General features: G+C 42.5%; 1 protein-coding gene and 1 long non-coding RNA gene across 2 annotated transcripts; both read left to right on the top strand.

Moving 5' to 3' along the window:
• The first annotated feature begins 23694 nt into the window (after positions 1–23694).
• Positions 23695–25602, top strand: LOC129166500 (uncharacterized). Its single transcript, XR_011516964.1, has 4 exons — positions 23695–23860; positions 24642–24759; positions 25267–25370; positions 25464–25602. It is a non-coding gene; the product is annotated as an uncharacterized lncRNA (long non-coding RNA).
• A 15862-nt stretch (positions 25603–41464) lies between these two features.
• LOC139063442 (uncharacterized) lies at positions 41465–42691 on the top strand. The gene has a single exon (XM_070545299.1). It carries the CDS (start codon positions 41465–41467, stop codon positions 42689–42691), a length of 1227 nt encoding a protein of 408 aa, XP_070401400.1.
• Positions 42692–72089: the final 29398 nt, after the last annotated feature.

Genomic DNA, 72089 nt, shown 5'->3' with positions numbered 1-72089 from the left:
TTATTCTTGGGTTAAAAAAAATGCAAAGGTTGATGTTTTATCTTCACAAAAACACACGCCCAAAGGTGTTCTGCCCTGTTGTGGAGTTGCTGTTGCTACTGGTTAGCTTCTGTTAGCCAACACGCGCTCTGCTCTCTCACGGACGCTAAACCAACACAGCCTCCATGGGCCCTGCAAGCCAAGGTGGGTTAGTTGTGATGTAGAAGAGACTGACTTTTCTGACCCAGTTCTTTTCCCATTTAATTACTTTCTGCAACCAAAAGCAGGAAATAGCTGCCGAAGAACGTTTTCACATTATGCATACATGTGCAACTCAGAGTGCGTCAAAAGGAACATCATCCTGTCGACCACCGAACGAGACCTTTATAAAGAACTTGTGATTTTCTTCCAGTTCATAATTAGAAGATCAGCTTAGATGCCCATCACCTGATGCCTTTTGCTGACAGAACTGGGTTTGGCAGGACTGCATGGCAACATTAAGGCATTTTCTACAATCTTTTGACGTGTGTTTTAAATTAACTTCAGTTACCATCACATGAAAACGTAGCTCAGCGTTTGTAAAACTGACTGAAATGTAGACATTTTACTTTACTGTGACTCAAAAAGGTAATTATACATTCCATTCCATTCCATTCCATTTATTTGATAAAGCACATTTAAAAACAGCATGTGAGCTGACCAAAGTGCTGTACAGGGGTAAAAACATATAAGGTTAAAAGAATAATATAAAAGAATAAAACAACTAGAGCAAAACACAAAGAACCAACAATGAGAAGTCAATAAAATCAGTAAAAGAACAGTGTAAATAAACCATCGATAAAATAGCTAGGTAGTAAAAGCAAGAGAATAAAAGTAAGTCTTTAAGTGAGACTTAAAAACCCCAATGGAGGAGGAGAGTCTGATATGCAGCGGGAGATCATTCCAGAGTTTTGGAGCGCAGACAGAAAAAGCTCGTTCACCACGGGTTTTGCAGCGTTGACGGGGAATCTTTAATAGGTGTAGGTCACCTGAACAAAGAGTCCTGCCTGGCACATAAGGAGTGAGTAACTCGGATATGTAGGGTGGTGCTAAGCCATTCAGTGCCTTAAAAACAAACAATAAAATTTTAAAACGTATACGGTAGTGCACAGGAAGCCAGTGAAGTCTTGCTAAAATGGGAGTGATGTGCTGCCGACGGCCAGTATTGGTCAGAAATCTTGCTGTCGCATTTTGTATCAGCTGAAGGCGAGATAATGCAGCTTTTGAAATGCCAAACAGAATTGCATTGGAGTAGTCCAACCTTGAGGTGATGAAAGCGTGAATGGTTGTCTCGAGGTGGCGCCTATTCAGAATGGGTTTTAGTTTGGAAAGACGTCTCAGCTGATAAAAACATGATTTAACCATTTGATTAACGTGAGGGTCCATTTTTAGAGCCACATCCATTTTAATTCCAAGATTAACAATTGTTTGACTAATTTTAAAAGGAAGAGCAGAAAAATCAGGAGCGGAGGAAGACAAGCCATTAGGAGTAAAAACAATAAACTCGGTCTTAAAATCATTCAGGAGCAGAAAATTTGCTGACAGCCAGTCCTTAACCTCACTCAGGCAGTCAAGGAGCGGCTGGATGGAGGTAAAAGCCTTCAATGGAACATAAATCTGGCAGTCGTCCGCATAAAGATGAAAGTTAATGTTAAACTTCCTGAAGATTAGTCCCAGTGGAATAATATAAATGCTAAATAAAAGGGGGCCGAGGATAGACCCCTGTGGAACGCCCCAAGGAAGAGCAGCAGAGGGAGATGAACAGTCGTCCATTCTAACTCTAATAGACCTGTTATCAAAGTAGGAGCAGAACCAGTCAAGCGCGGATCCCTTAATACCGACCAAATTCTCAAGGCGGGACAATAAAATGTCATGGTCAACTGTGTCAAATGCAGCTGAGAGGTCCAACATTACCAGGGCAACATGGGAACCGGAATCAGTGGCTAAAATAATGTCATTAAAAACCCTGATGTGAGCGGATTCTGTGCTGTGATATTGTCTAAAACCAGACTGGAATTTATCCAAGACCCCAAAATTGTTCAGATGTGGCATAATTTGATTATAAACCACCTTTTCCATCACTTTTGACAAGAAGGGGAGCTTTGAAATGGGGCGAAAGTTCCCGAGGTCAGTTGGGTCTAGGCCTGATTTTTTCAGTAGTGGTTGAAGCACGGCATGTTTAAAAACAGAGGGTATAATTCCCGAAACAAGGCTGGAGTTAATAATGTTGAGCACATGAGGGGCTACCACTGGAAGAACCTCCTGGAAGAGTCTGGCTGGTACAATGTCATCAGGACAGCCTGATGGCTTCATGGAAGATATTAATCTCTCCAAGGCAGGCAGTGTGATCGGCTCAAAATGGTCAAAGCGTCCGGTACAAACAGATGCAGGTAGCAGAACCTCTCCAGGGGAAATGATTAGACTCTCCAGGGGAAATGATTAGACTCCTACATGCACATCACATGACTTAGTTCACATACGACTTGAGGTTTGTGACATGTTTAGTTGAAACTATCATAGTCTGCAGCAAGCGGTAGTAGGAAAGGACCAAGACAAGAAGAATAGTCAAACGTATATAAAGTCTGACCTGGTGCTGGATTGTTTGGACAAAGATTGATTTAGAAGTCAGTAGATCCTAAAATGTTGCTTCCATTGACCGGAGCTTTACATGTGATAAAACTAAAGACAAGCCCAGAGTAAGTTTCATTAAATGGTATCAGTAATTCAGGGTTTATAGTCGAGCTCTGATCAGGATGCAGTGCATGAGGAAGCTCTGTGGATGCTAGGCTCTCTTTGGTGCACCTGGGGGGACAAGCTCAGCCCAGCAAGGAGCCGTCATGCCTCTGATGTGTCCCTTTGCTCCTGCTGACCTCTCAGGTCCTTTTGAATTTACTGTTAGGTGGTAGAAGTGCTCCGAGGCAGGGTCATGTGGGTGAGGTCAGAGGTTAAAAGTCAGCACTCCAACAGGGATGTGCTGATTAAGACAGGGCCCTTCCTGAACCTTACCGCTCAGCTGGATGTCAAGTGAATAGATGTGAACGATAGAAGAACACTTTCATGTTTTTGATGTCGGTTTCAAGTCGAGGCTCTTGCTTCTCCAGAAAGATGCTCAAATTCTGGCACTTGGTCATAAGCAGATAGTCTGGTCTTGTAGCACAGCTGTTGGCTGGAGCCGAGCTGCTCTAGGTATCTGATCCGAGTTACAGACTCGCAGCGACATATGGGTCATCCTGACTGGTTTCTGTTTAGACTAGATCAATAAAGCAAGGCCAGTCAGCTCCCACTTCCCGTTATTTTTTATTTTCCCCGATCAGGATTATTACGTGATCTTATTTTAAAGGGGTTGTGTCCCAGTAGAATGCACCGCAGCTCCAGCAGGAGCCCAAATGTTACAATCCAACAGTCTAGTCGAGGGGTGGCCAAGCTCTTAGCCAAGTGAACAAAATAATTAAAACCAAATACCTTGCAAGTCTTTTTGTTTTCATTTAAAAATGCAAAAATATGCAATTTTTTGTTTTTCTTTTTACTTGTTCAAACAAAAGTTTATGACTCTGTAAATCTGCAGATACCAGAAATGTGTCAGGTCTCGTTTCCTTCTTGGTCTTTAAAAATTATAAATCTTAGTAAAATAATAATCAACCAACAAGAGGAAATGGGTCCGTCTTTACTAATAAATGTTTGCTGTTTACAGTACGGTTTTGCCTAAGTTAGCTTTTAGCAAATCCAGGTCTGTGAAATCAAACAAAAGCCAATGTTAATTAAAATTGTTCGTTGGACAGTGAACGTTTTTTGGCTTCTTTTCTTTGTCACCATATTTGTAAAACACTCATAGTAATTTAGTCACCTGCACTGGTGACGAGTCTTCAGCCGTAACCTTGGTTCTAAGAGTCCACCCAACAGATGTTTCTGCTCAGTTGTTTGTGATGATTTGGACCTTTCTGTCACACCATGGTGCACGGCGGGTCTGTACTGGTTGCCTTTTTGATCTGGCTGAATGCATTACACATAATCAACAATAAATAGTATCGTGACTCTGGACAAACTATGGTTCTCAGATGAGCTCTGGCTCGGGATGAAGCCAGATTGCTCATGAACGTAGGAATGCACAAATATTTTCCATTTGAGGATTTTATTTTATTTTTTGGAGGTTTGAGCCCAGGCTCCATGAGTTGTGTCCTTAGGAAAGACGCTGCTGCTGGTGGTTAGTGGGACCACTGATGCCTCTGTCAGTGAGCCCCAGGGCTGCTGTGGTTACAGTGTAGCTCATCATCCGGATGAATGGGTGAGTGACTGTGGGGTAAAGCATTTTAGAGTCCTCCCAATTAGTAAAGTGCTATAAAACGATGTCCAGCACTCTGCTCATGTCTCCGTTGAACTTCCGCCACTGACTTAGTTTTATACACTTGCCTTGCTGACCCACCGTATTTATCCATAATGTGTAATGATCCTATAATGCAATCCTAGTTGTGTTCTACACATGGGTTAAGTACTCAGTATGAACACCTGCTGCTAGCTTGAGGGCCTCATTGTACTAATGAAGAACACCGTGAACATGACACTTAACCCTATAAGACCGGTGGGAGTGCAGACGCTCCTATTCGCGTATCTGTGTTCAAATGCTTGAAGAACTGAAACTAAATGAGATAGAAATATTTATTTGCATATAAAACCGGAGGAGTTACACTAATACCTCACACACTGATCAGGTCCCAGAGCGCTGCGTATTTCCACTAATGAGTTTGCAAAAACAACCAAAATACACAAATAAGAAAAGTGTTTTCATTCAGACAGACGCTGTGTCGTTCTGATCTGCAGCTCACACGGCTTCACACGCTGGAACAAACAACATCACGTTGTCATCGTGAACTGTCACATGATTATCACTCACCCAATCACCTGCTTTGATGTCATTTCCCCACGAATTGTAGTTCTTTGTAGTCCCAGTCTTTCGGCTTTTTCTTGTGCTTTTTCACAATAATACGTTTAGACAAACACATCCTACACACACACACACACACCCACTACAAACTCCCGACACACACACACCCACTACAAACTCCCGACACACACACACACCACTACAAACTCCCGACACACACACACATCACACACACCACTAAAAACTCCCGACACACACACACACCACTACAAACTCCCGACACACACACACACCACTACAAACTCCCGACACACACACACATCACACACCCACTACAAACTCCCGACACACGTCACACACCCACCACAAACTCCCGACACACACACGTCACACACCCACTACAAACTCCCGACACACACACACCACTACAAACTCCCGACACGCACACATCACACACCCACTACAAACTCCCGACACACGTCACACACCCACCACAAACTTCCGACACGCACACATCACACACCCACTACAAACTCCCGACACACACACACCACTACAAACTCCCGACACACACACACATCACACACCCACTACAAACTCCCGACACTCGTCACACACCACTACAAACTCCCGGCACACACACATCACACACCCACTACAAACTCCCGACACACACACATCACACACCCACTACAAACTCCCGACACACACACACACCACTAAAAACTCCCGACACGCACACATCACACACCCACTACAAACTCCCGACACACGTCACACACCACTACAAACTCCCGACACACACACATCACACACCCACTACAAACTCCCGACACACGTCACACACCCACCACAAACTCCCGACACACACACATCACACACCCACTAAAAACTCCCGACACACATCACACACCCACTACAAACACATCCTACACACACACACACACACCACTACAAACTCCCAACACACATCACACACACCACTACAAACGTTTTGATGACTCACGGACCCGCCAAACGATACATCCTCCCTCCTGGAAGCGGTTGACGCCATTACAGCGCCGGAGGATGTTTAGGTTTCACTTTCAGATTCCTCACATATAAATTCATGCAATATTCTTCATTATTGTTATTATTAGTGAGAGAAAAGAAAAACTAGATACTACTGAAACATTAGCTACAAATATTTAACATTATTATGTTAGACTCCTGCTGATTATTATTATTTATGTTTTTGTTACAGTTTATATAAATGAGTGTATCTCAGAAACTATTTTATGGAAGCACTTCAAATAAATTTGTGGTTGTTTGAAAGGATTGTGTGCAACTTTTTTTCAGTGACAATTTTGAGGGATAAAGCTGTGGCATTTCTGTATGAAAAATATGTGTAAAAACAAAACAATTTTCCGTTTCTGTGTAGATAATTGCATTTTTTAGTAAAGTATTTGGTTGCTATGAATACTTTGAATAAATATAAGTAAAATGTAGAATGTAAGGATTGTATTGATGTATAGAAAGTTGAAATACTCCCAAAAATGGCACCACAGTGTGTAAAAATGTAAATATAAGTCCTGGTGAACTTGTTCTATGGCAGGTCTTAAAGGGTTAATTAGATATTAGACAAAGTTATCCAATGTCCGTCTTCGTCACTCAATCAAGAGCCAGCCACCGCTTTCGTGTTCCATCCATCCCTTTTCGTAACCCGCTTTTGCACGCAGGGTCGAGGTGGGCTAGTGTCTATCTCCAGCTGTCTTTGGGCAAACAGGCAGGGTACACCCTGGACAGAGAGCCAGTCCATCACAGGGCAACACAAAGACACACAGAACAATCATCCATGCACACACACACACACACACACACACACACACACACACACACACACACACACACACACACACACACACACACACACACACACACACACACCTAAGGACAATTTAGAGAGACCAAACAAGCTGACAGTTATGTTTTTGGACTGTGGGAGGAAGCTGGACTACCCAGAGAGAACTCATGTGTGCACAGAGAGAACATGCAAACTCCTTGCACAGACTCCAGGCTGTGAACCCAGGACCTCCTTGCTGCAAGGTACCAGTGCAAACCACTGCACCACTTTCACACTCATTTCTCACAATAGAAAGTAACAAAACAATAAAGCTTTGCTTACATCTGGCTGGAATCTGGAACCTGTCCGTTAACAAAGAACAGGAGTCAGGAGAACTGCTAAACAACACCGGCGGTGTAAAACCCTCCATGAGATTTAACCAGGAGCAGTTATAAACATAGATCCACGTGAGACTGATTCTTAACACCTTACTTCTGCTGTACCAGTCTGTGGAGACTGGTACAGCAGACTGGTCGGAGTGTCTCTCGAAGCTTTTCACTTCTGCAGATCTTCAAAATCATAAAATGCACAGGGGCTGTTTTTGCTTCCCACTCATTCTTTTACTGCTTTAACCCTTTAGGCCCCAGGCCTTTTTTCTTTGGGCCCTGGCGCCTCCCAACTGGGGACCTTTAGAGTTTCATGTCTCAAGTGTCAGTGATTGTTTGCATTCCCTGAGCACAGCTACAGCTACAATCAACTGTTTAGATTGTAAACAAAGCAACTTTTGGTTTTTGATACATTAAAATACTTGAACTTTATTTTAGAAGAGCTGCCCTGTGTGAAAGGGCTGACAGGAAGGAGGTTGTGAGTTCAAATTCCATTTAGGAAATTTAGTCAATTGCTTAATTTATTCCAGGGGTCCTCAACTACATTTGTTCAAGGATTTTTTTTTCCAGCAGACACCAGAGAAGGCCAGATGCTCTTCTAAAATAAAGCTCAAACATCATTATACCTTAATTTATTACAATTTAAAATGGCCTTGTTTCCCATTTGGGCTGTTTGGTTGTGGAGGCCCACAAACCGGGGGGGGGGGGGGGGCTTCAAATAATAAAGAATAGACACAAAACAACTATGATAAAGATGGAAGACTGTACAAATCCAATCCAGCCAGATGGTAAATGAATTCCTTCAGTTTTTTTATTGTAAACTGCAATAATGACTGTCGCCTCTGATTTTAGCCATGTCAGAACTACCGAGTGGGCTATTTTCTGACCATGAATATAAACTGATTGTCTCCATCTACTTCTGCTGCTGAAAAGGGAAGCCTTGATTTCCCTTTTACAGGCACTGCCAGGTTGTTTATGTGCAACCAGAGTCTGAAAGTCCCTTCTGCACATTTATTACAGCTTAGTAAATTAGAAAAAACCAAAGTAATATTCTGAAATGCAGCAAAAAAATAAGAGAAGTTAAATCAACATCTGGGAAAATCATCTAATGCGTATTTGTTTAAATCAGAAGAATGTTTCATAATTGATGAACGACCTGCACTTGGATAGCACCTTTCAGAGTCAGAGGACTCCGAAGAGGGCAGGGCTCAAAACCTGTACAGCAGCCGGCCACTAGGGGGAGGTGTTTTGGCCTCAACATCCTCATAACATTGTTCTGTTTAGTTATTATTATAAGTAGGCAAAAATAAGTCCTAGAGCAGCTTTGAAAATACTTTGATACACTTCCTTGCTTCATATTGTCTCACATCTCAATACGTCTGGTTTCAGATTTGGTCCTGCCTGACTTCTTTGTGTTGACTGGAACTCATTTTCATGAATGTCTCCCTGACTGTTGTTTGTATCCTGAAGACTTGATTTTCCAGTAAAGGTGTGGTTCACTTGTTTAATCAAGGGTTAGGGTTAGGGTTAGTGGTCCCTAGTAGGAATTAATGCCTTGTACGTTATACTATATGGGAAAAAAAAGCACAGGGGCGCCTGTTTCAGGAACTAGAAGTGAGTCAGATCAGAGGGTGTTTCTCAGTGTCAAGGCGCCTGGCCTCACAAGGCACGTGACATGTGAGGTAATGTTATATTTTATATGTTTTAATATAAATGTATAACTAATGAACTAATGGTTCGCTGGAGTTTTTGACAATTAAAATTGCGCCCACATTTTCAAAGTTAAACACATTTCTTTTAACAACGGTAGCTTCTGCTTCAGCCATCTCCCACCTCCCCCTGCGCAGCGGCTGCAAACTCACTGATGCGCCTGCAGCCTCTCAGAGTTCCTGCTGCTCTAAACATTAAAATAATTATTTCATTTTCTGTTCCTCACTTCTGATTACCTTCAATGGTGTCTGTTTGCTGCAACCACCAGGTACAAAAACTAACTTGTTTTTATTTGACTATTTTTCTGTCCTGCCTGTTTATTATCTTCCTGCATCTCCTCTCAATCCTAAAGAGAAACTGCTACCTGGGTTCATATATATTCACCTTATGAGTTACCTTTGAACTGCAGTTCTAAAAGATCTACCTACCGTACCTAGAGGACAGCGAGGCCTGCTCGCTGTCCCTCGGTCTAGGTGTCGTACCCGTGGGGACCGGGCTTTCTCAGACCTAGCACCGTTACTCTGGAACCAGTTGCCACCCTCAGTTAGGCTGTCCCCTTCTCTGCCAGTCTTTAAAAATCACCTAAAAACACACCTCCTCCGCTTGGCGTTTCCAGAACATGTTTGATTATGGCCCTCTATTATGTTGAACCCATTCCACAGTTTTCATTGGTACACTCAATCCATCCACTCAATCCAATTGTGTTTCACACATTTGTATTTTACCGGAATGTTTCATCTATCTTGTTATTTCCATTTTGTATTTTGTAATTTGTATTTTGTAATTTGAATTTCTTTTATTGTTGATTTATTCAGTATAATTACTTACAACTGTACCATGTTCAGCGCTTTGGGCTTCCTGACAGGGTTGCGGAAGGCGCTTTATAAATAAAGCTTTGATTGATTGATTGTTTGACCGCAAAAACAGCGGAGTGCTCGCCAGCCTCATCAGTGATCGGTGCGTCACCGAGGACAAAACAGGTGATGTGCCCTGATCCACAGCAGCGAAAAGCATCAGGCATAAATAAAAGAATAAAAGACAGAAAACATAAAAGGAAATGAGCCGACATGAACGATTGCGTGTTAAATTAGTTTTTGAGGTGGCGACACCTGATTTGATAATGTTACTGTGGCAGTGCTCAGGACGCAGATGTTTGGAGCGCGTCAACAATCAGAGCTTTGCATGCGCAAGCTGGTTAAGGTTAGGATGGGGATGAGGGGAAGGTTAAATTGCAAGAGGGTAAAGGTCACAATTTGGTTAAACGTCCGTTTTACGGCGGGTGTCAGTACCGACGCTCTTGCACAGCGCGTTGCCTCCAGACGCGCAGGAGCTTGTCACCTGCTGACAGCAGGCTGCTGTCTTTTCCATGGACTGCATCTTGCCGGTCATTATCACGTGATAGCGACTAGTCGATGACAGGCATAAAAAGTCACTATTGAGCGGTGAAGTCGACTAGTGACTAGTTCATACAACTCCTACTGCTCCCCAGAGTGTTGTGCAGCATAATCAGCACGTTCTCTTTGAACTTGATATCAAATTTTCGCCTCCTCTTCGTCTCCGCACGGTTAAAGTTACCCTCGCGGTCTATCACTGGCAAATCAAAAGTGAGACGGATGACACAACCGTCCCCCGTACTTGCTTGTTACTACATTCCACCCGGCCACAATAAAAAACCGGCCATTATTCACCTCCGCCGACTCCGGCCAAAAATATGATACCCAGCAGTTAATTAAATCCAGTCTAATATTAGAGGATTTACGCTATATTGGTTAAATTAAATATGTTTGCGAGTTACTACCTGCTACCACCTATTAGTTGACTTACATTTAATCCTAGTAGATTAAGTACCGCACTGTATTCTGGGGAATTTTTGACCAAGGCTAGGCTATAAGACACCTCTCATGTATCCTTGTTCAGCTAGCTTAACGGCTAACAAACGGAGAACAGACGCCTCAGTTGCTAATGCTAATGGTTAGCTTCTGCTTCTCAAGATGTTCCATTTTGTTTCCTAGATGCTAAACCAACAACAGCCTTCCCTGTTGTGAGTCAAGATGGGTGAGTCCATGAATGTTAAGTGACACTGTGACTTGGATCTGTCAGGCTGTTCTAATCCTAGAGTTTCACCATCAATTTTCTATCAGAAGCTAATGCAGGAGAAAGGTGTAGGAGACTATTTTCATGAAGAACCTGCATGACAAACTCAAAGCAACCGATTATAATCAGAAATATTTATTGAAAATGTTTTTTTTTTTTTTTTCCATGTTCCACATCATTAAATTAGCTCAACATATAAGCTGCAGACCAAAACAAGACTGGGAGGATGTGGATCACGTACCGATAAAAAGAAGGACAGTGATGTTCTGTGATCTGTTTGCGTGGGATTTCCTGAATCAGAATGTCTACGAAGGTCGTATAGAAATTTTCACCATCTGAAGGCAACAATCAAAAAGATCTGTCAGAGAGATTGGGTCAACTGAGTCAAAAAAAAACTAGGAAAATGGCATCATTTTAAGGGTTTATTCCAGTGAAATCAGGCAGGACAGAATCTGGGACCACAAAGGGTTTTTAATCATCAAAGGTTTTTTTTCTCTGATATTTGTAATTCTTATATTTGTTATCTCCACAACACTGTACCGAACATTTAATCGTTCATTAGTTTGTTTTTCTGTTTCAGCTCTGTATTTTCATTGTGCCTTACTTCCCCACACCTCATTTCTCTTTGCCTTGGCACCTCTGCTCCTTCCTCCCTTTGCTGGCAAGGCCTCGGTCTGTATATACTCTGGTAGGTTCCTACACTGTCATTTTTAGAGGCACTGGGGTTCCTGTTGGTCATTAATACCCAAGTTAAATGGTCTGTGACTCTTCCTGGCCTGGAAAACAAGGCAGAGACATATGGTTATAGCTGGTACTGCACACCACTCCAGCAACTGCAGACCTCAGCTGTCAGACCGCTACAACCGTCTTCAGGGAAGGAAAAGGGCTGGGATAGATCTGGCAAAGAGGCAAACACGGGACATGTATGTTTGCATCACTGGTTCAACTAGCTTCTATCCTCTAAAACATTGTTGAAACCAAGTATGAACTCTATAGATTATGTTAAACACGCTTTGCATTTGGAGGAACTGAGACTGTGTTTGGCAACGTGGCTGCAGCAATTACTGGCATTTCCCCTGAAAATTAGCAATAATTTGGTTTCCACCTTCGGCAAACTTCAGCAAACATTTGGGATAACAAATCAACTAACCGCTCTGCTTCCATCTGAGGGCCACCTAGGAGAAGCAACCCTCGCTAACTCCTCCCACGGATGAACCTTTACAAGACAAAGCCTGTGCTTGTTTTCTAGCCTCTCCCAACACATTTTATTTCCCACCACAAGCCACCAACAGTCAGACTCTGCATGTCACTGCAGGAGTCATGAAAAAAAAATCAGAGCGCAAGAGCACCCCTCATTAGCCTTCGTCGTCATTCCTGATTGAAATAGCACCCAGCATCAAAAACCAAATTAAATATAAAGTCAAGTGGTGGAGGCACCACCCACGATACGCACACACACCAAGCTCGTTCAGTCAACAGACCTGGCTTTTAGAGGGGGGCCCCGGTGGTCCGGCTGCGGCCTTCCCTCATGCTACAACCAGCCTGGTATCTGTTTGAAATCCAACGTTGTCCAAGAGGATGGATGCTGCACCCTTTTCTATCTTTACCACAGAGCAGGAACCATAAATCTGGCTCCTGACCTGTGGTGGACCAGTGCAAGGAGAGGAAAAAGCAACTGTGGATGGGAAAAGGAAACAAGATGTCCATGTATATCTGAAACTGTATGAAAAGGTGAAAAACATCAAATAACGGTGTGGATTTGTAACACGGCCTAAAACTGTTGGTGTGGAGTCCAGCATTTATGTTTAGTCCAGGTTTAATAGAAATAAGTAAAAACTGAGACGAAGAGCCCCTCTGGTCAGCTTCCTTGGCTCATGAAAGAAGGCATTCAGGGCCCCGGGTGGCGACAGGTCTGGCACGTGGCTCGAGCCAAACGAAAACGACGCTTGATTTGAAGACCGCAAAGCAAAAACAGTGAAGCCAAAAAAGTTTCACAGCAAACATGTTGTGTTGTTTCTTTCTAGAACCCTCTCCTCATTCGGAGGGGAGTTTGGGTGTTGGAAAGGCTGAGCTAGCATCTTTTAAACCCAAACTTTGAAATACACCTTGGCACAAATTCAACATAAAACACTCCTTTTAATACATATAAATAAAAAAAACCTCCCAAATCTGGATGATTTGTTTCCCTCTATGCTTGTAACTTCATCCGCTGCTCTACGGGTGAAACGCAGCCGGCAAAGCAAAAAGGTTTGTGTGAGGCTGACGGTGCTCGTGTGTGCAGGGATGCTCATTTGTGAATTTTTATCAGACGGCCACCTGCGGAGGACAAAGACGGCTTTATGTTCCAGCTCCACGATGGTTTTGTGTCTCTGCAGCTGCAGAGCATGTAGACCAACTTCCACAAGACCAGATAAATGGTCACCATGGCAGCACAAAGAGCCCCTAGACTCCGGGTGAGAATCTCATTAGGATGTCTCAGTTTTTGCCCCTAAATGCTGAACATAACTGCATCTCCAGAGTTTTTTTATGCCTATTCTGAAGTTCTGTATGTTAGTGGCCTTCTCATGGGGTGCTCTAAATGCAGCTTTTATGTTGTGATCTTTCCAGGTTTTAGTTTTCACTTGTAAGTTTTATGTCGGTGCTTTTTTGCGTTGAGCAATTTGGACTATCTCCGTTGGTGGCATGAAAGTGCTTTATGGATTGTGGATCATGAAGATGCCTCTTGGTCTCCTTCTGGATCTGTCCCCTCTGGTAAAAGAGCTGGAACTCACCTTGGATCTACATGGATGGATGGATCCTGCAATAAAGTGGAGTTTGAGTGGAGCCATGACATCAATATCAGTGAATAGGGATGTCCAATATTATCGTTCGATAATGGCCAATGTCGGAAAATATCTGTATCGGTTTTAGCTTCTGTGGTGAACCAACTTTTACATACCATGCACCTTTTATACATCAAATTCTTCAGCTTCGTCTCCCCTCTCTCAAAAAGCCAAAATATGCCAGATCTGAGGTTCAGTATTTGAAATATTTGAGTTTTATTCGGAAAGACTTGTAAAGAATTAGGAATTTGGGCTGTATAAAGGATCTGCTAGGATATCCGTAGAGCACGTAGCTACGGTATGTGTAGCTAGACAGCTAACACATCACTAAAACAAGCACAAGAATATTCACCTAAGGCTTGCTTTTCTTAAATGAAGATCTTTAATTACAACGTACAGAAACAGATAAAATACATTACTGACTAATTCACATGTCTTAGCAATTAGCCTTGCTTAGCGTGTGCTTACATTTGATCAACTAAGTAACTTTAACACACCCAAACTTTCCCTAAACAAACCGATTCTTACAAAGACAAAAAATCTACAAGTGACAAACGTATAAAGCAAAGTCTACGTGTTCATGATCTCTTTATTCTCTGGTTTTTGCCTAATGTGAGATGTTAAAACAACAGGAGCGGAGGAAACGTGATGGATTTGAGGTGTGAGCGCTCATGTCTGTCACACACAAGCAGTACATCAAGGATTGTTTGTAACAACGATGTCTCACTTTGATCCGTTTTCAAAACCTAAAACATTTTTACCCTTTGATCATTAATTCACCTGTACTGTTTATTAACTTATGAATCAAACTTTTCCCCATCATGAACTTAATAATTATCTTTGGCCTAAAGGCATCACTGAGTGTTACACAGGATTACCTCAGAGAGAATGTCATTCAGCAGCTGATGAGACAAATTAAACATGACTTTTTTTCCTATCTTATATTGAAGCAGTTGCAGTTTTGCACGAATAATGTTTAAAGCTTAAGCGTTCATAATAAGAGATATGTGATGTTAGCAATCCAAGTTATTTATTATGTTCCTTATTTTATTTGGTGGTGACCCCGCATATATCAGTGTTAGTTTATATCGGTGTTGGAAATGAACGGAAACATGGGACGGCTGGAGTCAACAACCTGGTGCTAAATGCACAGAAGACAGTGGATGTTTATGTCGACTTTAGGAAGCACACAGACCCCTCCCCTCCCATAACGCTGTCTGACACTCCCATCATGACGGTGGACTCATGTTGCTTCCTGGGTACCATCATCACCCAGGGCCTCAAGAAGGAGCCCACCATCTCCTCCGTCATAAAAAAGGCCCAGCAGAGGATGGACTTCCTGAGGAAGCTGAAGAAATTCAACCTTCCAGCACAGTTGATGAGGCAGTTCTACACCGCAATCGTCGAGTCCATCCTCACCTCTTCAATCACCGTGTGGTACGCTGGCTCTACTGCTGGGGCAGCAGTAGCTCAACAGGTTGAGCGGGTTGTTCACTAATTGGATGGTTGCAGGTTCGATCCCGGCTCCGAACAGAGAATTCTGCTGTTGTGTCCTTGGGCAAGACACTTAACCCACCTTGCCTGCTGGTGGTGGCCGGCAGCCTCGCCTCTGTCACTACGCCCCGGGGCAGCTGTGGCTACATCGTAGCTCATCACCATCAGTGTGTGAATGTGTGTGTGAATGTGTGAATGATACACTTTGGAGTCCTTACTCTGAGAGGCGCTATACAAGTGCGGCTCATTTATCATTTATCATCAGGGACATTGGCTGCAAACTCCCCTCCATACAGGACCTGTACACCTCCAGGACATAGACGAGTGCAGGTCGGATCACAGGTGACCCGTCTCACCCTGGACACAGTCTCTTAGTCTCCCTCACATCCGGCAGGAGGCTCAGATCCATTCAGACCAGAACATCTCACCACAAGAACAGTTTCTTCTCGTCTGCGGCTGGACTTATAAACGACAATCATATAACTGCCCACTGCAGCTGCTTTGTTTCCGTCGCATGACCCTGGTGCTGTGTTTGCACCTGAACTGACCCGCTCTGAGCAGTTGACTTGAATATAGTAGCTGCTTCACTAATTATTGCCTCCCTGCATTATTATCATTTCATGGTGTTTATTTCTTAATTCTAATTTTGCTCATCATTAATTTTTTTCTTGCACCGTAGCAAGTTCCTGATGTTGTGATTCTTTCACATATGGCAATAAAACCTTCTGATTCTGATGAGAGTTAGTCAATATCGGATATTGTTAAAAAATAAACCAATACTGAGCATCCCTATGTGTGAACATTAGAACTTCAGACTACTAATCTCATTCAGTGCGAAGCCAGATTATTCATGACTGAAACAAAATGAACGCCTTCACTCCCAATGATTAACAGCTGCATTTTAAATTTACGTTGGAACCCAAAAGCAGCCGAAGTGGAACCTTCTCTGCAGCTTTTGTTCACTCTTTAAACACAGAACCAGCGCCGCTCACCCATCCAGATGTGTGAATGTTAAACAGGAACATACGAGGGAAGCCTGATGGAAAGTGCCTACACCAAAATACCAAATTACCACACTTCATCATAAAGTCATTGTTGAAGCCGCCTAAACGCCACAGATTAACATGAACTAACATTGCAAGTGTATCCATGGAGCCATTTTTCCTCTGAAACTGCATTTTCAGAACATTCATGGATCATTCTACAGCTTGCCCATTCACCTCTGCATTTGCTGCACGGGGATTGAGTGTATTTGCACAAGAGCAACACTGACAATGAAACTTGGTGTTTGAGAGTGATAAAACAGGAAAAGATGGTGACCAATCCATTAACGCCAAATGTTTCTGTTTGGAAAGTTCTCCTCTGGCAATAAGTTTGGTCCAATCATCAAGCTCTAATGTAATCACTTTACGGGGCCAAGACATAATGAATATAGTGTTTAGGTGTGCAGATCCAGCCCTGGCTCCTGGTCCTGCTGAGGGAAGTGTACATTTCTGTGGCATCCTGTATTTATTTAAAATACCCTCTGTCTGGTCTCGCAGCACAGACACAGGCAAGTGGGCATAGAAACTCTTTTCTATTCCGTTCATTTTCATGATGCGGTCTCGCATTAATGGCGCTCCATGTGTTTTTAAGAAATTAAACAGTAAAAGTTACTCTGGCCTGCCTTCACTCCAGCCATACAAACCTTCAGGCTGAAAAAGCCCATAATTTGTTTCCATATTTAGGTAAAGATACACAGTTTGTCTCAGCTTTACAACACAGGTACAGTGAAAAGTGTTTTAAGTGGTGTGTGTCTCGAACCATGGGCTTGTTGGTTTTCAGGTAAAATGAGCGCAGTGCATGTGTGTGAGGACAAGCATTCAGAGTTATGTTTATACAACTTTCAGCAACATTTATTTGAAAATGTGATTGCAACGTAAAACACACACAGTCCTAATGGGGGTGGCTTTAGCCCAGTGATAAAAAGGCCGTATCCCAATCGAACAATCGAGGGTTTGACTCCCGGCTCCTGCAGCATGTTAACGCTTCTGTTGTTGAGACACTGCACACCCAAAAGCGTGAGACAGTAGAAGAACGATTTACAGAATGTAGAGTGTGTTGAGAGCAAACAATTGGTAAATAAGCCCTGGGAATGGCTTGGGAATATATTTAATTCAGAGTGTAAACATTTTACTTATGGACATTTATTCATGGTCTTTCCCGTGGCTGCATCCTTCGGAGTTCACGTTTTAACACCAAATATGTCACAGCAAAGAGACAATGCTGTCCAGAATTGAAGGATACTCAAAATGCGCCCTCGGTTTCTCAACATTTTAAGGATGGATCTGATGTATTCCCATACGTAAAGGCTATCCCAGTAATTATTGTGGGCCAAATAAAACTTTTTATTCTTGTAATTTTGACAAAGCAAGAGAGGATTACAATTTTAAATGTTAGTATATTAAAATGTAGTGGTTAAAAATGCCTTTTTCCCCTCCCCCCTCTTATCCTCATGTAACACTTATCTATCAGCAAATGGGAACGCGAGTTACGCACATGCCCACAGTTCAGCCTGATTGGGTTATGTTGTGTCTTTGTCATGATCCTTGTGCCGAGGTGAGTGCTCCTCCTAAATTAACCATCTTTGAGGTTCTGTGTTCCACAGGTGAGGAGCAGAGGGGCACCAGCTGTGCCGAATTAGTCATTAGGAGCTCGGGTTTAAAAGGAGGATGGAGACACCACTCGAAGCCGGATGAATACTCCAGTATTGGTAACGCCTGCCACTCATACTTGTTTGCTCCTAGTCGTTTGCCCTCGCGTGCTTGGATTATTTGGATTTTGACTTTGGACTGATTTTTGGATTACGATTTTTGAACTTGCACCTGAAGCCCTGTCTGTTTTGCCCTCCTAGGATTATCACCACAACCTTCACCAACTCTGCTAAGAACCACGGACCTTCATAACACGTCCCATCCTCCTCCACAGCTCCTGCATCTCCCTTCTCTGCTTCCTCACCTCCCGCCCGGCTGGGTCGCCACACTTGTCCACCTCGGCACCCCGCAGCTCGCTGAGCTTAGGACTCTGAACTATCACCCAAGGCATCATTCACTGGTTTTCAGTGCTCCTTTAGTTCCCGTTTGTTAATAAAAGACTTTAATTTCTTACCTCCTGACTCCCGTGCTAATTCTGCATGTCTTGGGTTAGACGCCTTTCACAAGTCATGACAGTCTTCTCTTGTTATTGTTATGTCAAATCTTAGATGGGTTGCTCTGAAAATAATTTTGTTGTACTGGGACGGTAGTACAATGAAAATAAAAGCTCTTGAAATACATTTGCTTTTGTCAAAAACAATAAGAACAATAGTGTGACGGGTTCCGTAGTTCTTTATGTTGTACCTCTAAGTTAAGTTTTAACCCTTTATATACGCATTGAAGTAGTGACATTTTTAAAATTTCAACCTGAGGGTGTTATTGTGGTACATGACCAAAGTGTATTTCTGTTGTTACAATATTCAAAAATATTTTTCTTTAAATGCAGAAAATTAGAGAAAATGGAGTGCTCAAATATGGACGTCGGCCCTGTTCTGGTAAGATAATTATAAAGGACTTTAAAATAATCTAGCTAATTTAAGAACATATCACTGTTCAAAAATACAGACTATATCACACACACCGATATTTGATGTGTTATAGCCCCACAGTGATTGGTGGAATGGAGTCATGGCACAAACTGTGAAAAGCTGGATCTCTGATGATTGTTTGGGTGAAATCCCGTAATTCTAAGAATTCCTGAAAATGGACACCAACATCATTTATAATGTGAGTGGAATAGTCTAAATATAGATGTTAGCCCTATAAAGGGTTAATTTATGTTTAGTGCCATCAAGGTTGCAAGGTGACAAGGTACGAGTGGTTCTAGGCCACAAAGAGGGGCCCGCCTATTGAGTACCGCGGTCTTAGAGAGATCAACACCACAGCTTGCCATCTTTGTCCAATATTTTGATGATTTGCATCCAAACACGAACACAAAGAGGACACAGCTAAAGTTCAGAGCCAAAATAAACAAACATCTATTAACGTGAGTCCCAGACTGAGGCCTCCCTGGGCTAGCCGCTAGCGTTAGCTCTAATGCTCACACAATGTTAGTCAATGTCAGTTAAATCTAATTATTCATAATATTAAACATTTACTTACACATAAATGGAAAAGTTAAAAAAAATCCGTCCCTTCAGAGTTGTCATGACTGTAAACCTGACCAATTACACCTAAAATGGTTTTTTGAACATATTTCTTTCTTCTTTGAAGTTGGTATTTTTACATGGAAGACAATGAGAGTTCTCTGTTTTGGAGCCAACACCTAGCAGTTGAGTGAGAACAACAATTGTTTTCACTTCCTGGTTGACATCACATATTTGAGACAAAGGTTGCCCCTTTGGTCCAAACCCACAGCTTCTCACCTCCGGTCTTAGGGGTCGAGGAAGGAATTGCTTCCGTAGACACAGCTATAGCTAATACTGTGTTCAGAAGAAAAAGTAAATAAATGGTCAATTGCTTGTATTTATATAGTGCCTTCTAGCGTCCTACAACCCTCCAAGGTGCTTTACAATGCATGTTGCCAAATTGTTAAAACACATTTTTACATTAATCAGGGCAGCTGCAGGGCTTTCCAGATAGTAGCCCACTGCTCTCCACCGATGGGTCAAGCGCAGAGCATACTTTACACGCAGGAATCAATAAAGTCTCAATTATTTATATTAATAGGGGAAATTATTCACCAAATAATCCAATCCGAATTAAAAGACAGCACACAAGAACAATGTTAACGACTTTTAGCGTGACTGTTGTGTAATTTTATGAGGGATTTCACATCCCTTATCGATACAACATTTCCTCTGTTTTGGAAGATTGTGAACAAATTCTAATCCTTCGTGGTCTACTGCTGCCATATGTCCAACCTAGTTTCTTGGTCATGTGTTGCTTAATGCACATGTTCAAAAAATGAGTTGTCACTTTTTGTAATTACTGTTTGGACCAGCTTGGTTTGCTATCGTGTCCACACATAACACTAGCTCCCTCCACAGAAGCTCAGGTCCCAGCTTTCAAAGTCCCTATGACCAGATGCACATGAGCCCCAAACCCGGGGTTGGTGCCAACAGTAACCCTCCAGATCCTGTAATCTGTTTTCTTTTTCCCAAATGGTCATTTCTGGAGATCCTGGAACAAACCTAGGACCTGCTGGAGGGACTACATATGGAGAACACCTTTAGGTCCTACTGGAGGAGGTGATTGAAGTCACTGAGTAGGCTCTTGTGACCCAAACCCAGAAAGGCAGAAGACCAGAAGAACAAAAACACTGTTAATTTTTAGAATGATTATAGGTCTACATAAAATATGAAACACAACTCACAACCAGTTCTAGAAGAAAGGTGCATACTGGGGATGAGCGAGTACACCACTATCTGTATCTGTACTCGGAATGGGCGTGGCATAACCCGGAAGTGGGGGTGGTTTAACCGGAAGTGGGTGTGGTTTACATCAATATATTATTTTAAGTCTGAAATTGATATGGATTGATCAGAAGTTGCTATGAGTATTGTTTATTTGAAAACTATTTACAGAGCAGCCTCAGAATAGAGATTAAATATTTTTGATCACAATAGTAAAGAAACTATTACAGAACAAGTGTTTCAATAAAATCAGAACATTAATATTTAAGTGCATGGATTAATACATCTGAACTCATGCAGTAGGAACTAGGAAATATGAAATACTAGAACCAGACACAACTTTATGTATATTTTTTCATTTTAATTTGATTAAACAGATTTTTTTCTTAACGTTCTTGGCATTTGGCCCCACACAAAGTTAAACAAAACAATGTTGATTAAGGTGTGTGTGTCTGAGAGAGATAGAGAGGGTGAGAGGGAGGGAGATGGAGTAAAAAAAATAAAAATAAAAAACCCGACCGGGGCGGAGATAGTGAGTGACTGATGCAGCACGTCAGCTCTGGCTTGTCAAATGCACCATGTAAGTTATGAAAAAAGTAACTTTAAATATTCAACTGAAAAAGAGGTGAGCTGAAGAAAACCTAGGGAAAACTGAAGAAACGTGAGCAGCAGTGAAGCAATCACAGCAAGATCCGTTACTGTCTGTGTGTGTGTGTGGATGAGCCGGCCGGACTGCACTCCCGGTGTTCTGAGAAAACATCCTACTTTGGCAAAACGTCCTACCCGTAGGATAATTTTACGGTGTTTTACATGACACAAACCCTAACCATAACTCTAACCCTAACCAAAAAAGATCAAGTATCAACGTCAATAAACAGTACTAATACTTACTACTTATCTATTTTCCTGCAAATATGACAGCGGAGTAGCATTCCCTTTTTGTGTTGTGCGCATGCGCGCACATGCTCAGTAACAAGGGGTAGGACGGTTTACGGGGTAGGAGAAATTCCCAGAACACCGGCCGGCTAGAGAGTTTTGTGTGTAGGGAGGGGCGGGCGCTCTATGTGACTGGCCAATCACAGAGCGTGAAGACAGTCAGTTACCCAATGAGGATTTTCCTTCAGCACGATTACAGATATTTACGAGGTTTACTCGTTTCATGCTCGTACTCGTCAAAAATGCTTTATCCACACCGGATACTCATCTGAAACGAGTATCCGGCTCATCCCTAGTGCATACGATAGATAAATGACAGAAATGTTAGACAAGCAAGACATAATAACAGTCAAAGTGTATTACCACTGAAAACAGGACGTCTTGACATGTCTCACTGTAGGAGATGTCCTTTCATCAAAGCAGGACTGTAGTTTGTTTGAGCTTGTTTTTGGTACGATCATAATTTCACCCAATCATAAACTTTTAGATTTTTTTATATTATTCGACTCTTAATAACAAAATTCACTTGAAGTTCACACAACAAACCACAGTAAATGGCAACTTTTATAGTTGATCGCAAAGTCGATAAATTTAGTTTTTACAGCTTCTAATTTGAGAAATTAATGGACCTTATTACTTCCTTTCCCTTCCAAAGCCTGGACTGGACCTAGCGTATGAACTGACCAGCTAATAGCAAAGGCTCCTTGCCTGTTTTGATTCCAAACCCTCCAAATCTAGGTCCTTAATTTAAGCATTGATTTAGTTTCTTTTAAATCGTGAGGTGGTTTGTAACCTGAGTTGTAAATGCAGATTGTCTGGAACAAAACAATAATAAATACTTGGTATGACAGTGTATTATGAGCAAATCTAACCTTTAAGACCCAACACATTAAATAATATTCAAAAGACTCAAATTTATTAAAATTTTAAACATTTGATTGGTAATGATAATATAACAATTAATAACTTTTATATTAAATTCATCAAGTAATTCTATAATAATGCAACAATAATTATACTAAATAAAAATCCCACTTGACACTTAAGTAGATAAATAATCCATGAGCAGGCAGAAAACTTTTAAAAGATTTAAGACTGCAGATTGTTTTGGAAAATGTTAATCTTGCCTAAGAGATACAGCTGCTACAAACTTAGAAATGTGTGTATCACATACGATGCAGTGGGCCTTTAAGGGTTAAGAGGTGAATGTTTGCAGGCGTGGGATGTCGTCCTTTGAAAACTCTGCCCATGGCCGGAAATACGAAGGTTACGGCCTTGCTGTCAGCAGCACGAGAAACACGCTGCTATTAGAAAATAGCCTCTTGGTCCTGAGACATCTTCATCCTTTCATCTCCATCCGTCTCAATTTTGCAAACTTTTTGACCTCTACAGTCACACACACACACACACACACACACACACACACACACACACACACACACACACACACACACACACACACACACACACACACACACACACACACACACATTTCCCTCCTTTCGGAGCACACATGTTTGCAATAATGAACAGTGTCTGTTCAGAGTAAACGCCACATGATTGTGTTCAATGGGGAACAGGTGACCTGTAATCAGAGTTTATCGCTCAAAGACGCGTAGAAAGACAACCAACCAGATATTCTGCACCTCAAAGGTGCATTATGTAGAAATGAAGTAAAACAAATGCATGTTGGGGTAAAATCTGGTTACTGCAACCACTTGAAACAACTCTGTGATTTTTGGCCTGCACAGTTGTCTACGCTGCAGTATTAGCTCGCAGGCGACACGGCAACCCCACTCTCACTGATGGTAAACAGTTACGACCCTCCGTCCTTTGTTTTGAAAGGAGAAAACCAGACAATCCCGCAGCCAGCTGGATATGAAATATGTTTCAGTATAACCTTCCTTCCAAAATGACTGAAACATCAAGACTATTTTGGGATTTTCTCACTTTAAAATTTTCACCATTTTCTTACATAGTGCACCTTTAACCAGCGGCATGCATGAGTCAGTAAACGTGCCCTACGACACCATTTCACGTCACACGCTCTGGGGTGGGGTGAGTCACGTGAGAGGACACGAGCCAAACTCTACACGCAGAAGAAAGGAAGAACATCGATGTGGAGCTTCCTTCTGTGGTTCGAGATGCGTCCTGAACATTCCAGGACTCTTTGATGCCAAACAGAACATTCTGCAAATTTTTGCGCTGTAACCCGTGACGGTTTTGGGGTTGGTGGTCTTGTTGTGCTGCCGCTGGCTGTCTGGCCAGACCGTATGTATGGATTTACAGCGTTGTTGATTTGAGATCAGATTGCCATCTGTCTGAGGCCACAGAATGCCTAAGAGCCACCAGTAAATGGAGACAGCATGGACCTCTAGATTTTCCTTACCTGACATAGGGAACAGCTCATTCCTAGAGAAAAGAATGTAACTGCAAACTGGCAGTAAAAGACCTGGACGCACTGTTTTATGAAAGAGTGAACGTACTATTTTACAAAGTATTTGCTTGCCTGTTCAAATGGAAGTCATAAACGAAGCTTTTCCCTCCCACGTCATGAGAGATGACATTTTTGCTGTGATATTGATGAGAATGAGGGTGTGGGCTACAGCTTAACCCCTGTTTGGCTGTCAGATTTAATAAAACAACACTTCCTGAGTTACAGACGCCTCTGTGATGACTGTTTTCCTCCAGGCAATGGTTTATAGGATCTATGGAAATTGATGAATATTGTGGTCGGACTATTTATATCAGGGAGTTGAGTTTTTAGGTATGATTCACTGCTTACATAGCCCGGACGATTTTTCTTCTAGACCGTTATTTATTCAGGAAAGGTTTGGTGAGTGTGTTGTATTCAGCATGACTCATGCAGTCCTACATGGAGAAGGATGTCTTTCTTCAACATTGGATTGGTCACTTTGTTTAGGATAATTGTCAGTTTTATGACAGATTTATTGTCCCAAAAAAAAAAAATCCTGATCAGTAACATGATGAGATCAAGAGGGTTATGATAATGGGGTTTGAGACCTTCTGTTTCCTTTGGTGTGTTGCACAGGTTTTCATGAAGAATAAATGCCAAGTTCCAGAGTGAAGGGACTAGTTCTGTCCCACATAGGACCAGAACAGCTCCTGCACCATGTGGAACATCATGTTTTCTCCTGTTGCATCACAAGGTACTGCCTTTTCACACTTCTTCTTGAAGGTAGGGCTGCAAAAGTAAAAGGTTGAGTAATCTCAAGGTGCTCCCATGTCAGAGAGCACAGAAAAACCCTCCAGCAGTTTCTGGGTTTGCCCCATTAAAAGCACCTGCTAAAGGGGGTTAGGGCAACCCCAAAAACACTCCCAAAACAAATGAAAGCTGCAACTAAATGTTCTCATGCATCTGTGCACTTCCGTCCGATCCGAAGACTAAACTCAAGTCTAGATGCAACCTAGAACTCAACACTTGAGTTGCATAGGATATTTCCCCATGCACCAATGTTGCTGTTTTCTTTGCCCGTACACTCTGCTTAGGCCTCTTGGCTCCCGTAGAGTCTTTGGTTAATCCTTGCATTACTGACAGAAAATATCATCAAATTTCAACAAAAAAGAGCTCAAGTTATGTTTGGTAAATTGTTTTGCCAGGATCATACTGACTGAACGTGGTCTCATTAACACACATGCTCTAATGCCATCCATAGGGAGTTTTTTTTTCCCCTCCTGATTGTTGGAACTTGTCACCAGCTGCAGCAGCATACGGGTTTTTCTACGCGCACCAGTTCGACTGAACAGAAGCTATATCCAGGTATTCCAGATGTTTCATAAACTGATCAATGGCTTGCAGACTATTTAGTTTCACCTCCTCTCTCCAACATCCCAACATCCTTTTCTCTTTCAGCACTTTGTCGCCCAGCTCGGCACTTCTCAAGGACGTTCTAATTGTGTATTCCACCCATCGCCATCTGTGCTTCATTGAGTAGCTCCGACTATCGCAGCCTTCCTAAGGATATCACAGATTTGGTTACTGCACAAGCACCACCACTCCCTTAGCTGGAGATTTACTGACCGTCCCACAAGGCCTCACTCCACACTCAGCTCACTGGAGTTTAGATAATGCCTCAGAAAAATACTTCCCTCCACATTCCTTTGAAGTGTTTGTTCAAAAAGAACACCCTCTTATGCTTCCAAACAAGTTACGAGAAGAGCAAAATCTCACCAAATTGTTTTATGTTCTGCAAAAAAGTCATCCTTTTCCCTTGGCCACAAAGGAAAGGAGGTAATAGTTTGCACTAATTTGGCCCTGGGCTTTGCAGCTGAAGCCAAATGCCAAAGTGAATCTGTAAAGCTAACATTAGGCAGCAGATATCTGAGGCCAGTGGCTGTGGGCTTTGACATCCTGTATTACACCTAATTGCCACCAGACATTACAGCCAAGCCTCTGCAAAATCCCCCACAACCACCTGCTCCTCATTCTGTTTACCTTTCAAAACCCAGAATAATGCCGGGGAGAGCGCGGCCTAAACTGTTATTTTCTGACACCCGAGCTGAGGACTTGGGAACTGGAATGTCAGTAGACATTTGAATTTGAGACGTGTTAGAACGGTTAAGGGGTATCCCCCGGCTCATTGTGTCGCGGGGATTCTGTGTATACTTCTCTGTTTTATGTGTTTTTGTAAGAATAATGAGGGAGGGAGAAAACAAGGCAGGGGGAATGCGGAGGCATAATGAGGAGAAGTCTCAATATCATTTTCATGACACAGGGAAACTTTCAATGAGTCCGATAATAACCCAACACACACACACACACACACACACACACACACACACACTCAAGGCTGCAGAATCATTGTGGCAAGTCTAGATATTTTGAGTCATTTTGTACATTGCGGATAAATACCAGTTTTCGTTTTTGTTCCCTTGGAACTCCTCCGCGCTGACATGAAAGAGACAGGAAAATTCCACACCCTTGACAGTGTAATGCTGAAATGATTTCATAGTGCCGTATCCTCTGACACCACCACGTCAGCCTCTAAATAAGTCATGCATCACTCAGAGTTCTTGACAAATAAAGCTGCCTGTGAGGCTTGAGCAACACAACGTGGAAATGTTGGTGGCGAAGCAGGTTTGCAGACTCCATGACTCCAGGTTGGAAGGAAACCATAAAGTTTTGCTTCAAATTTCATTCAATTTCTCTGTCTGGTTCTCCCGGACATGGAACTCCACATCCAGGAGGTGACATAAAGCATTGCATTTAGTTGTTGGGATGTGTGAGTAAAAGAGGCAGCTGCTAAATAAAAAGAAAATGCAATTAATTAATAATCATTGTTGTCTTATTCGTATCTCCTAAATTTAAAGGCACCATGGGCAAAATTATTTTGTAAACCTTTACGCTGCTGTCAATTATTTACAGAGTTCTATAAATATCACCAGCACCAGCAAGATGTTTGTGTTTGTAACAATATGAGTAAAACCATTTCCCTGAGAGGGACTGGGCGCTCTACCACTCTGGAGTTGTCCCCACTGAGAGGTGCCAAGCAGGGGTGGGCATACATGTTGCACCCCATCTTGGTGCCTGTACGTTGCCCTGGTGAGCAAGAGGATAGCCTTCCTCCCCCTACATGTTGGTGGGCGGGCCCTCATTGTTGCTTGTGCTTGTGCACCAAACTGCAGACTACCCATCCTTTATGGAGTCCTTTAAGGGGGTACTGGAGCGCACTCCTCCCGGAGACATCCTCGTTCTGGGGAATGGCCTACTGATCTTGTTTTTATTTCATGTTTTTATTAGACTTCTGTGCTCATCATTGATTGTCCATAATGAGCACCATGTTGAAGCATTAAGGTGTTCATATGTGCTCTTGGCACCAGGATACCTTGGACCACAATACGATGATCAATTTTGTGTCGTGTCATCTGATCTGTGGCCACAATTCCTGGACGCTCAGGTGAAGAGCGGTGTCACTGTCAACTGACCACTACCTGGTGGTGAGTTGGCTTTGATGGTGGGGGAGGATACCGGTGCGACATGGTAGGCCCAAACGTGTTGTAAGCATCCAGCCAACATTCTCACACCTGAAGTGCCAAAAAATGACGATGGGTAACCAATCGTTTGTTTCCGATTCCTTAGGAGCCCCCCAGAGCATCGGGAGGCGACGCGCTGTGCCAGAGCGTCGTTTTGGACTGCCGTGGTAAAACTGAGATTTCATCAAATTGTGACCTTTACCCTCTTTCTATTTAACCTTCCCCTCACCCCCATCCTAACCTTAACCCTTTTCACACGCAAAAAACTTAGTGTAACGTCCCACTCCAACCCAGTAACGAGAAGCTTAGAATGAGAAACTAGGTTAAGGTTAGGATGCGGGTGAGGGGAAGGTTTAATAGCAAGATGTTAGAGGTTAAATGGTTAAATGAGCATTTTACCGCGGGCGTCGGAATCCAAAGCTCTGGCACAGCACGTCGTCTCCCAACACTTTGGGACTCCCAATGCGTCAGAAACAAACAGTCACCCATCGTCATTTTTCTATGCTTCCGGTGTGAGAACGTGTTGGAGGGTCTGCTGGGAACATCTGACGGAGTCTCCAATTCCCACCTCTGACAGAACTTCAAATGTATTCCAGAGGAGGCGCGGAACATCGATTCGGAATGGGCCATGTCCCATGCCTCCAGTGTTGAGGTGGCCAACTGGAGCTGTGGCCAAAGGGTTGTTGGTGCCTGTTGTGGCAGCAACCTTGTGGTGGTGGAAGTGGTGGGTGCTGTCAAGCTGAATAAAGAGTCCTATCAGGTTTAGGAGATTTGAAAACCTCCTCCATCCGACTGCCATGTCTGTTAGTGATGAAGCAGATTCTGAGGATTTTAGGGTGAGCTCTCTAATCTCTGGGGTTGAGGTCACTGAGGTGGTTAAAAAGCCCCTAGGTGGCAAGGAGTGGATGAGATCTTCTTAAAGTTCCTCAAGACTCTGGATGTTGTGGGGCTGTGTTGGTTGTCACTGGTCTGCAATATCAAGTGGACATCAGGAGCCGTTCCACTGGATTAATGGACTGGGGTGGTGGTCCCCCTATTTATAAAGGGTGACTACAGGTTGTGTTCGAACGGCAGGGGGTTCACTCTCATGAGCCTCCTTCGCAAATTCAAGGGTTCTAGAGTGGAGGGTCCATTTGATGGTCAGATCATGATCTCCAGCTTTCGTTGGAGCGGGTAGCAGCCAAGTGTGAAGCAGCTGGAAGCACCTCAGAGACCACGGTCTTGAGTCAGAAAAGGGTAGAAGGCCTTCTCCAGGCAGGGTCTCGTTCACAAGTGAGGGACATATGGAGCACGAGTTCAATAGGTGGATTGATGCTGGGTCTGCAGTAATGTGGGCGTTGTACCGATCAGTTGAGGTGAAAAGAGAGCTGAGCAGGAAGGCGAAGCTCTCAATTTACCGGTCGATCTATGTCCCTACCCTTATCTATGGTCACAAGCTTTAGGTAGTGACCAAAATAATAAGAACGGGAATGCAAGCAGATGAGATGAGTCTTCTCCGCAGAGTGGCTGGGCTCTCCCTTTGAGATAGGGTGAGAATATCAGTCATCCGGGACGGGCTCTGAGTGGATCTGCTGCTTTTCCACAAGTGGTGCAATTTGCATTACACAGATCATTTCAGTAGAATTAATCCAACTTTTCTTTCAAACGCTGATGTTCTTTAGGATTCAGTTGACATGTTGTCAAGGATCCTAGTGGGTTACTTTTACTATAAATCGTTTCTTATCAGTTCTGGTGCTCAGCAAACCTTCTTCAACACAATCAGATGTCTGAAGGAATTTGCTGCCATGCGAGTGAGTGATTAACAAGCAACTGAACAGGTTCACCATATAGACTGGTCAGTGAATATAAATGTCTTCTAAAGAGTCAGAAAGTCTTCTCAGCATGTCAGTCACATTCTCAAGCTTTACAGAAGAGATTCAAAGAAAGACTCAGGAAAGGCTTGATCCTGTAACAGCATTTTTTTGACTGAACAGGTGGTGTTTAGTGAAGTTTGTGTAAACGAATCAGCAGTAGCTTATGGGAAACCGTATGGATCAAACATTTATCTACATGATGATGGAGATTTACAGCCCTAATCAAAAACTGCCTCGTGGTTGGAAATGTAGAGTGAATTAAGTCATGAAGCCATCCCTGTTCTGATGCTGTGATTTATCGTATTCTATGTATGCCATGCACAAGGACATGGACAGGCTCTCACAAGCCGTCCTGTTTATTGTGAGCTGTGTGCAAGTCTGTCCACCTATCCTCACCAGAAAAGCAAACAACAGTACTTGTGGATATTTTCTTTTTCGCTTTGCATGTTACACGAGCCCGTTGCCATCCACATGATGCATCGTGCCGGCTGCCCATCATCAATTTGGATAATTACCGCCAGTTTGGTGCAGTTGTGTTGTAAATATTTTTGCTGGGAACCAGGTTGTTTTTCTCGCTGAGGTTCCACGTAGTCCAGGCCTTCCTGAGATGAACTCAAGCATATCCCGTGTGTCACTGTGTGTCTGTGCTGAGACGAAGCATGACCAGCCGTGCTCTGGCACTTCATTTACCAAACCTGTGGGGCAGCCTTCGCCCACGGCCACGGTGGGTGGTTGTGTAGTTGTCTCCTCACAGAAGACATGTTTAGATTTAGAATAACTCCGAAAAAACACTAATGCAGAAAAATACAAATCATAAACCTAAAATTATCATGAAATGTTTACTTTCCCACTGAGACAGATGTTATTTCAGAGTTTGCATGTAGGTGTTAATCAGCCCAAACATCTCTTTCTAAATGTGGATCACATTACAGTCTGAAAGTACGTGTAAGTCACCAAAAAATTTATAAAGTGTGCAAAAATGTTACAGCTGACAATTTAATGATTTTGACCATGGTGGTGAGCGAAAATGCATATATATATATATATATATATATATATATATATACACACACACACACACACGCACACACACACATATATAAATATAAATATATATATATATATATATATATATATATATATATGTATATGTATATATATATATATATATATATATATATATATATATATATATATATATATATATATACACACACACACACACACACACGCACACACACATATATAAATATAAATATATATATAAATATATATATATATATATATATACATATATATATATATATATATATATATATATATATATATATATAGACAATGCAAGATGTCATTTATCAGGCAATATTGGCAAATGTGTTCAAAGAAAGAGTTTTTGTTCAGGATAGATTTGGTTTTATGTTGAAAGTAGTTCAAAGATAATTAGACATATTCTGAGAGACCAAACCAATGCTCCTTACACAAAATTAAAGTACATGTTACTTTATTTTCATGGTGTATTGCTTATATTATAGGGAGACTTGGTCACAACCATCTACTTCCGGTCGATGAGTCCACCCTCACAATTGTTAATCCCGGCCTATGTTCCAATCAGAAAAACAGCCCTTAAATGGGCCGTATCATGGAAAATCCACCTTTGAGTTTTTTTTTCGATGTGATATTGTTATTTCCTCAGGGAAAAAAAAAACCCAAACCCAAACCTATTTTATAGCTGCATTTTCCTGATTCAACTGCAAATTTTGAGTTTTACTTTGAAAATCCTGTAAAGCGTCATCAGGCCCTGCTCCTCTGGCTCCTCTGGTCTGAAACCCGTGTCCCCTGGCCAGCACAGGATACGTGGCTTAGGCCACTGTTGTCATCTAACAGACTTGGAAGTCCAGTGGTTAGAGTGCTAGACTGGATGCTTCAACCACTGAGCTACCATAGCCAATAAAGCAACCGACTCGCCTTAAACGCTGTTGTAGGCACATTTTGTTGGAGCAGGCATGGGCGGAGTTTCACTGAAACAAAGCTTTTTATTTCCAGGTAAAAATTCAGGCTGACAAAAATAACTCATATTTAAGATAAATGGCTCATCAATAATGCCAACGGTAATTATTTAACATACCCTGTGCCTACTTCTTTGCCTGGTCTGAGGTGGACCCTCCACAGTCAGTTGGTCACCACCCACGTACTGTGGGGGAGTGCGAGGTGAGACGCACATTGCAGACGGTTAACCCTTCAGAAGGCAGTCGTACCTAACGGCATCCCGGGGTGGATGCTGAAGTTAAACTCCCACTAACCTTGTTGGTGTGTGAAATTTGTTCTCCGCACATGACCCATGCCCTGGGGTAGCAGTGAGCTGCAGACACAGCCATGATCGGGAACTATTTCGTCATTCAATCCCTCAAATCGAGCTCCTTAATGCTGAGGGTCACGCAGCTGACCGTGGACCTGAACCCACAATCTCCCAGTCTCAGGGCGGACACTCATGCCACTAGGCCACAGAGTGGGCGCTGAAGGATGTGCATACCAACTGGCAGGGGTTTCATTTGTATATTTAGCCAGTCTCAACCCTCTGTCATAGTGCCTCTGGCCAAGTCTCAGTGACTACAGGCCAGTTGCAGTGACTCCAATGGTTATGAAGAGCTTTGAGAAGCTCACCAGGAACCACATTATGTCATCCCTCCTATGTTTGACTCTCACCAGTTTGCTTACAGGGTAAACAGGTCTACGACAGACACCGTGACCACTGCTCTATCACACCTGAAGCAGAAGGGGAGCTACACACAGCTACTCAGCATTCAACACCATCCTGACTAAGACTGGTGACTAAACTGTCACACATAGGACTCCCACGCTCCAGCTGCCTCTGGATTAAGAACTTCCTTAGCGGCTGCACCCAGAGGGTTAGAGTGGGCCCATACCTCTACACTGGGTCCTCAGGAAGAACAGAGAAACTGCTTGTGTCCGCCTACCGCTGCACAGTTGAGAGCCTCATGATCTACTGCCTCTGTGCATGGTTTTCCAGCTGCACAGTAGCACAGAAAAAGGAGATCTATCGAGTCATTAAGGTCCCATCCTCTCCCCTCTCTTGAAGAACTCCACAGCTCCTGTTGTTTCAGGAATGCGAAGAGGATCTTTCAGGATCACATCCAGGACACGGACTGTTTGAACGTCTGCCCTCGGGTAGACATTTCAGACCTATGAAGACAAGGACTAAAGATTTAGAAACAGTTTTTATCCTTCAACCATCTCTATGCTGAAAACAGCTAAATGGTCAGTCAAGTTTGTTCAGCTTATTAATTTATTTGGAGAGGACAACGCACATTAATGAACACTGAGTAATTACTTTCTGTAAATGCGTCAGACTTAGCTTTAGGCTACTTTCCATCTTTAGTCCTCATTCATTTAGGACAACAGTGTGTTTTACTCTCTAACACTGTCTAATGTATGTTTTTTATTATTACAATGGAAGTGCTCCTAAATTACATTGTGTCATGTCTGATCCTCTACTTTCACAAAAATGAATGGGAGTCTATGGAGCCATAAACATTATTTAAATTTAATGTATTTAGCCTGTGTTATCCTTCCGATTTTATGTATTTTAATCATGAATTTTACAAGTAAATAAAACTTGAATTAAGTGCCAGACATAGTTGAAACACACAATTATTTATGATCAGCAATACTTTAAATCACAATGACTACCAAAGTAATGATAGGACAAACCCGTAATTTTGAAATAATTGATAGAAACGTGATGATAAGAACTTTTATTCATGTTATAAATACAGAAAAATTAGATATCACAAAATGATTTGCAGAAATCAGAGCAGACAAGCACTTAAAATGCTTTTAACTTCTTATTACATGTTAGACATAAAGCAAATACATAGTTTTAACTTCAAGCTGTTTTGATCATTTGCTTATTAAATAAATGTGTAAATCTGAACATCTTCAAGGTAGTTGATTTGTTACAGTGATTCGATAATGAACGAAGGCGGGAAAGTCGAAAATCAAAGCAGCATTTAGACTCAGAGAGCAGGTCAAGTCCCAAAATAGAAAAGGGAATCCTGACACCTCCTCTTGTGTGTGTGTGTGTGTGTGTGTGTGTGTGTGTGTGTGTGTGTGTGTGTGTGTGTGTGTGTGTCACACAGAAACAGCAAGCTCCACTGTAAAAATGAAGTGCCACAGCGGTTCTATTTCTGGTTGGCTCACTGGAATAACAGTGAGCTGGAGGCTCAGCAGGAGCGCCATCAGATGTTCCCTCGTATGTAAGGCTGAACTTGTTTCTGCCTCTCGTCACACTCTGACACAAAAACACAGGCGACTAGACCCCATTCAGACTCCTGGTGTCAGTCCTCTTCTCACTCTGTTCATTTTCAAGTGACTCAAGGATGACAAATATGATACAACCATAAACATCGTAGCCCTTAATGTAATGTGTCTATAGACTGCCATCGTTTTATTTTTCATTCGTTAATCTCACGTATTATTTTGGAGCAGATTTTACTGAAATATATATATGAATGCAAACATTCTATAAAACTCACTTTTGCATCACTTTGTGTTGACATATGAGACACGACCATCTATAAATCATCCACTTGTGAATAAAAAGCATCCATCCATTGTCTCAATGTTTGGTTTTGGGAAATAAACCCCTTGTTTTAAAAGTCCCTCATTATGACAGAGCTCTGAAACAGCTCATTCTGGAAGGTGCTGAAAACGTCTTGTTTTGTAGCGATGGCAGCACTGTTGCCATGCATCAAGACGCACGCCCCTGTACTTCGTTTCTTTCATCCCAGCAAAATAACCCAGACTTTTGTTGCATCATTATTTTCAGCTGAACACATTTCCAAAGTTTTTGATGGTTCATATTTCGAAAAGCATGCTGCAGATGGTCAAGTAAATCAAAACAATTTATGTCAATGCCACTTTATGCAAAGAACAACAACATCAGAAGGTGCAGGCTTCACCAGACAGCTTATTGCATGTGTCCATGCTGTCAGTGCTTCTAGCTCAGATACACACATAGCCCTGGGCCCACAGCTCACCTTGACCAGCCCCCTCCGCAGAACCGCCTGAACCCCTTGGGAAACAAGCCTGGTAAGGTTACCCACCATGGAGTTGATGGATTGATGGCCCATTTACGTGAAACGCCGGGGCCCTTCGGATAAACAAGCCCAGAACTGTATTAAATATGGAGCAGGAAAAGAAAACAACCTTTTGGCTACAATGTAAGGAAAAAAGGGACAGAAATGTAGTTTACGTGCATTAAAAATCTGAAACTGACAGTGCGTGTTAACAAGAGTGCTTCACTCATGGCAGCCCTCATCTCTAAATAAAGCGCATGTGACTTGGTCATTTGTGTTCCAATTGGTTTTCCAAATGAGCTGAATTACATTAAGATCATATCTGCACCTTGTACACTTGATGAGGTGCTTATATTTGAATGCGACCTAGAAGAGATCTTAAATCTCCCCTAATGTTGGTATTTTGTCTCAATCCTGCCTTTATGTTTGCGCCAGTAGAACTACGAGGCAATGATCCATGGGAAGCCAAATCAGCAAGGAAATTGGTCTAGATATTTGCCCTCCTCCAGTGAGTTATAAAAGCCATTTTACCTATTACCCTGCCATGAGAGAAGTTCACCTACGTTACTCTCTGATTGGTTCTGATGGCAGTGATTTCATCTTCTAACAATCTGTTCCTGACAAATGAATTTCTGTACTTTTTTCTTCTTTCATACCCTAAAAAAGCAACTCAGGGGTGACAAAAATACCAGAGATGGGTTGAATTCTATCATTTAGGAGAGTGTAAATAATGATTAACCAAAGCTGAGACATTGCGGCTCTTCTAGTGACAGGAAAAGTTCACGATACATAAAGAAAAGCTGCTGTATAGTTTTAGACGTAGCCTATAAAAGAAGAGGAAATTAATTAAATGCAGGGCGGGTGGTTTGGCGCCATGGAAAGAATACACAATTTAGAACCTTGCGCCAAGGAGCCAAATGGACAAAATGAAGGTGATCAGTCATATTTTGCTGCTTTTTTGACATTAAGCATGTGCTTTTTTCTCAAAGAGGTCAGCTAAGCAATTTAGACAAATTGGACAAAATTGCAAAGGTAAACACAGGGGAGAGGTCTCATAATGCTTCTTTCACTTGCTTTTTCTTTTTCTCGTGTCTTGATTTTAGACGTTATTTTGTTTAGTAAATCCCTACCTGGATTTTTCTGTGACGGCAACAGCGAGACAAAACGACTCCGTCAGGGCTATCAGGGGCAGGGCAGTGTTATGGTGACTGACTGCACTGCTGTGCATGCAGCCAACACAAACGGCACTCATTTGCTCCACCAAGCACTTGTGCTGCTACTGAAACAACATTTTAGTTCCATGTTCGGTAAAGGCTAGCACATTTATTTTTGTTGTACTGAGTTTCATTCAACCACTGCATATTCTTGTACAGAATCAGTGACTTTATACACAAGATGTGAGAAGCTCGGGAGGTAGAGCGGGTTGTCCAGTAATCGGAAAGTTGTAGGTTCGATCCCACCAGAGAATGCTGCTGTTGTGTCCTTGGGCAAGACACTTCACCTGCTTTGCCTGTTGGTGCCAGTTTTGGGCAGCCTCGCTTCCGTCAGTGCGCCCCAGGGCAGTTGTGGCCATGTTGTAGCTCATCATCACCAGTGTGTGAATGGGTGGATGACTGATTGGGTTGTGCAGTGCCTAAAGCCTGATTCATGCTTCTCCGTCAGCTCCGCAAGGGACAGACACGCACGGACTGACGGAAGCATTTTGCTCTCATACTTCTCCGTCTCCTGGAGAGTGTTGCAAAGCAATTCTCCGGCAGGACAACAGAGGGCGTAGCGCTGTTCTGTGGAATCCTGTCATGCATCGGTCCAAGATATTGTATTTATATTGTGTTTTTTGTATATAAGAGACTTTTTAACACAGACAAATTTGTCTCTCATCCTCCTCCACCTCTTCATGCACTCACCACCTCTAAACCCACGTTTCCTGTCATTTCTGTCAAAAAATAAAAGGCTTGCTGCACATATTTTCACTCCTCCAGTCACGGGGAATTAAACGTTCATGTTTTTAGAGTTTTTTCGCGAGGTATTCTTCAAGCTTCTCCGTGTCTGCCGCTAGTTTTCCTCAGCTCTGTTTATGTTTTTGAGGGCGCAATGGCGGCGGTGTAGACGACAGTGCTGCTCGACCAATCACAAGCTTGCGTTCTCCGTCTCATTTGACCGATGTTTAAAAAAAGTGGGCTCGACTCCGTACATTCTTGCGTGCCTGCCAATTATCCGCAAGGACGGATAATGGCGTTGTGTGTCTCCGCGCTGACGTAGACGGAGAAGCATGAATCAGCCTTTAGGGGGTTTACAACCCTAAGAAGGTGCTATTCACATACAGGTCATTTAAAGAGGTTTTAAAGAGCAGGTTCACTGAGAAACCATTTTTACTTTTTGTTTTTGTAAATGATCTGAGATAAACATGCAGGCTGAATGTGAAAATAGTCTCCTACTCCTATTTCATGCATTAGCTTCTAATACAAAATAGACAGAAAAACAATTGGTTCAAAAAAGCCTGACATATCTACGTCAATCTGTCGCTTAACATTCACGGACTCACCTACCTCGGCTTGTGACGGGGAAGTCTGTTGATGGTGGTTTAGTGTCCAGGAGAAAGCAAAGAACGTTTATACTAGTCAAAGCTAACCGTTAGCATTAGCAACTCCACAACACGACAGAACTCCTCCAGGCTTGAATTATATGTGGAGATAAAAGATCAGAAGATGTCTGAAAACAAGGAAACAAGACTCCAATTCCTGACGCTTTCTCCTCCTGCTCACCTCTATGTCCTTAAACGGGAACATCTGAGCTTTTTCCCCAGAGAACAACTTACAAGGCATTTATTCCTACTAGAGACTACTGGAAATGTGTTAGAAATATGAATGAACTTGATTTTTAATGTACTTTTATTGCAGTTGCATACTGAACGGGTACCTGGCCATTCAGTGCAGGTTTACCTACTTATTTCCTGTTCAGACCACATGATCCAGATTTTATCATGCATAACATTTTATGTGCAAAATGACAACTTCTTCAGCTTATTAAGGCCTAGTCCACACGTAGCCGGGGTTTTTTAAAAACGAATATCCGCCCCTCCAGAAACTTGCATCCACACACCGCATTTTAAAAACAAACTCTGTCCAAACGTACCCGGATAAATACGTTGTTAAGGACATGCCAGACCTGTAGGCGGCAGTACTTCCCCCGTTCTTAACCTTGTCCTTTGTCTGTGGTCTTCCGCAAGGAGCAGTAATTCCGCTTGCAAAAACAAACAAGCAAAAAGCGCTTGGACAATTGATGGATCGGGTAGTGACAGAGCGCAGCTCTGAGGGCTTCCATGATGCCGGCTAGTGTAAACACAGGTCGCACATGTGATGTCAGCATTTTTTTGTCGCTTAAAGTGACGTTGCGGACCTTAAAACTCCGGTTATGTCCGTCCACACGCAGACACCCAAAACGGAGAAAACGCAGATCTTCACTTTGGCCGGAGTTTTTAAAAAGATTCGTTTTCGTGTGAAAAAACTCCGTTTTCGTGTGGATGACAGGCCAAAAACGTAGAAAAATATCTACGTTTTGGCAGATCCCCGGCTACGTGTGGACAGGGCCTTAGTCTCCAACAGCAGCTGAATCTCATTCGTGACGCTAAGATGTGTATTAGTGTATTTAGTTTTATTCTGTATGTTGTAGCTTTGGTGATACCGTTCATAAAGATCCTCAGATAAGAAAAGCAAGCCTTGGGTTACTATTCTTTTTGTTTGTTTGTTTGTTTTGGTTGTTTGTTAACTATCTAGCTACGTGTAGCTACGAGCCGTGAGGACAGCGTACGTCCACACACAGGGCAAATTTCTACTTCACAAGTTGTGCCAAATACACCAAAACATTACCTCAGGTCTGTTATATCTTGGCATTTTGAGAGAGAGAAGTAGCTGAGGAGTTTGATGTATAATTTGTGTATGGTATGTAAACGTGTCATTGAAAGTCTGAAAACCGATACCAATATTTTCTGATATCAAATTTTAATGTCGATATCGGCTGATATTATTATTAGACCAATAATATCGGACCTTCCTAGTTGTTAGTATTGTTTTCACACCATTGTCATATCATATGGGTATTCTACTACTGTTTTACCCCTTCTTATGAGCATTTTACCCATAAGCTCCCTTGTAGTTGATTGGCTCTGGACTCTGTCCCCTGTCTCTTATCTGTAATTGAGATTTGTTTTTACTTGATCAGTTTTTATCAGTTTTGTTTTTGTGAAGCACATTTGTAATGTTATATGTGAAACGTGCCATAGCAAAATGGACTCCAGCACCAGAAGACCACACCGTGTGTGGGATCTGTGGCTTTAATTCACACGGGGCAGCCAGAACTGGACCATTAGAGACTGGAAGAATCTCTCCTGGTCTGATGAGCCTTGATTGTAACTGTAAAATTCAGATGGTCGAAACAGAATCTGGTGTCAACATGAAAGTATGGCCTATTAATGGTCCAGGCGGCTGCTGGTGGTTTAATTGTGTGAAGATGATGTTCTAGACCCACTTTTGACACCTTACCCCCAAATTCCACTACCTCCGCTCCGCTCTGCTCCGGTCCGCCCCCGCCTTCCACAGCCGCTCGCTTCCAAACTCAATTTTTACTGGTACCCGCTCTACAACGGCTCCGCTCCGGTGCGGAGACCTGAGGTGGGCAAACAAGCATGCGTGGGATTTTCGAGATCTTGCGATACAGTCCGAGCAATAAACGCGGAAGTTAGATCCAAACACCTGTTGTGTGGGAGAAGCATCGAAATGAACTGTTTAATCTGCCCATCATTTGTGTTGACAGATCAGCAGTGTTTGGATCAACAAAGTGTGACTACTTTGATAGTGGAAACTGTATTTATGGCTTACTTTTGTGCATTTAAACTTCAGCCGCCACTGATAGTTGTTAAACCTGTGCATATGAAACAAAAAACGCCTTTTGTTTATCGATTTATTGTGAAAAACGGAAAGTGTGTTTGCTCCTTTTCCTGTTGGGCGTTTGTGATTTCTGTCCATTTACTGCGGAGGTGCTCCGGCGTCCGGCAAAAATAGGATCGATTCTATTTTTGCCGGAACAGAGGGCGGCGCACGGCGCCACACTGCCGGAGCATGGCTGCAGTAGTGGAATTGCTCTGATTGACTAGAACGGGACCGATTTTGCTCCGGCGTTCGTGTCGGAGCGGAGCGGAGGTAGTGGAATTTGGGGGTAAGTACCACCTGAGCCTGAGTTTTGCTGCCGAATCACAGCAAAACAATTTTTGCATAAGAAAGCCGCCTTTTTTGTAGCCTGCATGGACCTTGACCATTTTGGCCGTCATCTTGATGAGTTTGGATACTTTAGACTCATCATCTTAAAGTCGCTTCGTGTATTAAGTTGTTGCCACGGCATTGGCTGATTGTGCAAGCAAGCAAGATAGTAAACCTAAATGTTTTAATGTGTGTTTTTAATAAAATATATATATATAGATTTAAAACAAGGTGAGATCATATTTGTCACAACTGCTCAGTTACACAACTTTACTCCTGGAAAGACCTTGACAATAATAAAATGTGTGATTTCCAGGAGATGATCGTTTGTGAATCACGATAACAGGAAAGAAACTGCTTCTTATATCACAGGCTGCATTTGTCTACATATTCTTTAAAAGACTTTGGAACATATGAAATTATTCTTCATTTTGGTTGTTTGCACATAATTTAACCTGTTTAGTTTATTCCTCTCTGCGACTTCACAAGTCAACACCACTTTCAGGTCCTGCTTTTTTCTAATTCGCTGCACCACACGTCTTAAATCCATCGCCAATCGCCGGCATCTTAAATCCGTCATTCACTTGTTCATTACCTCCCGTCTGGATTACGCTAATTCTGTGCTGATTGGGATTAATGTATCTGCCTTAGGCAGACTACAGGAAGTTCTAAATGCTGCAGCTAGATTCTTAACCAATTCCAACAGACACTATTCTTGCTGACTTTTACACTGGCTCCCAGTGAATTTAGGATAAATTATAAAGTCTTGCTTTTTGTACACAAGGCTTTAAACTGTCCATCTCCAATTTATCTGGCAGAGCTGTTGTCTCCTTATGTACCCACAGGTCCTCTTGGATCAGCCATCCACCTGCTGCTAATTGTTCCAAAGGTTTGTTACAAATAAAGGGGGGGAAACTCTGGAACTCTCTACCTGTCCATGTACGTTTGCCTCCTTTCCTCAGTAGGTTCAAGTCTGCTTTTAAAACACACTCCTTCAGCATCGCCTTCCATGCTTGATCCCATACACTAAAAATTGCACGAGCCTCGTAAGCCATGTCTCACTTTTCTGCACACCTTAGAGCTGATTTTCTTTTCTCATTTAGTTTAATTATGAATAATGAGACACATTTCTGTGCTCCAGGATGCTGGTGCAATGACAATAAAGCTGATTCTGAATTGCTCTTAGAGTTGCACCTTGTGATATGTTTAGCCCTATTGGTTTTATCAGTCATTTTAGTGAGTTGAAATCATTTTCTTTCTTCTTATCTTCATGGCATGATGCTTTTGCTTCTTCTCTTTGATTGCTCTTTTTAACATTTTATACTTCACCTTTTTTGCATTTGAACTAATTCATCAGTTTATAGTTATTTTTCTGTTGTTATGTTTGAGCCTTTGGCTCTCTTATGTACATCACTTTGGTTACCTGCCATGTTATTCTCAAACTGTGCTTTATAAATAAATTGGTATGGTATGGTATGGTATCATATCGTATCGTACCGTATGGTATGGTATGGTATTTTAGGGTGTAGTATGGTGTGGTATGGTATCGTACCGTATGGTATGGTATTTTAGGGAATGGTATGGTATGGTATGGTATGGTATGGTATCGTAAGGTGTGGTGTGGTATTTTACGGTATGGTACGGTACAGTTTGGTATGGTATGGTATGGTATGGTGTGGTATGGTATGGTATGGTATTTTATGGCCAGCAGCCAAATTAGCCAGCAGCCTCCTGCGGTCGGAGCTGCACCTCCAGCCCAGGTGTTTCCTGCCCAGCAACCTCAGTCCGAGCTCCACCCCCCAACACCGCATCCAGCTCCAGCGGTGGTCCCAGGGGTGGCACCGCATCCAGTTGGTCCCAGAGGTCTCACCGCATCCAGTTCCAGCGGTGGTCCACGAGGTTGCACAGTATCCAGTTTCAGCAGTGGTCCCCGAGGTTGCACCATATCCAGTTCCAGCGGTGGTCCCAGAGGTTGCACCGTATCCAGTTTCAGCAGTGGCCCCCGAGGTTGCACCATATCCAGTTCCAGCGGTGGTCCCAGAGGTTGTACCACATCCAGTTCCAGCGGTGGTCCCAGAGGTCGCACCGTATCCAGTTCCAGCGGTGGTCCCCGAGGTCGCACCGTATCCAGTTCCAGCGGTGGTCCCAGAGGTCGCACCGCATACTCGTCTAGCAGTGGCCCCACCCCGGCCTGTCCAAGAGGCTCCAGCCCAGCCTATCCAAAAGACTCCGGTCCGGCCTGTCCAAGACGCTCCAGTCCAGCCTGTCCAGGAGGCTCCGGTCCAGCCTGTCCATGAGGCTCCGGTCAAGCCTGTCCAAGAGGCTCTGGACCAGCCTGCCCAAGAGGCTCCGGTCCAGCCCGCCCAAGAGGCTCCGGTCCAGCCCGCCCAGGTGGCTCTAGCACCAGCCCTGTCAGTGCCACGTCTGGCGCCTCCGTCTCCGCCTGCAGAGTCTTTGTCCCCTCCGCCTGCAGAATCTTCGTCCCCTCCGCTTCCAGAGTCTTTGTCCCCTCTGCCTCCAGAGTCTACATCCCCTCTTCCTCCAGAGTCTATGTCCCCTCTTCCTCCAGAGTCTTCGTCCCCTCTTCCTCCAGAGTCTACGTCCCCTCTTCTTCCAGAGTCTACGTCCCCGCCAGAGTCTACGTCCCTTCCTCCTCCTGATCCACATCCAGAGTCCCTTCCTCCTCATCATCCAGAGTCTTCGTCCCTTCCTCCTCCTCATCTACATCCAGAGTCCCTTCCACCTTCTCATCCAGAGTCTCCTTCTCTTCCTCCTCCTCATCCAGAGTCTTTGTCCCTTCCTCCTCCTCATCCAGAGTCTCCGTCCCTTCCTCCTTCTCATCCAAAGTCTTCGTCCCTTCCTCCTCCTCATCCAGAGTCTTCGTCCCCTCCTCATCCTCATCCATAGTATCTTCCTCATGCTCATCCAGAGTCCTCGTCCCTTCCTCCTCCTCATCCAGAGTCTTTGTCCCTTCCTCCTTCTCATCGAGAGTCTTCGACCCTTCCTCATCGTCATCCAGATTCTCCGTCCCTTCCTCCTTCTCATTAAGAGACTTCGTCCCTTCCTCCTCCTCATCCAGAGTCTTCGTCCTTTCCTACTCCTCATCCTCATCCAGAATATCTTCCTCATCCTCATCCAGAATATCTTCCTCATCCTCATCCAGTCTTCGTCCCTTCCGCCTCCTCATCCAGAGTCTTCGTCCCTTCCCCCTCCTCATCCAGAGTCTCCGTCCCTTCCTCCTCCTCATCCAGAGTCTTCGTCCCTTCCTCCTCCTCATCCAGGATCCTCGTTCCTTCAGACTCTAGTGTCTTCATCCCCTCTGCCTCCAGGCCGGTCATCGGCAGCAGTCACCGCCGGCCCGGTCCTTGCCCATTGTCTCCTGGTTCCCTGTCGCCGGTCTCCCGGACTCCCCTGGTCCCAGTTCCTGGTTCCCCGTCGCCGGCCTCCAATACTCCCCTGGTCCCAGCTCCTGGTTCCCCGTTGCCGGCCTCCAAGACTCCCTTGGTCCCGGCTCCTGGTTGCCCGTCGCCGGCCTCCAAGACTCCCATGGTCCCGACTCCTGGTTCGCCGTCGCCGGCCTCCAAGACTCCCATGGTCCTGGCTCCTGGTCCCCCGTCGCCGGCCCCCAGACTCCCCTGGTCCCAGCTCCTGGTTCCCCATTGCTGGCCTCCAAGACCCCCCTGGTCCCGGCTCCTGCTTCCGCTTCGTCGGACTCCAAGACCCCCCTGGTCCCGGGGGTTACCGTCATGTTCTGTGTCCCTTTGGTCCCCAGCCCCTCTTGTTCTCACTCCAGGTTCTCCTCTTGTGTCTCCTTGTGTTCCCCAGCTCACTCTAGGCTTTCCTGATGTTTCCTTCTAGTCTCTCCCTGGTAGTTCCTATTTGATTTTGTATTAGTCCTCCTCATCCCTCTAGTTATTAGTTGTTTATCTTTGCCCTTAGTCTTTAGGTTTACTTATTCAGTGTTTTATAGGTTATGGTTTATCTTCCCCCCTGCTTAGTTCTTCCCCCATTTAGTTTATTGATGGCATGTGTCCTCCCTCTAGATCTCACTCCTCTTATCTGTCACCTGTTCCCCTGATTGCTTCCATCTGTGTTTAAAAACCCTGTTCTGTCCCTCAGTGTTTGTTGGTCCATTGTATTTTTCAGCATTGTTCTGTCCTTCGCAGGAACTCCAGGGTCTTGCTCACGAATGAGCTTTGTTTTGTAGTTTAGTTTCTTTTTGCTGGTTTTCGGTTTGGCTTCCTGCCCCTTGGGATATTCAACCATCAGCCTAAATAAAGGATTTTACTTTCAACAACCGCTCCTGCCTCAAGTGATCTGGTGTTCTGCAATTTGGGTCCTAACCTCCTGCTCTCAGCGTGACAACCGTACACTATGGTATGGTATGGTATGGTATGGTATGGTATGGTATGGTATGGTATGGTATTTTACGGTATGGTATGGTATTTTACAGTATGGTATGGTATGGTATTTTACAGTATGGTATGGTATGGTATGGTATGGTACGGTATAGTATGGTATGGTATGGTATGGTATGGTATGGTATGATATGATATGGTACAGCACGGTATGGTATTTTACAGTATGGTATGGTATGGTATGGTATTTTACGGTATGGTATGGTATGGTATGGTACGGTATAGTATGGTATGGTATGGTATGATATGGTACAGTACAGTATGGTATGGTATTTTACAGTATGGTATGGTATGGTATTTTACGGTATGGTATGGTACGGTATAGTATGGTATGGTATGATATTAAGGGGCAGCAGTAGCTCAACAGGTTGAGTGGGTTGTCCAGTAATCGGAAGGTTGCAGGTTCGATTCCGACTCCGGACAGAGAATTCTGCTGTTGTGTCCTTGGACAAGACACTTAACACACGTTTTCCTGCTGGTGGTGGTCGGAGGGACTGGTGGCGCCTGTGCTCAGCAGCCTCGCCTCTGTCAGTGCGCCCCAGGGCAGCTGTGGCTACATTGTAGCTCATCACCATCAGTGTGTGAATGTGTGTGTGAATGGATGAATGATACACTGTAGTGTAAAGCGCTTTGGAGTCCTTACTCTGAGAGGCGCTATACAAGTGCAGATCATTTATCATATGGTATGGTATTTTACGGTATGGTATGGTATGATATGGTACAGTACGGTATGGTATGGTATTTTACAGTAAGGTATGGTATTTTACGGTATGGTATGGTATAGTATGGTTTGGTATGGTATGGTATGGTATGATATGGTATGGTATGGTATTTTACGGCATGGTATGGTATTTTACGGTATGGTAGGGTATAGTATGGTATGGTATGATATGGTACAGTATGGTATGGTATGATTTGGGATGGTATTGTTTGGTATGTCATGGTAAACACACTTTTTGCAAAAAAATAAAAACTCATTGACTTACACCATGTACACTAGGCTTGGGAATTGAAAATCGGTTATTGTTGAAAACCGGTTCCCACTGACAGCAGGGTAACTTGCAATAATTGCAAAGTAGATATTTCATCAAGGGAGGAAGCATTATGAATATATAAAAGCCTTTTGCCACAAAATACAAGAAATCTTGTAGTTATTGATGTGTTTTGACCCGCTCTGGACTAGTGAACTTCAATGCAGCAGCAGCAGTGATGTTCCCATGTCCTCTCCTGTTAATACTGCAGGTAACTAATTAACTAACATTACCTATAATGTTAGCTTCATTTACTATACATATATACATATATATATATATATATATATATATATATATATATATATATATCTCCACACTAGCAGACTCCAGTGACAAAGGTCTGACCTGTGGTGAGATTTTTCCCACTTTACAAAAACTACCGCAATACTGCACTGAACAAGAAGATGACTGCTTTCACAGGGAGAATAAAGGAGAATATTTGGAAAGATATTTACAACCGATACAGGTACAACTGATTATTTATCATAAAGAAACTGGCTGTTATATTGCAGGAGTTGTGCGCAATTTGTTTTTTGCCACCTGTTCAACTAATGTGGATTTGATAAGGGATTGGATCAATAGACAGAATCGACAATGCCATTGATATTGATAAAAACTCATTAATTCCCACCCCAAATGACAAACACACACACACACACACACACACACACACACACACACACACACACACACACACACACACACACACACACACATTCTCTTCTAGAATTTGTTGTGAGGATCGTCATTGGCTTCCATTCATTTTAGTGACTGGATTGTGCCTAACCCTAACTCTAACCATAACCAGTCTACTCCTAACCCTAACCTTAACTAAAACATAATTCACACCATACCTCTAAAACTAACGAGTACAGCTCTGTAACATTTTACCAACAGGAGGACCAGGAAAATGTCCTCACTTTTGAACTAATGTCCTCAGTTTGCTGATCAAAAGCTTGTCATTGGTCTTCACTGTGATGTACACACACACACACACACACACACACACGCACACACACACACACACACACACACACACACACACACACACACACACACACACACACACACACGCACACACAATTTAAGCCACTGCTTTCACCTTTTCGGACCAGACAGACTAGCAAGGTGCTGAAAGCAGATGGTGGGTTGCAAGGTGGATGTCTGGATGGGCCACAGAAATCTGGCGTAGATGGGGAAACTAACAAATATAGGTTGCTAAGACACATTGCAAGGAAATCTCCTGCTTTCCTGTTCTTCCCTGAGTGTTTTGTTTTAGTTTTATATAGGCCCACTTGTACAGTCCGTCTTCACCTCTCTTTCACAGTTTCAGTAAGAACATTTTTCTCGTCTGACAGTGTGTCATGGCTCCGTATTTGCTCGAGGTGTCATTAACATGGTGATTGTGACCACACGTTTTGTGAAATAGACTGAGTGAAAACTACAACTTAGGCCATTTCTTTAAGTGTAGAGGACTGTTCAGTGTGTCGTCTGTTTATCTAATGACTCCTTCACAGTTTAGACAGAGGGCTAGATTCTGTCCATTTCTGGATGCCTAAAAAAGCACAGTGCAGCCATAACCCTAATCACCTAATCGTCCTGCCCTGCCTCATTAGAAAACAAGTCTAACTGGAAAATCGCCTTAAGTGGCCTAAATTAATGAGACCTTCACATTGGGTGCTGAGTCATCAGAGGCCTGAGTCAGGGTGACATCACCACAAAGGAAACGGTTTCTCCATAAACTGTCAATGGTCATTTGGGCAGCAGTGGAGAGGCTGACACTTACCCTCCAACCATCATTATACAAGTCAAGCTTTTGGGTATTGTATCATGCAAGCCTTGACTTTGACATGTGGGCCCACAGTGTAAGACTCAGATGGGGCCACTGTGGGAAGCCCACTTTTGTTGACCCATCAACTGGTGTAAAATATCGCACATGTGTGGGGCCTAGGCAACGCCTCCTTTTGGTGCATGTTTCAAATAGGAAGTGTGGGTGGACTAAGAGTCTGCTAGGGACGTGACTTGCTCTTTAAACAGGGTTTGTGGGGCTCCATTGTTTAGGGCCACCAAGACATTTAATGATGACAGCAGGCCCACAATGAACCCAAGTCTAACCCTCCAGAGGCTTCCATCCCTGAACCAAAGGAAGAGCGGAATGTAAGTAGAAGGTCTGAGGACTACATGGACTTGCTGCTAATTGAAAGAAGACAGACTTCAGATGTTCTCTCTTTCGTGAAAAGTGATAATAAAAATTATAATAATAATAATAAAAGGCCTAAAACTGAGATTTCCGTCAGTCTTTAAAAATAGTAGTTAACCCCTGATGAATGTAGCGAATAAGATAACTTGAAATCTAGCTGATTTTAGAATCAATCCATTGTAGGCTAATGAAGCACTTTTTCATTTCACATGTAAAGTCCTACATAAATAATGTTTAACATACTTTTTTACTGTATGCACCAATCCAGTTTATTTGATTTTATGCATTTTTTTACACATAGCCATGCCACAAGTTTCCTTCGTTTTGAGTATTTGTGCTAAGAAAATGGATTGAACAACGCTGTGGGATGAGCAGCATTTATAGGGAGCCTAAGTCACGTCCATCCACTTCTAGACAACGGGTCCCGGAACTATGAAAAAATAAATGCAAGTCAATGGGGCTATAAAAGTTGTTGTCTAATCCCGTTTATGTGCCATGGATTTTACATATGATGTTTGTGACGCATTCTGATGTCATGAAAGTGCTTATTTTAGGTTTTGTACGAAAATACGTCCAGGACTACAAATGTGCATCACTAAATTGATGTCATCAAACCAGAAGCTAAGTAAAACAGAGGAAAAATGGCTGTAAGTTCAGCAAACTTCAAATCCTTCCTTCAGGAGGAAAGAACCACCATAAATCTGGCCACGTGGTAAGTAGCAGCTACGCTAGAGGAGAGGAGATTCTGTGGTCACGTACTAATATCTAATTCGCAGTCGTGCTAATTATGAACTTTTACAAGCTGTTAAATCTCAAAGTACGTGACAGGCGTTGTTGAAACAACCATCATTAGTTTTCATTTAAGGTATGGTACAACATGTGTGTGATCCAGGGCGTGAGGTAAAGCAGATTAGAAAATAACTCTTTTAGCCCCGTTCAGTTGCATTCATGTTGTCATTCTTCCGGTGACCTCATGAGCCGGCCGGAAAGGACTCCCTATGTGCCAGCATACCTTTCTCTCATCCACATATAGAGAATACTTACTGATAGTGTAAGAGTAACTGAATCACTGTGAGTTTATCTGTGTGTCATTCTTCTCCCCCAGGTAGTCCAGCCATCTGTCTCTCATCTTCAGAAGGTATTTTCCGTTCACTTCCCTGCTCCCTGCCATCCCTCTGTGGGAGACTAAAGTGTTGATAGTGGAGGAGTGATGGCGGCGCTGATTCCTTATTTTGGCAAACTCGTCACTCTATCCTCAGTTTCCAGCCTGGAGGGACGGAATCGTGGCCAGGCTGTTCTGTGAACTGACTTGTACTAGCATGTTTTAGAAAGAAGCGCTTTGCTGCCATAAATGCATTTATAAAAGGAAAATTATTATTTTTCTTAGTAATGAACTCCAGAATCCAGAGTCCTTAAAGTGTAGCTCCTTGACAAGGGAGCCAACACTTCACGGAATAGTGTCCTAAAAGTGAAAAAAATAAATTAAAAATGACTTACCAGCAGCAAGTACCAGTATGAGGGCTAAATGGCCAGATATATTGTTTTAATATATTGAAAAACTTAACAACCTACACATCTTGGTAGAATTGTTGGCTCCCTAAAGTTAAAACGGATTTTTTTCTCAGCTGGCTGGCATGTTGTCAGCTGATCTCCTTTGAAAATGGCCAAATAGGGATGAAGTCACTGTTTACAATCCGTGAGCCTGTGGGACTGCACAGTCTGCGTTGAGCTAACACCGACGTTTCGGCATCTGTAATCCAACACCGGAGGCTTCAGAATATGTGACGCTGCAGGGGAGAGTGAGAGGGGGAAGAGCAGCGGGAACGCAGGATGCTGAGCCTGGGGTGACACCAGCTGTCACCAATGAAGATGAGGACTTTTTCCCTATTTCAGCAGAAGTGGGGAAGCCAGAGTTTTAGAATGAAATGACCTGTATCTGAAGTGACTGAGGTGGTGTGTGTGTTGGCCCACAGAAAGTTAAGGACATTTAATTAACAACAATGGTAAAGATAAAGGCTCCAAGCAGCAGTCCTCCCCAAAGGTGGGATTGGGACTCTAAGAACTACTCAGCGAGTCTTGAGGTGATTGTTTAATGACAATGACTGTAATTTGGGTCTGAAACTGGAGAGTTTGGGAACCACTGGGCTAGAAGATCATCTCCGAGCAGCTTGGTGCCTGCACAGACTTTATTATCCACAGGGATGACAACCTCCCTGCACGTGGACACAGGAGAAAAACTGAACAGATGTGAACACTTTAACCAGAGTCCCGAACAACTTTTTCAGGAATCAAAGTGCATCAGGGCGTGGTCGCACCATCCGTCGCTGTTAGAGACAAGGTACACTTAATAGAAGATGACCGCAGAGGACCCAGCAGTGTTAAAATCTAATTATTAAGCAAAACTAGAATTTGCCAAAATGCCTAACAAGGCACAGGAATTCTGGGAGAATAATCTTTAGACAGACAAACTGGAGCTTTTGGGAAAATCACATCAGCTCCATGTTTACAGAAGAAAAATGAAGCTTTCAAACAAAAGAACAGGAGGTTTGGTTTTGTTCTGGAACTGCTTCGCTGAATCTGGCTCACAGTTCAGTGAAATCTCAAGACTAAAGGTATTCTGGAACTAAATGTTCTGCCTGGTTTCCGGAGGCACCGCCTCTGTCTCACGTCATAGGTCCTCCAACAGGATGACGACCAAAAACACACTACTACAAAAAAAACCTCAGAATGCCCAAGATTACTTCTACTAGTACTAGTACGGATTTTCTTTTATCTCCCCCATTTTTGTCTACATGTGCTTGTAAAGAGGTGTCCTACCAGAACCTTCTTTATACCTTTATCACACTGATGTGGATAGTAGATTACACTGTAAATGCATGGATCCGAATTGAATTAGCTAGGAAAGCAGTAGCGTGGATATTGCATGAGCAGTGGTCACCATTGCGTGTATTATTGCACGTTTCTGAGACTAATCAGTTTTGAGTACAGATGACGCCAACCTCCATACCTCCCTCTAACAGCTCATATGTCTGGTCCTCCGTGTTCCCCCTCATATCTCCTTCTCTGACTGCATCCAGTGTCTCCATCACCGCCTGTCCAGACACACAAAACTAATTCACGTATGTCTTGTTTGATTTGGGTCAAGGCCTCCAAAAACTAATACCTGTAAGCCCTATAATATGGTAATTTGTAGCGGCTGGGATATGGAACATGGATTTATCAATAACTGGACTCATATTGAGCTTAGATTTGGTTTTTTTTGTTGTTTTTTTGAGGTAGATGAGGGGCACACTGAAGGGTTGGGTTAAACAGAGGTTATTCAATAAGGAGGTGGCTGTTATTCTAAAAGTGAACCAGGAGAACTTATAGACTGTCAGAGAGCAGGCACTGACAGCCTCGTAGACTGACACGCTGTGCATCTCCCTTGGGGGAAATGGGTAGACGACGTGCATGCGCCCACATGCATTTGCTCCCGAGCATGCAGATATTTAGTCTACCACATGAGGTTTGTAGACCTTTCATTATAAAAATGTGTCGCCTTTCTTTTCCTTTTTTTGCAGTGTTTAATAAAGTTGCTCTAAGCTTGTGTGTGTAACTATGCTCAAAGTGTTGGTAAGAAACAAAAACGTCAAAAGAACTTTTACCCACAGCGTGACCAGGGTCTAAGTCTTACATCAGTGTTTTGTGTCAGCACTACTTCACTGAAATACAAATTTAAAATAAAATACCATGCTAAGTCAAGCAGCCACTGTAAATTATTAAGTTCACAAATGTCACAAAACAGCTGGAGAACTTTTGTAAAGAAATACAATCACAGTCTGAGATAATTTTTTTAAACTTTTTTTTTTTTTGCCATTCATTTTTTGCCAGAAATAGGAAACCCTGGCGTCTCTGACTGCAGAGTTAAAGGATGTCAGAAGATCCTTTAGGTGCAGCAGATGGACGTGGAGATGGGGTTTTTTTTTTCCACAAACGCTCAATTTATCTGCATTGGTGCTTCAGGCTGCAAAGGCTGTCATTAAACCAGGGAGTAGGGTTCACTGCAGGAACTGCTCTGGTTCTGACAGGACAGATGTTGTCCAGAATGCAGAGGCAGTGCTTGTTAAACTGAGAAGTTAAGGAATCTGGGTCATTATCAGAAGAACAGGGTGGATCAAAAGCAGCAGAAAAATTGCTAGCTGTGCTCTCATTAAGAAAACGAGAACTAACCATACGGCGAGCAGGAGGTGGGGACGCAGAAACTGACAAGTTAAAGAAAATGCAATGGTGATCTGAAATATAAATGTGCTCAGGACAAACACTGTCAGAATTTAGACTCAGGGTAAAAACAAGGTCTAGAGTATGCCCCCTGGTGTGTGTGGGGCCAGAGACATGCTGGGTAAAGCCGAAGGAGTCCATAAGGCTGGAGAAATTCATGGCAAAGTGATCAGAGGGATCATCAACGTGGATGTTAAAATCACCAACAATCACCAGTCTGGACAGCTTCACAAAGGAGGATAGAAAGTCACTAAACTCCTGAAGGAAAAAACTGTTTGGACCAGGTGGACGATAAACCACAGCACAGTAGAACGGGTCCTTACGCCCGACTTTAATCAGCTGCAGTTCAAAGGAAGCAAAGTGGCCAGAGGTTGTAGAGCTACATGGAAGATGGTCTCTGAAAACAACAGCTAGGCCTCCACCACGACCAGAACACCGAGGCTGGCTAAGAAAAGAATAACCACTCGGGCAGAGTTCAATCAGACCAGAATAATCAGATGTTTGCTGCCAAACTTCAGTCAGAAACAGAAAATCCAGGTTTTTAGAGAGAATTAGATCATTGAGCAGGAAGGTCTTATTGCTATCAGAGCGGGTATTTAATAGAGCCATGCTGAGTGAGGTGGAGGAATCAGAAACTACAGAAACAGCTGGAGTTAGCGGATGTAAATGATCAGGGTTAGATCCACGGTGTTTATAAAAACCACTTATGGAGAGAACAGGAGGAGAAACCACTGAGGAATGAGGATAAACCGACCTTAAAAAACTTTGACGGATGAACCGCACTGCAACGTGGCCTGCCAGGAATGCGGAAGTGGCGCTCAGGTCACCAAACAAAGGACAAGAAGCTAGAAGATTGCGCCGATGTTTACTAGATAAACCACGCTTTAAGAGAAGTCTTATTCTCACCTGGATTCCTGCTCATTTACCTCTTTTCCTCCGACGTTTTCCCGGGACCGGACAAACATAGCTGGAAGTGCGTAGCTCGTGATCATCGTTCGGCTCTGGGCCAGTGCGCCGCTCAGGTAAACAAACAGGATGGTACGTCCTCGTTGCATCTTGGGCGATCGTGAACGAACGGAAGGACAAAAGAGTCTGGCGATCATAGGAGATGGTAGCAGGGACACTACTGAAGAGGATCGCAGACAGGAGCAAGGAGGAAAAGAGGAGGTTAGTGGAGAAAAGTTTGAAAAAGTGGCCGGTGACTGTGGCTAAGCCAAGCACAGGCGCCATCTTGTTGCCGACCGGAAGCGCAACTGGAGCTCTCTGGAGACCTCTGTGTTCCACCTGGTTTTACACAGCGGTCAGCCCAGCGTATCTTTGGCTCAGAAGCTCCATGTTGTTCACAGTTAACTCCGGTTGTAGCTAGGTTGCTACCTCCGTTAGCTTAGCTCCCACCTCCACGTTAGCTTTGGGTTAGCTTGTAACTACATCGCTTCAGTTTGACTGGTGTCATCATTTGATCCCAGCCTTACAGCCCCACCCTCAGCTCCACCTCTCTTCCCTTTTTTGGAATTGTCTGGGCTTGACGGAACCTGTGACACGGTCAAAATGGCGGTGGTGGGAACAGTGGCTGTTTTACCATTAGGCATAGGTCGGCGGCCGCCTGGGGCCCCCTTATATTGGGGGCCCCCTAGCCCTGACTGTTGGCACCCCTCTGTTAGTGCCACAATGGACCATTCCTTTAAGACTTGATGCACAAACAGGAAGTGATTGGTAGTCATTCCAGTCCAATCCAGTTGGTGGCGAAATTGTTGTTTGCCAAGTGCCATAAGACCACTAATGAAAAGAAGAAGAGAAAGCAGAAGAAGATGAAGAAGAGAGGTGGGAGAGTTCGTAACAAACTCGAAGCGGTAGGTAAAACATGAAGCATGAAATGGAGTTATCCTAGGGGCTCCAATAAGCGAAAGAAGCAGCTTGCTTTTAAAAAGCTTTTATTTTCACTTCTGAAAATGACGTCATTTTTCAATGTAAACATCAAAGGAAGCAGAAAAGGAAAGACAATGGAAAATGTTTAAAGGGAGGAAAACATAGACCAAAATAGAAAATGGGAAAAAACAGCAAAGGCAAACACACAGGAGCTCGACAGGAAGAAGAAGGCACTCAAAGGGAGAGAAAGACAGGAAAAAAGAGAAGGACTAATAAAAAGGGAAAATAACTTGTGTCAGAAGAGGGGAGAGTTTCACAAATCCAGTTAAACGTAAGATTGTCGAAAATTTTATGTAAGGGGCCCCATGTCTGTGTTTTCCTTGGGCCCCCAAATTGCTAAATCCGCCCCTAAGTCGGAACCTCCCATTTTGGCACAAAAACTTATAATTGGAGTCTATGGACACGAATTGTCCAGTATAGATGTCGATGATCTAGAGCAGTGGTAGTCAGTAGGCGGCCCGCAGGGCCCTTCTTTGTCGCATTTGTGCAGGAGGGGTATGACTGGCGCAGGTGTGTATTGGTGTTTGATTACATTTGGTTTGCTTGTGTGGTTTTATGATCTGCCAACGTTCGTGTCGGGCACGGGAGGGACTTTAAACAAATAAAGTAAAAAAAGAAATAGGTGTTCAATCTGTTGTACCATGAATAGCCTATGTTTACAGATAAGCAAGTTTACATGAGCAGGACTGATGAGCTAACACTGCACAAAGTTCAGAAATAGTCTAAAGTTAGATTTATTTTAGTCAAGCAATTTTTGCTTACCCCATTGTCAGATTATTTTTTACCAAAAACAATTCTGATCACATTTAATAATATTTACCTTATTTCAAGTAGTGCTGATTTTGCAGATGAGATAAAATGTCTAAAAACATGGTTGTTTTTACTTTCTTGAACATTAGTTTTTGCAGTGTAGTTTAGCTGCAGCTAAGCTCCAATCTACAAAACAGTTCATAGCTGTTAAAACAAATGTTTCTTAAACCTTTACATCAACATAGGTTTTTGCTTCAAATCGTTACTAACTTGGAATTCTATGCAGATTTAAAAATAAAAGTATTTGCGAGTAGTCCCCTTTAACCCCGTTTTTTTTTTCTTTCTTTTTTTTTTTTTTTTTTGATATGAAGAAACTACTGGCTCTCTGTCCAGGGTGTACCCCGCCTTATTGCCCATTGAACGCTGGAGATAGGCACCAGCCCCGCTGGTTAGAGCTGTTGCCTTGCAGCGAGAAGGTCCTAAGTTCACTTCCTGGCCTGGGATCTTTCTGCATTGAGTTTGCACGTTCTCCCTGTGCATGCGTGGGTTCTCTCCGGGTACTCCGGCTTCCTCCCACGATCCAAAAACATGACTTGGTCTGTCTAAATTGTCCTTAGGTGTGAGTGTGTGTGTGTGACTGTTTGTCCTGTGTGTCTGTGTTGCCCTGCGATGGACTGGCTCTCTGTCCAGGGTGTACTCCGCCTGATTGCCCATTGCCCGCTGGAGATAGGCACCAGCCCCCTCGCGACCCTACGTGGACAAGCGGGTATTCAGAAAATGGATGGATAGATGGACGGATGGTTAACAGGATGTTTCAGCCAGAGTCACGTGACTCGAGTCACATGACTTGGACTCGAGTCATTTTTTTAATGACTTCTGACTTGATCAAATCTATAAAGACTTACGACTTGACTCGGACATGAACGCCAATGACTTGTGACTTTACTTGATTTGCATCTGTTGACTTGATGATGACTTGAGCATATTTGATATTTTAGCACAAAAGTGGCACGACATGGACAAAAATCATAAATCATTCTTTGCTCTGGGTTTGATCTTGTTCTGCTAACTGCAGCAGCACTTTGTTTATAATCAGTTTCAGTTGCACTTTCTGCTTGTTTCAGCAAATAAATGAAGCTTTAATGAGCTTTATTTCTGGAATTTATTTATTATCATCGTCATTAATGATTCAGAAAAGGGTAGAATGCCTTCTCCGGGTCAGGGATGAGGTCCTGCCCCAAGTGGAGGAGTATAAGGATCTCGGGGTTCACGAGTGAGGGAAAACTGGAGCGTGAGATCGATAGGTGGATTGGTGCTGCATCTGCAGTGATGCGGGCGTTGTACCGGTCTGTCGTGGTGAAGAGAGAGCTGAGTCAGAAGGCGGAGCTCTCGATTTACCGGTCGATCTACGTTCCTACCCTCACCTATGGTCATGAGCTTTGGGTAGTGACCGAAACAATGAGATCTTGGAGACAAGCAACCGAAATGAGTTTTCTCTGCAGAGTGGCTGGGCTCTCCCTTAGAGATAGGGTGAGAAGCTCGGTCATCCGGGAGGGGCTCGGAGTAGATTAGCTGCTCCTCCACATCAAGAGGAGCCAGTTGAGGTGGCTCGGGCATCTGGTCAGGATGCCTCCTGGACGCCTCCCTGGTGAGGTTTTCCGGGCACTTCCAACCAGGAGGAGGCCTAAAGGGAGACCAGGACACATTGGAGAGACTGTGTTTATGATCCTTGTGCTGTCCCAGTCCATTATATGGTTTTCTCTTGTGCAGTGATATATTACGGCTGGCTTTTTTATCGTGCTTTCTGCTTCTTGTTTTGCTGCTCTTGTTTTGCAACACCAAACAACAGAAATACAAAAGGTGGATAAAGGAATCTATAGAGATAAGGAGACGTGGATGTGGGACCATGAACAGGGACGATGGGGTTTACACGTTGGATCGTGGATGGGACTGCATCATCGGAGAGGGGAGAGCGGGCAGCAGAGGGCGACAACGTCCTCTGCTGCCCGCGGATAAACGGAGTAGGAAGTGACACCACCATCAGCGTCAGCTCTGAAGATGTTTGCAGCCGCAAACAAAACCGTCAGCAAGGTAAAGAGAAACCTTATCTTTGTTTAAAAAAGAGAACCAAAAATGGAATTAGAAGACAAACACAGCAAGAACGTACAAAAGATGTGACTTGCAAACCAGTGACTTGGTCACACCTCTGGTTTTAGCTAGGCTTCAGCACCGGAAAAGCTCCGTGGAGATCTGGAGCTAGAACGGCAACAGAACTGGTTCGTGAACCCGTTCACGCACGCCAGGACGAATGCACTCACTTTAACGTTTGTCAGGCAAAATACTAACGAGTTCAGTTCACGTTCACGAAAAAAATGAACAAATTCATGAACGATTGTTCAGTTAACACGTTCGGGCACAACACTGCCTGTGGGCCCCGGCGCCAACCCAAAGCACTCACATTTAGCCCAGTCTTTGTGAAGCAGTCCTCCTCCAAGCTGCCATACGAGTGGAAGATTTTTTGTTTGTCCAGATGACAAACTTACTTATGTGTGGTCTTTCACAGACCTACGGTTAAGGCAGATGTAAATGCAACGTTATTTTTTATTTCGTCTAAAATAATATTTTGACAAATGCAGAATGTATAACTGGCTAGGTGATCACACTCTTTATGCATAATCAGATTTTTGTTTACATTTTAAATGATTTTTTTCCTTGTTTTATTCAAAGTTTTGGTTCCTTTAGTTTACATAGAAATGCTCAAATCAACCAAAATACCACTTACGCTAATCTGTAGATTAGCTAATCTAGTTGTAGGCAGGTTTATTGTAAACTACAAGCATGTTTTTGGGTGAAATGTTGATTTAGAAAGAAACTGAGTTGGTTGTCTGAGGGTTTTGTTTCAGTCTTATCCAGCAAAACCAGCATGTCAGACTGGTCCATCGAATTCAAAGCTAAATAAAACTCTGACATATGTTCCCAGACTCCAGTAGTGACTGGGGTTGTGTAGTTAATTAGAACCAATGTGGCCACACTGTTAATCACCTCCTCCCTGGTCCCTCTCACCGTTTGTTAATTCTGGATCTCTGAGATTACCTAAACTTAATGGACTCATTAATTATACAACACTTTACTGTGTTTTTAATTAGTCATCTGTTCATTTAACAAATCAGTGGTTGGCTTTTTCTTTTTTTCCCCTCTTTATAGCCAGGAGCTTCGTGTTATGTGGCGTTACTCATAACAGCTCGGTCGCCAGCCTGAAAGGAGCGAACAAATGATGTGTCTGGCAATGTGAGTGTCTGCTTTGTTTCCAGAGGATTTGTTTTTGGTCGAATGTCTCAGGAATGGCAGGGCCAGTCTTTGGGTCATTCGTTTCACCGTGAGGGTTCAAAAACGTGTCCACAATTTTGTGCTTTGATAACTTTTGGAAAACTTCTGGAGGACAAGCTTTGATTTGGTAAATGCGGAGCTTCGAATCTTGGCTGAGTACAAGTGGAAATGCTTTTCTAATTTGTATATTTACTAAGCACAAAGTAGAAAGTGCCTGAGTGTGTTAATTAGTGGCTGGAAAGTACTTCATCGTGCAGCATTTGGTATCAGCATTGCGTTTTAACAAAGCTCCAGGAGCCACTGCTACTGCTTCCTCCTGCTCAGGTCTTTGCTGGTTTCTGCTTCATAATGGGAGTCAGATGTGATGGTGTTTATCACAGGCCTGAATTATTTACATGCAGGCTAATTGGCTGCAAATAGGCAAAAAGGAAGATCATTATCCTTTGAGTAGTTGTGGGCAGTGGATTGAATTCTGTAGACTCCACAAGCTGTAAGCAAAAGTTGCTTCATAACTTATGCAACTGTGAGAATGTGCATGAGGTAGAACCTGGACTTTGCTTTTTAGGGGATGTTCACACTTATTATGTTATAGATTGGTCATTAATCAAAGATCTTTGGCTCTAACATGCTAGGGGCTTTAAAATACCAAAAAGCACTCAGTATGGAATTTACTTTTTCATTTCTGCTATTAAATTTCAGTAATTGGTTAAATGTGTGTTAACACCAGAAGTGTCTAATTGAGCTTCAAAACATCTGATTGGTCACAGTCTCTCTGGACATGTGTAATAGCCTGGCCTGCCAGACTCACCCTCTGTTTATTCCACACAGAGGAAGAGTCTGGATACTCAGAGGCAGAAAGCACCATGAGGGGCGGGGCTAGCCAGCTCAAAAATAACCAATCAGAATAAGGCGGAAATGGCAGCTGTACCATGCGATGCTGTAGTTTCCGATTACTGGACTACCCGCTCTACCTCTTAAGCTACTGCTGTCCTAAAAAAGAAGAGTGGAATGTTTTTGTCAAACTTTTAAAATGTGTGCTACAAGAAGACAGTCACAAAAGTTAGCAATAGGAAAAAAAACTCATTTGGAAAGCTCCCTGTAAGGAAAAGTATGGTAAGTCAGTATATCATAAAACACTCCATTGAGTTAAATTGATCATTTCAATTATCAATAAACTGTTTATATTTTCTCAAAAATGAGCAACTATATATTATTCAATACTTTAAAGGACTTGTGGATATTCTGTATTCATATTAAATTCATGATTCACAATTTGATCACTTAAGTAACCCTATCACCTAAAATGAAAATTAAATTTTGTCTAGCTGCGTGAATCCGCTGGAGAAAGTTTCCCATGTTGAGCATCAAGTTTGTTAAACACTTAGTATTGCCTTGATATTCTCAGATTATAAATTTCCAGTGGTACGTTCTGTAGATTTTAGGAGTATCACACCTGGATGACTACACCGGACCACTGAGCTGAAATTTCAGGCCCACCCTTAAGCAGTGTCATTTAAATTTTTGACACAAAGCATTAACAATTTGTTTTATGAAGCTACACATATTCTAAGGAAAAGAACCATTTCAAAGTCTACTATTTCCTTACTAGATTACAATTTAACAGTAATTTAAATGGTTGAATGGTGGTAGTTGATAGTAGTACTCTTGCCAAGTACTGAGAAGGTCATTGGTCCTAATTCCAAATGCAGCCATTCTGCATAGTTTGACATGTTCTCCCTATGCATGCATGGGTTTTCTTCATTTACTCCAGTTTCATCCCACAGACCAAAAACTACATGTTAGGTGATTTGCAGATCTTGGCCTAGGTATGAGTCAGTGAATGGTTGTTTGTGTCTATGTATGTTTCTGATGATCCGTCCGGGTTGGCCCCCACCTCTTCTCCAGTGACATCAAAATCTGTTCTTGATGTTCAAAACCAGACATTCGCTGTAGTGACGGGAACGCCGGCTCTTTTAAGAGAACAGTTTTTTACCGCTCGGCTCAGTAAAATGGCTCTTTCGACTCTCGAACGGCTCCTCACATTTTGCTGTTTTTGAAATTAATTTATCACCAGAAATTATGTAAAATGTGTGTGAAATTATTGACCAATCTACAAACTTACATTAAATCAACTTTTTATTATTTGAAGGGAGATCGGGCAGTTTGGGCTTGTTTTTAGCACCTCTAGTGTCTGTTTAGAAAAACCAAAAGCAAAACTTATCTCCTTTCTGTGTGAAACTTCACCCCAGCCGTCATTAGTGTCTACAGAAGGAATTCATCACTAAATCAAACATATCAGCTGTGTTCATGATCTAAAGCAGGGGTGTCGAACTCAAATTCACACGGGGCCGAAATGAAAATCTGGGATGGAGTCGAGGGCCAAACTTCATATTTTTTGAAAAAGTGACGGCAAATTTGCACATTTTCTTTATCAACATATATGCAATTTTGAACCTTTTAATTTGGAAACAAACTTACTTTTGCATTAACACTGAATGTGGAATAACCAAATTACACACAAGCAAGTCAGTTTTAAATAAAAGGCATCAGTGGTATTCATTAATTGTGGTATTGTCACGGTGTAGGAGGTGGAGACGGCGGACCATGTGTGGATGAGCTGAGCAGGAGGTAAAAATGCAGGCTTCAGTAAAAGTAAAAATGGTTTAATGGCAGGATGGGATGAACAGGAACACCAACAAACAACAACAATGAACTGACAAAGGACAGGGGCAAAACAGGTGGTATAAATACAGAGGGCTAATTAGGGAAACATGGGCAGGTAAACGAGGGACAGGTGAGAACAATAAGGGTAATCATGGCAGGAGAGGAACACAGTCAGGCGGGCAGGGGCAGATCGTGACAGGTATATTCAGCATTTTTAAAATCTATTCGGGATTTATGTTTTCTTGTTTATTCATTTTTCTTATTTTTTATTCTCCTTTTTTCCTCCTGTAATAAGTGTCATCGCTGCTGTGACGTCTAGCTTTCCCCACTGAAGAACAATAAAGGGATTTTCTATTCTATTCATCTATCTGCAGCCTTTCCACTTCCTGTTTACTGTAGGTTAAATCTTTTCTCACGGGCCAACAACAAATTAAAAATATAATTTTATCTAAAATGAAAATGCAACATCTCACCTGTTAACTTTCATGTTTTGGAGCAGAAAAAGAGCATAAAATCAAAATATTTAAAGCTCAGTTTGCTCCACTGGTTTACTGTGATGCTCACCTGTTCCAGCCAGATACCTGCATCATGGGGTTGATCTGAGCTGAGGAGGAGACTCCTGTTGTTTTGTTCATCTTCATCATAATAATGACAACATTAGATGACAACAGGTGCTCACATAGGTTTGTGCTGATGAACATGTCTGAGCAGCTGGACCACGTTGTTGTGTGTCGGGGAGGAAACACAACCACAGAGTCATGCTGGTTTGAGCGTGTCGCTGCTCGCTGGAGTTATAACAGCTCTGTCTGGACGTTAGTTGGAAAACTTTCTCTTTCAGTCGTGAACACATTACTGAGCGGTTAAAATCTCCGTTTCAGAAAATAGCTGAGTGAACTCGGCGCTGAGTGAGAGGAGTGTTTAGTTTGTCCGAGACAGCGGAGCTGCAGACACCTGCAGCAGACGCTGGAAAAAACACAAAGGAGGGGGCGCATCGGCTCCGCACTAACGCCGCAAAGCATCACGGGAGTTGTAGTCGTTGCGGTAAAATCAGCCAGCGGGCCAGTTTTAATATATTTTTGACATTTATCTCGCGGGCCACATAAAAATGCTCCGCGGGCCGCATGTGGCCCGCGGGCCTTGTGTCTGACACGTGATCTAAAGCATGCAAGAAACGTGCTGGAAGCAGACTGCAATGCCAGGTATGTCAGCTAAACAGCATTGTGAGTGTGATACTCTGGCTGCAGAGGCAGTGGGGCCTGAGTGGATTTTCATTAACTCTGTAAAGGGTCATTTTAGCAGATATTGGCTCCAGAAAAATATTTTAAAATAAGAAAAAGATGCACAGTATCCCTTTAAATTACTTCCAACTATTCAACACGAAGAAGAGAGCAAGAAAATGTATTTTAAATAACAAAAATAAACTCTGCATGTAAAACAGACTTACTTACAAAAGGAGCAGAGGGCTCATCGAGGAGTTGACCAATCACGTGAGGCTTGAAAACGGAGAGAAAGGACACGAAAAAGGGGAAAAAACAAAAAAAACTCTGACTGGGCTACTCCTAGACAGAGCCGGCTCTGATCGTTCACTTCAAAGAGCCGACTCTGAGAGCCGTTTTGTTTGCGAGCGACACATCACTAACTCGCTGTGATTTGAAAAAATGTTTACTTAAATCTACAGACATGGGCAAAATCGTTGGTACACTTAGGTTAATGAAAGACACCCCCACAATGGTCAGAAACATCTTGAATCTGACTAAAGTAATTATAAATAAAAATTCTATTAAATTTAACCAATGAAAGCTACACGTTGCTTCAACTTAATTATTTTAAAAATTTAACTCACGGGACAGGCCTGGACAAAAATAACGGTACCCCAAGAAAAGACTGAAATGTGACCAAAGGGCTGTGTTAATTCGAGCTGTGTCCACTAATTAGCGTCACATGTGTCAACAATCTTGTAATCAGTCAGTGGGCCAATATATGTAGATACATATATATATATATATTGGCCCATATATATATATATATATATATATATATATATATATATATATGGGCCAATATATGTATATATGTATATATATATATATATATATATATATATATATATATATATATATATATATATATATATATATATATATATATATATGGGCCAATATATGTATATATATATATATATATATATATATATATATATATATATATATATATATATATATATATATATATATATATATATATGGCTCCAGGTAGTCACTGTGTAGTTTGGTGACGTGGTGTGTACCAAACTCAACATGGACCAGATGAAGGGATTGGAAAGAGTCATCTCAGGAGATTAGAAAGGAAATAATAGACAAGCATGTTAAAGGTAAATACTGTAAGACCATCTCCAAGCAGCTAGGTGTTCCTCTGATTACAGTTGCACATATTATTCAGAAATGTAGTTACTGGGACAGTAGCCAACCTCCCTGGACGTGGCTACAGGAGGAAAGTTGATGACAAAAAGAAGAGACGGATAATGCAAGTGGTAACAAAAGAGCCCAGAAAAACTTCGAAAGAGATTCCAGGTGAACTTCAAGCTCAAAGAACATCAGTGTCAGCTTGCACCATCCGTTGTTGTTTGAGCCAAAGTGGACTACAGGGGAGACGACCAAGTAGGACACTATTGTTGAAAACAAATAATCATAAGCCAGACTGGAATATGCCAAACTAGATGTTCACAAGCCACAACGCTTCTGGAAGAATGTCCTATGAGACAAGAAAGGAACATTTTGCCAAGAAACATCAGCTCTATGTTCACCAATGGAAAAATGAAGCATATCAAGAAATGAGCTATGTCCCTACTGTGAAACATGGAGGAGGCTGTGTTATGTTCTGGGGCTGTTTTGCTGCATCTGGCACAGGACGTCTTGAATCTGTGCAGGCTACAATGAAATTTCGACTATCAAGGGATTGTCGAGAGAAATGTGCTGGCCAGTATCAGAAAACGTGGTCTCAGTCGCGGCTCATGGGTATTGCAACAGGACAATGACCCAAAACACAGCTAAAACACCCAAGAATGGCTAAGAGGAAAACACTGGACTGTTCTAAAGTGGCCTTCTATGAGCCATGGCCTCAATCCTACTGATCATCTTTGGAAGAAGCTGAAAAATGCTGTCTGGAAAAGGCGCCCTTCGAACCTGAGACAACTGGAGCAGTTTGCTCATGAGGAGTGGGCCAAAATACCTGCTGAGAGGTGCAGAAGTCTCACTGACATATACAGGAATTGTTTGATTGCAGTGTTTGCCTCAAAAGGTTGTGCAACAAAACATTAAGTTAGGGAAACCCTCATTTTTGTCCAGGCCTGTTCCATGAATTTATTTTTCATAACTCTGTTGAAGCATGGTTGAAAAGCTGTGTATGGCTTTCACTGGTTATGTTTCATAAAATTTTTAATTATTATTACTTTTGTCAGATTGTCACATTGTGGGGTTTTCCTTTCATTGACCGATGGGTACCAACAATTTTGTACACGTCTGGGTTTTCTCATGCTGAGTGGAAACTCCCAGATAAATTAAAATAAATGATTTCCATTTGAATGTATGAATCACATTCATTTGTCCCCCACACATTCTCTCCTGCCACTGACTAAAGGACACATCTAACATCGACCTCTGAATCTGCCTATGAATGGTGGCAACGGAAGGGGAGGTGCTGTCCCATTGTCCGCTTCAGTTAATCTTCACCGCAGACAAGACTTCTTTCATTAGCTGTGACCACCAGTGTTTCAGTGATAATGGTCCCAGAACTCAGCATGAAGCTTGACAAGGTCAGAGGTTAAATGTGTAGGACAGAGTGAAGAAGAGCAAGAGGAACAGGAAGCCTGGATGAATTGTACAGCCAAGACATATAAAATCTGAGGTCAACCAATGAGAACTTGAGCTCAATAATAAAATAGGGGTACAACTCAAGCTGTGGGCACCTGCACTTAATAATTGTCATGTCCTGTGTCCCTTGTCCTTCTCGTGATTGTCGCTTCCTGTTTAGTCATTCCATCATTTATTAGCTTGTCTGTGCTCTTCAGTCCAGTTAGGAGGGATGACCAGATCCAGGAAGGGTCCTAGTACCAAGCGCCTGCCACTTGTTTATTGTAGACTTCCCTGTGCTCCTTGGGACTGATCGAGCCTTGTAGGTTTTTGTGTCCGTCTTCTGCCTTATGTCTGTCCACAAATCTGTCCCTGAGATCTTCTGAAAATGCCTTGCCAGTCATAGTCAGTTGTTTTCTGTCAACAGCTGTTTTTATGCTCCACTAATCACATTGATTACAAATGAGTGATCCCCCCGGAGCATGGAGACCCCAGGGAGACTGCAGCCAGAGCGGCCCCCACCCCCCTCCTGAGAGGCGCAGAGAATGGGGGAATGGGGGGGGGGGGGGGGGGGGCGGCAACCAGCAGCCGTGCCAGAGGCCCAGGAGAAAATAACGGCAAGCTCGTCCGCAGCCACCCACTCCAGGGCAGGCCGAGCTCAGGACTCAGTGGCTCTGGCCCCAAGAGAGCGCCCAACTCCGACGGAGACCCGTCAGAGCCCAGGAGCTCAGACCCCACCAGGCAGTCACCAGGAGCGAGCTGACAGGCTTTGAAATTCTAGATCTCACTGTCTATTTTCTATTAGAAGCTAACACAGGAGATCGGTGTAGGAGACTATTTTCATGTTAAGCCTGCATGAAAAACCCAAATGTATTATAATTATCAAATAATGGGTTTTACTTTAAATATATTTGGAGTATTGTTCTACCTGAACGAGTGATGCTTTTTGGAAGATAGTGAACGGAAGAAATACATAAATAATTAAAAACATAAAGGAAAATTTGGGCTTGTTCTCCTTTTTTCTTACTTTATTGCAATCATATCTACTCAGTAATTATGCAAATCATATATTTCAGTGACTCCATGCAATTTTAAAAATCATGGCTCATTACTAATTTTGAAGATAAAAATAGATTTTATTAATATGCTTGTTGCTATGCTTTCAAACAACGAACCATGAATGTTGAAAAAGTGGGCTTCCATAAAGGCAGTGGAAGGCGCTATACAAATACAATCTGATAGACTGATTGAAACTATATATATATATATATATATATATATATATATATATATATATACACACACACACACACACACAAACATACATACATACATACATATACATATATATATATATATATATATATATATATATATGTATGTATGTATGTATGTATGTATGTATGTGTGTGTGTGTGTGTGTGTGTGTGTGTGTGTGTGTGTGTGTGTGTGTGTATATATATATATACACACACACACACACACACACACTGACTGAAAATATAAATGAAACTTCAGTCTAAGGCACACCTGAACATTATTCCTGCTGTCTAATCAGCCCCTTGATATGCCACACCTGTGAGGTGGGAAGGATTATCTTGGTAAAGGAAAAGTGCTCACTAACACACACGTAGACAGATTTCAGAACAGTTTTAGAGAGGGATGGGTGTTTTGTGTATGTGGAGAAGTTTTCAGATGTCTGAGTTGAGCTCATGAAAAATGGGAGCAAAAACAAAAGTGTTGCGTTCATATTTTTGTTCAGTGTATAAAAAATGTTTCTGTTTGCAGTCAGTATTGTAGCCATGGTCGACATTAGTCAATAAATATTTAGAACGTTTCCAAAGTGAAGAAACAAAAAAGCTAAAATGTCTGTTGAATCAAAATGGGAATGTAACCAAACTAGCTTTGCAGAACGTAATCCCCCCAATGTTTACGTTTTAGTAAACTTTACTATTTCTAATAGCATTTTATTTTATTAGAGCATGTCCAGCAGACAGCTCCTTTAAAGTGATGACTAGACGAAGAGGTCTGAAGGAATTGTGATGAAGACCCATTATAATGATTGAGCTTTTTCTCAAGCAGATTTACATTGGCATGAGGTATTGAATCATGCTGTTTCCATTCCTATGCCATATTGCCCAAACTCTCCCATTTTCCCTCCTACTTTAGAAAACCACTTGCCAAGCCACGCTAGTGGTGGAAAGCCGTTGTTTGCCCATTTCTTTTAGGTTTTAACTTGTTTATTTTCTATGACACTTGGATGACACATGGTCAGTTTCCCATGAAGTGTGTTGTAGATCCTGTACTGGTTTGTACCATGTATTTAGATTGATCTCAACCAAGAGGGAGAGGCAACTGTTCACTTTTGGATTGTCTTGTGGCAACATGGCAGAGTGCTTGTTTTGTGTTTTCTTGTTCTTGCCTACGGTAGACTACAGTGCACTGCTGCAGCCGCCGTTTGAATGGCCTTTAATCTGCAGCAGAACTGAACCGACAACTAGAAAGGAATGGGTGCTGGAGTGAGAAAAAGAAAGGACAGCATCCATAAATCCATGTTCACACTGTGCTTGGTGGAAGTGCAGCGGGATGGAGCAGACACGGGTGTATAAACATGCCCCGTTTAAATAAAGACCATCCAACACACACACACACACACCTGCTCTCTTCTGTGACTTGGTACCACTGTGCTTTATGTGGCCCACAGTGGTCTGCTGAGGAATGTTGAACAGAACCACAAATGGACCAGACACAGCCAGATGACATAAAACTCAATTGACTGGTTCCTGCTCTCTCTGTTTCTCTTCATCCTCTAGAGGTTCTTTTTCTCCATGTTGTGTAGTCATTCAAACTGCTTTCTTTCTTGGTTTCTTCCTCTTTGGCTGAGTTTTGGAAGTCCTTTAGTCAATATGGAGTGAGTAGTATATCTCCACTGTAATAAAATACTACTTCTATTTCTTTTTTATTGTTCATTGTTTTACTGATTAGAAGGCAATCAGAACTATAACAAAATATCTGATAACTTCTTGTAGACTTTTGCAAATTTCACACTAAATAACTTCTGATCTTAAAGCATCCAGATGGAGAATTAGGAATAGTGCACACACGCATGGAGCAGCGGCTGCTCCGTGAATCTGGATTCCCTGTCTCCTAATAATGCAGGAGTAACATTGTAGGCTCTATGTAGAGCTGTTTCCCAACTTTCTTACGGTCTGAACATATTTATTAAGCATAAATTCTTCAGTCCGTGCCCTGCAGATGGAATGATTTCTGTGTTTCATGGCTGCAAGGGGAACGCGGGTTATTCAATGCAACTAATTTTAGATTAACAGAAGAGGAGCAGGTCCAGGTATTTAGTAAAGCTTTGTTTTATTAATGATCAGAGTCAGTTAGTCAGGTCTTTCCTGCAGAAGGCTGAATGTGTTGAGCTCAGCGCAGCAATTCTGTAAATAATTAAAATAAAATACTGCATCTATCTTTCACACACCTACACACACTGGCAAGAGAAGAAATAAGTGCATGTTTGTTTACAGAAGCACGTGTCTTTGGGGCTGCCTTGAACCTTTCAGCAGAGGCTTGCAGCTGTGCTTTGTCATAAAGTAGTCCCAAGTCTAAAATAGTTCCTATTATGTTACTAATTATTTTCATGTGCAGTCAGTCTGGGATCACTACAGAGTGATTTTAAGGACCTTTTTTTACTCACAGTTCTAGTTGGATCCATTCAATTACTGCGTTTTATGCTAAGCTAAAGCTAAATGAGTGCAGCCGTGTCAGGAGAATGACTGGGCTGGTCAAAAATTGTTTTTCCCAATTATCTAATGCTGGGAGATACTTAAACTGTCAAAATTTCAGTTTCGGGTGGAATATCCCTTTAAGAGGAAAGGCACATTGGTCATAATGTCCAACAATTTTAAGTTTTTTGTCGTCACTGGTATTGTCCGACAGTCTGCCGTGTTTTCGCAAACATTGGCACGGCATCCATTTTGCATTCTCTCAGCACTTCTACTGCAGTCGACATCAAACCATAAGTCTATACTGCCCCAGTGTTCATAACAGAACACCCGCTATATCCAGCCCTGTAAGGTCCATTACACAGGCCTTTGTTGTGGTTTTGTACAGGGATGAGCCGGATACTCGTTTCAGACGAGTATCCGGTACGGATAAAGCATTTTTGACGAATACGAGCATGAAATGAGTAAAACTCGTAAATATCTGTAATCGTGCTGAAGGAAAATCCTCATTGGTTAACTGACTGTCTTCCCGCTCTGTGATTGGCCAGTCAAATAGAGCGCCCACCCCTCCCTACACACAAAATTGCAGCGGGAGCTCACAGCTCAGTCCGCTTCCGGTCCATCCACGCACACACACAGACAGTAACGGATCTCTCTGTGCTTGCTTCACTGTTCACGTTTCTTCAGTACTCCCTATGTTTTCCTCAGTTTGCTTCTTTTTAAAGTTATTTAAAGTTACTTTTTTCGTAACGTACTTGGTGCAATTGACAAGACAGAGCTGAAAACAGCTCGTGCTGCGTCAGTCACTGCCTCCGCTCTGGTCGGGTTTTGTTTTCCTCTCTCTCTCTCCTCTTCCTCAGGATCCACTCCCTCTTTCCTATTCACTCTCTCTCTCCTTCTTTACATTTTTAATCACAATTGTCTAATTTTTGCTCATTTAAAATATATTTTAATCATTTTCTAAATTCTTTTTTCTATTTTACATGTTTTGTTTTTGTGAAGCACCTCATGATTATTATCTCGAGGGGCGCTATAGAAAAGATCTTTTCTTCTCTCTCTCTCTTAATTCATGCACTTAAATATTAATGTTGTGATTTTATTGAAAAACTTGTTCTGTAATAGTTCCTTTACTATTGTGATCAAAAACATTTAATCTCAACTCTGAGGCTGCTCTGTAAATAGTTTTCAAATAAACAATACACATGGCAACTTCTGATCAGACTTAAAATAACTATTGATGTAAACCACACCCACTCCCGGTTAAACTAAACCCACTTCTGGGTTAGGCCACGCCCACTCCGAGTACAGCTACAGATAGTGGTGTTCTCGCTCATCCCTAGTTTTGTAGGATAAATGAAACCAGACACAATAACAATTGTTTTAATATTTATTTAAAAAGGGTGAAGAGTTTAGACCTGTAAGAAGAAGAGTTGGTATGAGTACTGAAGATTTAAAATGGTAAATGATTGAATGTTTGTACGTAGCTATTTCCTTTGTGCTTCTGGAGGTGTTCCAGCTAAAAGAGTCCTCAGGGAGCTGGAGCAAAGGTTCTGGGGCATTCCATTCAGGATGAATAGGAGGGGTGACCTGTGAAATTGCTCTAGGAATGCAGATTAGTTTCATTGAATGTTTTTAGGATTGATTAAGGATATTTCTATTTTTGTATTGTATTTATTAAATAAATCTTATAGATGATGATTTAAGGATAATTTAAGAATACTGAAATATTGTATTTTTGTACTTACCTGTGTCTGGTTTTAGGATTAGTCCAATTAGTCACACCTGTTATAAATACAGCTCTGTGTTTGTTGGAGAGGGTTGAAAGGTGGATGGATCGGCATGTATGGAGTTTTGCTGCCTAGTTTTTAATTTGTAAAAATGTAAATAAATGCACTTTTGGGTCTGCACTGGACATTGGCCTCCTCAGTGTCACTTTTACCTCTGGAGCGCATGAGGGTTATCCTGACAAGTGCCCTAGGCGCCACAAGCCCTTTACATGTCTATAACCCTTAGGTTGAGAATCCACACATGGAAAGAGCAAATTCCATTTCCTTATTCTTGCTCTAGAACAGTTTGTCCATTATTCTCCGCTACAATGGAGGACTGGCCATTGGGAGCACCGGAACATGTCCCAAAGGGCCTGACTGCTGAGCTGGCCCGATTGGTATTGCAGACAACATGCTTGTGCTTGGAGTTTGTCAGACAGTTGACCAGCTTACATCTCCCACCCCGCAGTAAATCCCACGACAAAGATTAGTGCCAAAACAGGGTAATGCGACACAGCAAGTATGCTATAGCCTAGCAGCAAATCGGCATTTGAATCTAATAACGGAAACTAGTGGCATCGCAAGGCCTGGATCAAAGTCTGGAACTCAACCTGACTGAAATAGGATGGCTAGACTTTACTGGCCTGGGCATAAACAAATGTCTGGCAATCTTTCTCAAAACACTTAAGCAATGCTATAAAGAAGTGTTGGCCAAATTTACTTCACAATGAGTCAAAACCGCAAATGTCACAGAATTGGTTCCAAATGAGGAAAGCACGAGTCAACATCATCTGCGATCCATGAAAGAAAACGTAATGCTGAGTTGTAAGAGAAGTGACATGCACGGCCTGCACAAAGCCGCGGATCCACACAACAAACAGACCAATGCTTGCTGAAAAGGTTTTAAAAGTAACAACTTTACAGAACATGGCTGTAGGCAACTACTATATTTTTAAAAGCCAAGACTTTCTTTTGGAGCTAATGTTGATTATACAGTGATTATAGCAGTTAGTTTTGATGGAAATGTTACATGACAGACAGTTAACATAGATTATAGGATAGACAGTTACTCTCAGAGAAACCCAAGGCTCATTAAAGAGCATCGTGTTATGCGGTCAGACTTGTTTACCCTGTAATTTATACACTAAACACAGTTGCCAGGCGGTACATGTTTGTAAAATGCTGATCAATACTAAACTGTGGAATAAAACAATTCTACTGGGGATTGTGGTTGGAAGCTGTGTTGCTGATGGTGAACTGCAGACCTGGAGGTTGACTTTCCTTCTGCAACACAATCACAAGTCAAAGTAAAAAGTTCAGTCTTCCCTATCAAACAGACATGATTCAACATTTTTATCAAGAGAACTTCCAATGAAATTAACTGGTGCTTCTAAAACTCTGCTGACTTTATCAAGTAATGTCCTTAGAAACCAGGAACTAGTTGTGGTATTCCCTGCATAGTTGGTTTAGTGACTAAAAACTCAGTTTCTCATTGAGTAGATTTTTCCAGCTTTCCCATCCCTTCTCATTGGACCAAAGTACACAAATAAAACCATCAGTCTCTATGTTTACATTTTTCTTTTTCCAAATTAACCTTGACACCTTCCATGGCCCTGGATGGGAAACTTTATGAGAAACTTGGCAGTTCTGTTTATCACATTGTATTCACTACCAGAATCAGTTCTGGGAATATTGCAACATTTCCAGTAAAAAGCAGGAAGAAGCATAAAATCCAAGGTACGAAAACCAAGAACATCATCCACCCCTAAAACCATGAACAGGAAAATAGTAAGTATTTATAGGTGGAAAAAACACCTGAAATAAAAAATTAATCCAATACATGATACATGATGAAATTTTATTTTATTAGCTAAAACATTTTATAGCATAGAAGAATGGAACAATGTATTATCTAACGTTAATATAGGCAAGGCAGCTTTATTTGTATTGCACAGTTCAAACAAAAAGGCAATTCAAAGAAGCAAGAACAGCAAACACAGTAAATCAAACTATCATGTAGATGTTAATTTCAGATTAAACAAACAAGTAAAAGGCATAGTCAAAAGGGTGAGCAGTTACAGTGCAGAAGGTGCAGCATAAGAAACATTTATTCAAAGGCTGATGAAAACATGAAGGTTTTAAATTTTGATGTAAAAGTAACTAGAGTTGACACATTTAAGGTCATGAGGAAGCTGATTCCATCTGTGAGCGGTATAGTGACTAAAAGCAGCTTCACCCTGTTTGGTTCTGACCCGGGGTTCTACCAGCTGACTGTTTCCCAAGGATCTGAGACTCCTGTTGGGTGTATATACTGGAAGGAGATCCAACATGTGATTTGACCCCATGCCATTGAGTGATTTATAGACTAGTAAAAGCACTTTGATGTT

Source organism: Nothobranchius furzeri, chromosome 16, assembly GCF_043380555.1.
Source record: "Nothobranchius furzeri strain GRZ-AD chromosome 16, NfurGRZ-RIMD1, whole genome shotgun sequence".
Classification (NCBI taxonomy): Eukaryota; Metazoa; Chordata; class Actinopteri; order Cyprinodontiformes; family Nothobranchiidae; genus Nothobranchius; species Nothobranchius furzeri.
Note: the sequence above shows the minus strand (reverse complement) of the source record. Positions and strands in the feature narration are given on the sequence as shown.

What these genes read in the sequence shown, in the direction of transcription:
- LOC139063442 (XM_070545299.1), top strand. Translation starts at nt 41,465, where the DNA reads ATGGTATGGTATGGTATTTTATGGCCAGCAGCCAAATTAGCCAGCAGC.